General features: G+C 41.2%; 5 protein-coding genes and 1 long non-coding RNA gene across 10 annotated transcripts in view; 2 read left to right on the top strand and 4 right to left on the bottom strand.

The window, feature by feature from the left end:
* Positions 1–14,571: 14,571 nt before the first annotated feature.
* On the bottom strand, positions 14,572–16,760 carry LOC117540899. Its single transcript, XR_004568229.1, has 2 exons — positions 16,211–16,760; positions 14,572–16,119 (listed from the first exon to the last, which is right to left on the bottom strand). It is a non-coding gene; the product is annotated as an uncharacterized LOC117540899 (long non-coding RNA).
* A 1,828-nt stretch (positions 16,761–18,588) lies between these two features.
* On the bottom strand, positions 18,589–27,356 carry LOC117540813. Of its 4 annotated transcripts, XR_004568218.1 has the most exons (5): positions 26,511–27,356; positions 24,133–24,188; positions 23,369–23,728; positions 21,401–21,518; positions 18,589–19,329 (listed from the first exon to the last, which is right to left on the bottom strand). XR_004568218.1 is itself a non-coding variant. In XM_034207694.1 (4 exons), the coding sequence occupies exons 2-4, from the start codon at positions 24,179–24,181 to the stop codon at positions 21,490–21,492; spliced, it is 438 nt and encodes a 145-aa protein (XP_034063585.1). In that variant the 5' UTR covers positions 24,182–24,188; positions 26,511–27,333; the 3' UTR covers positions 20,668–21,489. The 4 variants fall into 4 exon arrangements, 3 of the variants coding, with proteins under 3 accessions (XP_034063585.1, XP_034063577.1, XP_034063570.1); XM_034207694.1 differs by lacking the exon at positions 18,589–19,329 and having other exon boundaries at positions 20,668–21,518; positions 26,511–27,333; XM_034207686.1 differs by lacking the exons at positions 18,589–19,329; positions 21,401–21,518 and adding an exon at positions 22,007–22,541 and having other exon boundaries at positions 23,369–23,716; positions 26,511–27,336.
* A 5,240-nt stretch (positions 27,357–32,596) lies between these two features.
* On the bottom strand, positions 32,597–42,620 carry LOC117540698. Its single transcript, XM_034207487.1, has 5 exons — positions 42,517–42,620; positions 36,128–36,183; positions 34,352–34,711; positions 33,613–33,690; positions 32,597–33,520 (listed from the first exon to the last, which is right to left on the bottom strand). Exons 1-5 carry the CDS (start codon positions 42,618–42,620, stop codon positions 33,249–33,251), a joined length of 870 nt encoding a protein of 289 aa, XP_034063378.1. The 3' UTR covers positions 32,597–33,248.
* Positions 42,621–45,207: 2,587 nt separating this feature from the next.
* Positions 45,208–59,294, top strand: LOC117540692 (P-selectin glycoprotein ligand 1-like). Its single transcript, XM_034207476.1, has 5 exons — positions 45,208–45,281; positions 58,202–58,257; positions 58,370–58,653; positions 58,787–59,095; positions 59,277–59,294. Exons 1-5 carry the CDS (start codon positions 45,208–45,210, stop codon positions 59,292–59,294), a joined length of 741 nt encoding a protein of 246 aa, XP_034063367.1.
* Positions 59,295–60,151: 857 nt separating this feature from the next.
* On the top strand, positions 60,152–64,915 carry LOC117540913 (butyrophilin-like protein 3). 2 transcript variants are annotated; one of them, XM_034207868.1, is made up of 4 exons: positions 60,152–60,452; positions 63,122–63,177; positions 63,991–64,182; positions 64,663–64,915. In XM_034207868.1, the coding sequence occupies exons 2-4, from the start codon at positions 63,129–63,131 to the stop codon at positions 64,836–64,838; spliced, it is 417 nt and encodes a 138-aa protein (XP_034063759.1). In that variant the 5' UTR covers positions 60,152–60,452; positions 63,122–63,128; the 3' UTR covers positions 64,839–64,915. The 2 variants fall into 2 exon arrangements, with proteins under 2 accessions (XP_034063759.1, XP_034063750.1); XM_034207859.1 differs by having other exon boundaries at positions 60,155–60,452; positions 63,826–64,182; positions 64,663–64,914.
* Positions 64,916–68,563: 3,648 nt separating this feature from the next.
* LOC117540677 overlaps positions 68,564–70,970 on the bottom strand; it is a 9,697-nt gene continuing 7,290 nt past the window's right edge. The window contains exon 10 of the mRNA XM_034207452.1: positions 68,564–69,882. Coding sequence (XP_034063343.1) covers positions 69,755–69,882 — 128 coding nt within the window. The 3' untranslated portion in view covers positions 68,564–69,754. The remainder of the gene's footprint in view (positions 69,883–70,970) is intronic.

The raw sequence follows: 70,970 nt of genomic DNA, 5'->3' as shown, positions 1-70,970 counted from the left end.
TACCTGTGTTTGTGTTTTATATTGATTTCTCTGTTTTATCCTTTCATAAATGTAAGGACTACAAATGGCTATAAACATTCTGGGCTGGTTGGAGTAAACAGGGTTTTATGGCTCTGTGGGGGAGGTGTAGGTATGCAGGCCTTGAGACCTTTTGGTTGTAAGGTGAGCCTGTTTGGTTTCCTGCTGCGTTTCCTGCTGCGTTGCGTCTCCCAATGAGATGACCTGAAAAGATGACCAGCTGACCTAACACCAAACCCCTCCTTCTTACTCTGGTATATCTCCGGAGGATCCCTGGCGTTCGGCCTCTTCTTCACATGCTGCGCTCGGGTGAAAGTAGCTCTGCAGTATGCGGACTAGAGCAGGAGTAAGCCGGCATTACTCCTTAAGCATTGCAATATAACTGTAATATATCATGTTGTATTGTAATGATTGTATTGCATTGTCATATTGCCATTAAAGTAGATTATTGTTAACGGTTACTTTGTAGCTATGGATTCCTTCCTGTATTATAACCAGCTTCATAGGAACGCGCGGAGATTTGAAAAGCGGACCAGATATCCCTTTAAATCCCCAACAAAATGGTGACCCCGACGTCTAGAGATAACGAAGCGGAGGAAGAATTCAGACGCTTTCAAACATCTCAGACAATCAGCAGGACTCTGCAACTTTGCAAATAAGGTAAGCAGACGATGAAAGTCGCCTGTCTGTAATTGGATACGCTAAAACTTTAGGATTGTCTGTAGGCGTTTCACAGTGTTTTTATAGTTTAAATGGAATATACAATGCATATTTTACTATGTTAGGAAAGTTATATACAAAACGTAAACGTGGATCGACAGGTAGACGAAAGTCCTGCGTGACGTGAAATAGAGCAGTTTGGCGCGGATCTGCAGGTGTTTATTCCTGAGTGGCGTAGAAATGGTGCAGTTTGTGTGAATGCGAGGTTTGAATCCTGCACGGCAAAACCTGAAAACTCGATATATCAGATCGAGTCGCCGTTTAAAACTGGGGTTTAAATAACAGACCAATGCTAAAAGCTTAAAGCCAGAGGTCTGTTATATATTAAACCAAGGTAGAGCGTTTCCCTTTGTCTGGAAACTTCTGCTGCTGCCATCTAGTGGCTGAAAGGGGGTATCACACCCTTGAAACTTCTGCTGCTGCCATCTAGTGGCTGAAAGGGGGTATCACACCCTTGAAACTTCTGCTGCTGCCATCTAGTGGCTGAAAGGGGGTATCACACCCTTGAAACTTATGCGAGCTTAGAGTTTAATCATTACATTGCTGGCCGGTATTGTTTGGTAAACTGGTACAAAACAATAAGGGATAACATTTTTTACAACGACAGCACCAGGAGATGAGTAAACTCAAGAATCTGTAGAGTGTAAATACATTGTGCAAAACACATTTTACACTCGAACTGTTTGCAAATGTAGACAATATAAATAAATGTTCAGAAAGAAGACATAGGCCTACACTTGATTCAAATTTCATTACTGTGATCCGATTGGTGTGCTCTGCAGGTTTACTATTGTTCGAAGTAACAGTGGGATTTAAAATGAGAGAAGATATGGAGATGTTCTTTCATAGTGTGTGGAATATGTGATGCTGGAAACATGTAAGTATTTCAGAGTTGTGTTGGGTAAATATGTAACAATGGATGAAACAATTTTTGGAGTTAGTTTTTGTAATATCATAAGTAGACATTAATTATGTTGTTTAGATGGCATTTAACAACTAAGACAGATAGTATGATTAGAAAGAGACAGAGTGGAAAGGGTTGGATTTATTTAACATCAGTGTGCTAGACTTCTTATAGGTAATGTGTACCGGGACCTGGACTCCCCCTCTGAGTTAGAAAGGCTTTGATCCCGACCCTCCAAGCAGACAACGAGACCTAACCCAACAGGAGACTCCTCCTTCTCCATCGTACAGACAGAGAACCAGAGCTGAACCAACAACAACAACAAGACTACATCAAGACTGCAGCCAGAACTATCTCCACCTGTGGCATCCAGAACCAAACCAGCATGCTGACATACAGAGAGATACTCTCATCGGTCCCTCAAACAGGACATGAAGTTCCAAACTGCGCCGCGAGATTTGGCACAATAGACATGAGAGCAGAATCCGCCCTCCATAAAAACAGCAGAGAGACTGTAAAGGAGGAGTGCAACAACAGTGGCATGATGGGGCTGCAGATGTGACTGGGCCAATGGCTGCCTACAAAAGTTACAGCGGATGGATTCAACAGCTGATGGACTGAAGAGAAGACAGAATCAGAGGAGTTGGCATGGTCGATTAGAAGTGAGGAGGCCGGGGTCACGGCTTGAGAAAACCAGGGGAGGAGGAAAGGAGAACGGGAATGAGTGAGTTACACATAAACACACTTATTCACGAAACGCACATTTAAATAACTTGAATTAACTTCATAAATACGTAAAGACAGAAAGATTTATTAATCATTTGGTAAATTAAAAATAGCAGTAAAGAGGAAACTATTAAAGTAAAATGATAATCATCCTAAAACACACTGACAGAGTAGAACCATATTCTTCAATATTTTCATCATGTTAACAATTCATTCTTTAAGACATTTTTATTCACGTGTGAATAAAGTAGTGATCTCATTGGTTACAATATTGATCACCATTAAAAGGATAGTTTTAGGAACCACTCTATAGGACAAATCTTTGTTTGTATTAATGGCTAGTGCCAAGCCACATATTAAATTCCAATCTAAAGTGTTGATTTCACCATTGTGGCATAGTTATTACCAGACTTCGGTTTTAAATCCTTGATAAAGGAGGGAGTAATTGTTGCATGTTCGGACACCCAAGGTTCCACACACTGCTAAAGAGTTTATCATTGTTTTTTAAGTAGACCAGAATTGTAATGAGCTATGAAATGCAGAGCGACACAGATCCTAGTAATGTTTTGACTCAAGATAATAGTTATTGTACAAAAGTTTCTGAAATAGATCATTAGACATTTTAATTAGTAGTGGTACTCGAAGGAAGTGAGTTTTGTACCAAGTTTCAGGAAAAGTGGGAGGCGGAAGTCCCAATGACAAGTGAGAATCATCTTGAAAATCATAGTTGAAATCGTGACATATTTTTGTAGACAAAGGATACTGGCCTATGCTGAAATGTCAAAGTCTCTGCAGAGCACGACACATGGCCAAAAAAGACGGAGACCAACTGACCTTTGACCCTGACCGACAGTGTAACTTGACAAGGCACTGTGGATGACTGACTCTGGGGTGTACCTGACCAAACTTGACATGACAACCAGACAGTGTGAGTGTGAATGTATGCCGGCATGTGATCAGTGTAACTGCATGATTCTAAAACAATAACTAACCAAGCATGTTTTTGGACTAACATATTATTTTGGAGCTCCAAGGGAAACGAGAGGTTTCCTAAAAATTCCACAAAAAGGGGAAACCGCACATGTGATATTTTCCTCTCACATGAGTTGGCGGTTTGCAAATGTAAAAGCTGAAGATTCTGTTTCTTTTAGGCCTGAAGGACGGAGAGGAACACTTCTTTTCACTGAAGTGTTCACTGTGGAAATAATGATAATAATGTTCGTTATGTCCCTAACCAATTACCTGACAGTTTTTGTTCCCCTCCCATTACAGGGTTTTGTTACACATGATTTCATGTGTAAAAGGGGGGAGTGAGTATAATGTATAAATGTCAACATGGCTGTAAAATTCACAATTTAAATTTTTCTTTTAAGGATTGAGCATTGAATGTAATTAACCTGCTCCATATCTGGGGATAAGATACTGTTTGATGAATGTTGAGATGTTTCTAAATATTGATTTGAATTATAACGGGTAACAAAGAAGCAGTGGCCAAGGGGCTACTGTGAAACCGAAGAAGTTGACCTGTGATAGTTAAACAATTTTGTAATATTTTAACAGACATTAGAGCAACTGAGGTTTGAAATGTAGAAAGAACATATTACAGTTAAAGCTAAAACATAGTAGTGTATTGAGACAGAATTTAATTTAGACAACATCCTGTAACTAGCCTGGTAAAGAAGTAAAAGCCATAGACTTTATTATTTAGGTCATTATGAGGATATACATTTCATCTAAATTTATAATAGAAAGACATTTGATGACAGTTTGTTGGAATTCTGTATTCATTTTTTCAGCGTGATAATATCTAAGCACTGACAGGTAGAAGCAGAATCACCAGGAAATCATTCACTTTGTTAGCATCGTGATTTTGGTTGTTTTTGAATCCATAACATTAGTGTGTTTCTTTACCAGAAACATTAGCAGTTCATATTATGTTTGGATTTTAAATAGGATTTCATTTAAAAATAAACACAGATGCTTGTCAGAAATTCAGAGCTATTGAAATATGTTATTTAGTTTACCTAAAGATGTTGAGGTTCTTATTTAGTTGGCACAGTCCAAGTATTAAGATTCTGAAGCTGCACTGGCAGATAGGAGGTCTACAATTAATTTAGAAAACCTGTTCACAGACGGCTGTTGTTTCAAGACACCCCACCAACAGGCTCCAAGTGGGTCAAAACAGCTGAGCGTAGGCTTGAGGGAGTTGTATCAGATTTCTCCACACAGGTCACCGGCGCCAAAAGGGGGACCCGAGAAGCACGAGGACAAAGTGGCTCAACCCCAGGCTCTCCGACCCCGACCGAGTGACCCAGCGGACCTCTTATGCCGTCTGCCTGGGAGAAAAGGGGGACAGCTCGTACCACGGGAGCCAGTGTGCGGCGGGGAAACCACCTACTAGGACCAGGGGACGACATCAGGACGGACGTGGCCCTGGCAGACGTGGACTACTCGGAAGCAGCAGACTGGAGGAGCAGGACCCTGGAGGCATCCTTACAGCAGACGACCCGGGAGGCATCATCAGCGGGCCGGAGAAGGAGGACCCTGGAGACATCTCTACAGCATCGACCCGGAAGCCGCCATCAGCGGGCCGGAGAACGAGGAGGAGGAAGACATCTCTCTAGCAGGCAGCCCAGAAGCTGCCGTCAGCGGATTGGGAGACAAAGACACGGCAAGCCGGGACGGCACAGGGAACTTGTCGAGGCAGCAGAGGAGTCTACTTCGCTCTGATCAGTTCTACCCGTGAAGGGCAAGCTGCATCTCCCCCTCCCTATTAGCTGTCCTTGTGGGCTATTCCTCCGGGGGGGGGGGGGCTGATGATTCTAGCACTCAGCTACCCCCTCATGGTTCCTTCACTGCCATGGAAAGTGGTGTTCGGTCTCCATGAAGGTTTCAAGTACTCTAAATACCAGCTTCGGATGGATTTACGGACACAGTAGAAAAGAATGACCGTGGGTATATTTCAAAATGCCTTGTCTAAGTTTATCTCTGGAGAAGGAGATAAAAAGGGGGATTTGTAGAGTTATATTTGTATTTATTCATGTTAGCAAACTATGGATAAGCTTAAAATGGGAATAATTTGGGTAAAACTGTGAGCTGCATTTGGGGCCTGTTGACATGTGTTTTTGAGGACAAAGGAAGATGGGGGAAGGGGAGAGCATGTCCTGATTTGCATTCAACTTAGATCTAGCTGCAGTGTTTGTGAGGTTAAGAGAGGTCTCTTGGGTTTCTCTGGTGCTTATCAATAGTAGCAGTTAAGTGAATACTGTTCAAACAATACCTGTGTTTGTGTTTTATATTGATTTCTCTGTTTTATCCTTTCATAAATGTAAGGACTACAAATGGCTATAAACATTCTGGGCTGGTTGGAGTAAACAGGGTTTTATGGCTCTGTGGGGGAGGTGTAGGTATGCAGGCCTTGAGACCTTTTGGTTGTAAGGTGAGCCTGTTTGGTTTCCTGCTGCGTTTCCTGCTGCGTTGCGTCTCCCAATGAGATGACCTGAAAAGATGACCAGCTGACCTAACACCAAACCCCTCCTTCTTACTCTGGTATATCTCCGGAGGATCCCTGGCGTTCGGCCTCTTCTTCACATGCTGCGCTCGGGTGAAAGTAGCTCTGCAGTATGCGGACTAGAGCAGGAGTAAGCCGGCATTACTCCTTAAGCATTGCAATATAACTGTAATATATCATGTTGTATTGTAATGATTGTATTGCATTGTCATATTGCCATTAAAGTAGATTATTGTTAACGGTTACTTTGTAGCTATGGATTCCTTCCTGTATTATAACCAGCTTCATAGGAACGCGCGGAGATTTGAAAAGCGGACCAGATATCCCTTTAAATCCCCAACAAGGTGCAAATATAAACAGCTAGCTAACGTAGCAAGACAGAGCGCACTAGGTTTTTTTTCTGAATTAACGACCGAAGAAATCGCTGCATGTCTTCGGATTACATCTCTGGACTTGAGGGGTGTGCTCTAGGTCGTTACCCACACAGCGTAAACTAGAGCTGTGTGGGTTGTCGGATTGCCCTTACAGACTGCCTGCAGATGTATGGGAAAACGACCCTCGAAAGTGGCCTTCGTCAATTTTGGCTGCATCTACGTCTAATTTCTGGAAACACCAGGTGAATACTCCACTTGTCACAATAATATTATCATGCCAATGCATATATGTGGTATTTTAGAGTTGACTAGATATTGATTAAGGCAATAGACTATGATATTCTGCTTGCACCTCGTGTGAAATGGCGGATACCGGAAGTACGGTGTCGCCCTCGGCCCAATACCCGTATGTGTGTGTGAAAGAATCGGGGCCAACAAGCCAGCAAACAGGCGGAATATGCTAAACTAGTGAGAGAATCGCTGGCAAGGGGGCTACAACTACAACAAAATGAACATATTTTACCGTGATTTAATTATAATACACGTTTCAAAATGATGCCGAAGTAACAACATACTGATACCGGTTAGTAAAAACCATGAATTAATGCTTTGACAAGTCTGCAGACAGACGGCAGGCCAAACACCTTTTTAAAATGCGTGTTTCTTAATGGAGTAAGCTAAGCTAACGCTGTGTGTGCTCCGACCGTCCACACTCACAACAACGGCCTATACAGACATTAATAAAGCAGCGACTGTATTCGCCATGACACAGTCTGTGGTTTGGACTAGTTTAACTTTTGTCTAGTTTCTGAACAGATATGAGGAGCTGTGGCTCTGAGTGCTAACAGCTAACGGCTGATGTTGGTTTTCTGTGGTTCGCATTGATTTTTGTAGTATGGAAATGTAGTGGTATTAAAATGGTCATTTTAATATTAAGAAAGAAGAGATAGCAATTATCCTTGAACAACTTATTTATTATATCACCAGTAATTACTTGCTAGGGAAACCTCATGCTTAACTTTTAAACGAGAAAGATCACATGTTTGAAACACGCAGTGTAACAAATGTGCATGAGAAATGGGCGGCAGTGGTGGCGAAGTCCTTAGGGAGTTGGCCTGGCAACTGGAAGGTCACCAGTTCAAGTCCCGGCAAGACCAAGTGCTACCGAGGTGTCCCTGAGCAAGGCACCGTTCCCTACACTGCTCCCCGAGCGCCGTTCAAAATGGCAGCACACTGCTCCTAAAATTAGGATGGGTCAAATGCAGAGAAACAATTTCCCCACGAGGGATTAATAAAAGTCCGTCTTTTATTAAATGCATTTGTTGTAATACAAGTGTTTGTTTAGCAACTTCTAAGATTTTAATGTTTGATTTTAAAGTTTGTGTTAAATGTGACTTCATCCAATGGAATTAAAGGTAATATGAATTTTGTTTCAGGTGCATGAAGAATCGTGGAGTCAAAGGTATGTTTCACACTTGCATGCCATGATACAACATTTCAAGTAAATGTTTTTGCACAGTTTGTTTTGCAATACAAAATGTGGTTATTACAGTATTTCTATCAACTTTTGTTTGTTAAAAAGCACATTTACTCGAGCTTTGATCATCATTGATTTTCAAAACCTGTTGTGCAAACCTTAATTTGAGTTTAGCAGCAAACATAGAACTACTTATACATTATTTCTCAGAGATATACATATAAGTAAGCTAATATTACACATGGTTTGTACATACTTTAACATAGCCTAATTCCCATTGACATATATTGTTATAGAATACAGAGATACAAGCGGCCGAGATGGGTTTTCTCCGCAGGGTGGCTGGTGTCTCCCTTAGGGATAAGGTGAGAAGTTCGGTCATCCGGGAGGGACTCGGAGTTGAGCCGCTCCTCCTTCGCGTCGAAAGGAGCCAGTTGAGGTGGTTCGGGCACCTAGTTAGGATGCCACCTGGGCGCCTCCCTAGGGAGGTGTTCCAGGCACGTCCAGCTGGGAAGAGACCAAGGGGTAGACCTAGGACCAGGTGGAGGGGTTATATCTCTTCGCTGGCCTGGGAGCGCCTTGGGATCCCCCAGTCAGAGCTGGTTGATGTCGCCAGGGAAAAGAAAGTTTGGGGCTCTCTGCTGGAACTGCTACCCCCGCGACCCGACCACGGATAAGCGGGAGAAGATGGATGGATGGATGGATATATTGTTATAGGTTGATATTTACATGTAGATATGTACATTTCTTTATGTAATGTAACACAAGACAAAACGTTTATTGTGAACAAATATTGTGTTTTTAAATGTCTAAAACAAACTTTATGTTTTAAGATGTATGCTCAATATTTACAAAAACCAAAATGAAAAGTGTCTTGTCTCCGTCATGTCAATGTGTAATTATTAAATCCATAAGGGAGGTTAATTGAATAACCAAGTGAAATAGGCTTTTTTGTATTACCTTATGTCAGGACCTATGGGATGGCAGTGTAAGATCTGCAAGACTTTGTCTGACACAAAGGGGCATCTACTCAAGCATTACAGACTAGAACACGCAACATTTGGTCGTGGGCAATCACAGCCATGTCTTTATGAAAGTTGCCCTTGCACATTTAAAACGCAGGGTGCACTTCGTACACATTTGTCCAAATACCATCCAACTGAAGAAAGTCAACAGCCAGGAATCATCCATGCTTTCAAGTGTTTAGTATGCCATGCTTGTTGTTCTAGAGAGAAGGAATACTTTCAGCATATTGGAAATCATCTGAAGAGTCACGAAACAGTCTTTTGTCTATTTGAGGGATGCAACTTTAGGACAAATGTATACAATACATTTTTGAAGCACAAAAGCAGAAGACACACATCATATTGTTTGAGTGATTTTAAGCAAGAAGTGTATGCTAGTCACCGTAATCAGACTGTTGACCAACCTGAATTACCAGAGGCCGGTGAGGGCACTAATCTAGATTCTGATCAGGAAAGTGCATCAGACTTGGTGCTTCAAAGAATTGGCATACTACTGCTGAAGTTGGAAAGCATAGTGCCTCAGTGAGGTGTATTGATGCCTTGGTGGAAGATCTCCACTTCATTTCATCCTCAGCCTCTGTTGCCGCTGTTAGAAACGTAGTTGATTCAACATTGAGGATTTATAAGTGTAATGTTGACCAGCCCATCATAACTGACTTAGCAGAACAGTTGTGCAACTTGCATCCCATTACTACAGCACTTGGACCCAGTGGGCCTCTTGGTACAGCTTTTAAGAGAAGAAGCTATTATAAGGAGCATTTTAAGTGTGTTGATCCTGTTGAATACATTCTTGATTCTCAAAAGAAGTAGAGCTTTCAATATGTGCCTATTCTCAAGACCTTCCAGGAAGTCTTGAATAATAAAGACTTTGCAGAGAGAATCTTATCCAGACATTCAAATAACACTGGATATATTAAGTCCATTTTTGATGGCAAACTTTTCCAACTAAATGACTTCTATGCTGGTGAAGAAACAAGACTCGATTATTCTTTATGTTGATGACTTTGAGGTGTGCAACCCCTTAGGAACTTCAAGAAAAAAACACAAAATAACAGCTGTTTATTGGGTTTTAGCAAATGTGCCGTCCGAGTTACAATCTACATTAACTTCAATACAACTTGCATTACTTTGCAAAGCTGTTGATGTCAAACAGTTTGGATACAAAGCCGTTTTGGAACCACTCTTGAAAGATCTTGCCACTCTTGAACAGGAAGGAATTTTCGTTTCCAGTGTTGGACATTTTGTTAAAGGGACTGTACTCTGTGTGGCAGCAGATAATCTCGGTGCACATTCTCTCAGTGGACTAGTTGAAAGTTTCACAGGACCGTACATCTGTAGATTTTGTCTTGCACATTCTTCAGAGTATCAGACACACGAAGTGCGGACTGGATGTTTTCCCCCTCGGACCAAGGAGGAGCATAGTTTGCATGTGCAAACTAAAAAAGAAAATCCAGATTTAACACATTGCTTTGGTGTAAAGCGGTCGTGCCCATTGACAGATAAATGTAGTCACTTTCACTTTGTCACTGGGTATCCACCAGACTTACTATATGACCTATTTGAACGCATAGTTCCAAGAGAACTAGCATTGTGTTTTCAGATTTTCACAAAGAAGAAGTACTTTAGTTTGACTGAACTAAACAAATTAATCACACGCTTATAAGGGCACAGACAAAGCAAATAGCCCTCAAACCATTTCTCCAAATTACATTTAGCGAAAAACTATTGGTGGAAACGCCCATGAAAACTGGGCCCTAATAAGGTTGTTGCCCCTTATTGTTGGTTCCCGGGTACCTGAGGGTGATTCTGCCTGGCAGCTTCTTCTGACATTAAAAGACATAGTCGAATTAGTGGTTGCCCCTGTTCACACAGTTGAAACCATTGCATACCTTGACTTTCAAATATCTGATCATCGTGACAGATTCTTCAACGTTTTTCCTGAACAGAAACTGACACCCAAATATCATTTTTTGGAACATCATCCTGGACTGATTGAAAAATATGGGCCTCTGGTTGGTGTATGGACAATGCGCTTTGAAGCCAAACACAGCTTTTTTAAGAAAGTTGTAAGGCACACTAGGAATTTCAAAAATGTATTGCTGACCCTTTCTACAAGACATCAGTTGATGATGTCACACCACCTGCATACCGATGTTGGAAAACAGGCCCTGTGTGTCACAAAAATATCTATAGTGCCTTTAGACGTGCTGCATTCAGACATACAGGAAGCCCTAAGAGAAACTTCACCCCTTCGGTCTTCTGTGCAGTTAGCTAACACTGTCATCAACTATGGAACAAGGTACACTGTTGGGATGATCTTGTGTTTTGGCTCTACTGGTAGACTACCTCATTTTGCTGAGATTATTCAGATGGCCATCTTGGACAATTGTGTACACTTTATTGTAAAGTTACTTGCTGCCTGGTATGAAGAACATCTACGATGTTTCCAACTGGAGGACACTGGGAAAATGGCACTTTTGGAGCAGCAGACCCTTGGTGATGTGATCCCCTTGGTTGCCTACACTGTGGGAAGAAAACGCTTGGTTACTCTCAAATGTCACGTGTGTTGTTAATTTTAGGTAATTTAAATGTATTTTTAAATGTTACATTTTACAACATCTGTATGTTTGGTTACTTACTGGAGATATAACAATATTGGGTTTTTTCTTCGATTTTTTGCTATTTCTTGAATTGTATGACGAACAAGCAGGGTGCCACTTGGCAACCTAAATCAGTCTGTTGCACACAATAGCATTATGAATTCTTAGTGGACATGTTATTTAAAAGACTCAAAAGGTAGATAAGAGAGTTCATGTTGCATCTGTGGCAATTTGACTTAATTTCATTGGTATCATGCTCAATCAAATGTTTATTGAATAGTTGCTCTGTTTAAGTTTATTGTCTAATTGAAAACTATGAAAGACAAACTAATTATTAAGAGCATGGATAATGGTGACAAGACTATAACAATTAATAACTATATGTTGCACTTAAAGACTCAAGAGGACATCACTTTTATTTTCTCACTCGTAGCAACTTTATTACAAAAAACAACTCCGTCACTTAAAACAACACGTTTCTTATAGTCTTTCTTCAATTGCACACTTTCGCAACCTTGTGGTTAAAACTAGCAATTATATTTACAATGCTTCTGAACAACAATAGAATGTGAAGACAACACAATATGCCTTCATACAATAATTATCGCAAACTGTACTTTTAAATAACAAATACCTCTCTAACCAGTTATACATAGTTAGCATAAACATACTGGAGAAATAAACATAAGCAAAACGTGTTAATTAACCACATCCTTAATTATGTCGTTGAATATATTTAAAGATTCAGTTATTGTTTTATAATTTATAGACAGGATCTGGTCTCATCTTTTTTTGTCTTTCTTCTTTCCCACCATTCTTCTCAGGCTGGCAGAGATGGAAGCAAAGCTGAGAGTATTGATTGACGACCGGATTGAGAAGCTGGTACTTCCAGCAGGAATCCCACCAACTGTAGAGGAGCTGACCAATGTTGTGAAGGAGACCTATGCAGTTATTGATGAGTTCAGTCTTCAATATTTAGACTCTGAAGATTATTTTACGCTTAAGCAAACGGACCAAATTAAACACAAGGACACCGTGAAGGTGGTTTACGCGGAGCAGATAACTCTCAACCTGCTTCCAATAGACGGAAGTTCCTTTCTGCAAAGTTCCACTGAGTATGATTTTGCATCAAATGCAGAATCCTCTGCTGGAACCTCCTCTTCACAGGATACCATAATCCTGCCCAATCGAAGTACCGCTGAACGATGTGAGCCTTGGCCAAAACAATTCCCCGTTCCACGGTTTGCATTTCAAACTGAGATGTCCCTTGAAAGAGCCAATGAACTACAAGAAGGATGGAAAACTTCTACCTACCTCAAAGGTCAAGGCAGACATCCTTGAAAAGCTTGCTGAAACTATATTTACATACACAGCCTATCCATCAAGTGCCAAAATAAGTGATGTTGCTGAGGCACTTGTAACCAAATATCCTTGTCTCAAGGAACCAGGCTCCTTCTCAGGTTACTATGGCTGGCAACAAAGCCTGAAATACAAGATGGCAAATTATCGCACCAAACTCCGAGGCTACGGTGTTCAAGAGCCCTGCACAGCAAAAGTCTGCCATGGGTGTAAAAAAGCCTCGAAAAGCAGAGGTAAATGATCTTCCTCCTTACCCAGCAGGAGAAGATGAAGACAGTCAAGAACAGGAAAGGATTGAGTTGCTTTCTGAAGTGATGAAAAGGGACAACAAGACATTGATAAAAGAAAAAATGGCAAAAACATTTCCACACAGAAGAAATGAAATTGTCAACCACTCACCCAGTATGGAACTGATCAAAGCAGATGGCCCGCTCTACTTGAGACGTCTCGCGTGAGTTATAAGTGCATCCTAATATTATTATACCTGCTCCAGAATGATAACGTTTTTGTCGCATCACATGGTTACACAGTTTATAAAGGAATCATAAATAATCCTTGGATGTGTATATGCAAAGTCCAACATTGAACAATGACATTTGCTAGCCAAAACATTATATGCACATGCTGTGAAGTCATATGATTAAACCCAGAATGGGAAAATCATAAAACATGGCAAGACAAGCAAAAAGATCATAGTAGGTGCTTTCTGCTTTTAAAATCTTGTAAGAATAATAGGTTAAATTGTAATATTAAAATAAATTCTGGTTTCATTATCTATCTTTCAGATCCAGGATGAGTTTCACAGAATCACGATGGTGCACCTGGAATCGAAGTTCATATCCAAACTGGATGAATATACTCCTGGCCTTCGGAAACTGTTCCACTCCAAGGGAGGAACCATGCGGCTGAAGTTGAAAGCTGTCCTTATCCAGGTACCCTTCAATGAATATTATTATCATGACAAAAGGAGGTAATGCAAGGCTGTAATTCTCACAAACGAAGTACAATCTCTGTTCTCTGTCAAAGCGTCTTTGAGTTTCATGAAAAGCGCTATAAAAGTCCCATGTATTATTATTATTATTATTATTACAATAGTTGTCAGCTTTATTAAGATCAGAATCAGAGAAGGGAGTGTTTCTGCTGTCGGTTTCCTGTGGTCTGAGCAGGAAACGGCAAAGTACGGTTTGGAAATGATATCAACATCCACTCTGTCTAATAAAGTATGTGCTGATAACACCATTTGATTCACAGTTTGATTTGAAGTGTACTTACTCTAGGAACAAAGTTACTATGTGGATGCATTATTTGGCAACGCCGGATTTGCATCCCCCTGTTATTTCAGCCAAGATGAGTGTTTCATGAAATATTGCATCCACCTAGTAACGTTGTTCCTTGGCAGCACTACACTCATCAGGATGGGAAACCAGTGTGAATATAACCACAAAGAGCTGATGTCGACACATGCTCAGTCTTTCCTTCTGCTCTTGTGATAAAGGTCAGGTCAGCTGGAACACAGCTTCTTTCTAAAGTGTTACACTCTGTGAGAAGTCATGTTGTCCTGATTGCATTTTTAAAAGTCTTCACTGACACTGAGAGCAGTGCACTTGAGCCAACAAGGAGAGCCATAAGCTGCAAAAACGGTGTTTGCAGGGGGAGTCGTAACAGCTAAACAAACAACTAAAATTCATTACAACATTGAGAAGTTATATTAAACATAAAACTGCTATTATATTGCTTTCTATATTGATACCTTAGACTGTATCCTACACTACTCGTTTCCTTTGTGGTTAGACGGTAATGAGAGTGAACTGAATTCAAATCACGAGAAGAGGTAAACAAAAAAACAAGAGAACCCTATTGAATGATATTAACATTTATTCAGCTGCATATCAGTGATCTTTTATATTTAAAAAATGATCCCACATAAAGTAGAGGTACTTGTACATTTCCTGAGTATTTCAACTGCTTTTAAAAAAGGGAAATAATGTAATGTCTTTCCTCTACATTTATTCAACAGCCTTAGCTATTCTTTTAACAAAATGCTTCTCTTAAAATTAAACTAGTGCTCTAACTCTGTAAGTCAGAAAAAAGTCAAAGATTTAAATATTTTACAAAAAGTAAATCAGCACTTAGTCTACAACAGTAAAATGCTTCTTGATAGAAATGTCACATCATTACACATAAAGGACCTTCTCTGCACAATGAACACTTTTTATACTTTAAGTACATTATGCTTTGAGGGAATTATACTGCATTCAGGTACACTTCATACTGATGATGAATATGAATGCCACCTGCACATTTATAGGAGGTTTATTTTAGAGCCAGTGTGGGCTGATGGTCATAGAACAAGAGATATTATAAAATAAAATACACAAAACTAAAGAGGAAATAAAGAAGTGAGATGCTTACAGTATGAGTTACTGTAACTGCACAACTTTGATCGGTAGTGGGTTTTCTCCTCTGTTTATTCAGACCGTTGTTATGATTTTAGTAAAGAAATCTGCATTGTTTAGTATGTTTAATTATTCGATGCTGCCATCGCTCCGCTTTTTTCATTGAGTATTTTACAACGAGTGAAACAGCACCCCTCTGGATGTTATGGTGAAACGCGGTATTGCACCCACTTATATTGGTCCATTTCAGAATAATATATATATATGTTTTATAATGATTGATGTGTTATCAAAGCTGGTAAAGGTGCAGCTAGTTTGAATAATACATTACATTTATAAAGCGCTTTTCCTGGTGCTCAAAGCGCTAAGCTAGGAGGAATAAGGGCAAGGGGTTAGTTGATTAGGAGTTGAAGGCAAAAGTGAAAAGGTGAGTTTTGAGGGATTGTTTGAATGATGTGAGAGTGTTGGCGGATCTGACGTGGCTGGGGAGGGAGTTCCAGAGTGAGGGGGAGGCTACTGCGAAGGCCCTGTCACCCCAGGTCCGGAGCTTTGTCCTGATGGGCTGCATGCTGAATGACTTTGTATACGTGCAGGGTAGCTTGTGAATTTACTCCAGGTGGAACTAAAGTCTGATTTAACACTTGATTAGATTTCACAGCATTCATCCACATCTGTAAAATAACTAAAAGGTATTAAATACATGTAGTGGAGGAAAAGTACACAATTTACCTCTGAATTGTAGTGGAGTAGAAGTGCAAAGTAGCATAATTGGAAATACTCAAGTAAAATACAAATACCTCAATATTGTACTTCCCACATCTTGGCCACAGGAAAACACTCTGTATTTAGAATGACGCGCAGTCAGTTAGCTCGTCCCTGTTTCTGATTGGTTAGATGTTGCTAACCCCGCCCATTTCCTGTATCCGAGCTGAGAAACTCTCGGTTGATTCACCGAGATCCCAGTTGTTAGTGAAGCCAGAAAACTCAGAGATATCCAGGGTCTGTTGGACTGTGTGTTTGTAGAGTTTGTTAAACAGGAGACCAACACAAAGCAGCAGTGAGAGACATTTCAATCATAAAGTAGAAACATGTGTTCTTACCTTTTAACACGTGAGACTGCAGAGAGAGGGCTGTCTTCTGGATTTCATGTCTTACTATGTCCGGCGCAGTCCGGGAAAGACTGGAGGATTATTCATGAAATTCAGCTCGAGTTACAGTGCAGCTGATACAAGGCTCATAATGGGCGGAGCAGAGGAAGGAGACAACTCCCTTGATGGGAAGCATGCAGTCTCACTGGGAGAACACCTACTCACACCCTCTGTGAACAGGGACGTGCACAGACATTTGGAGGGGCTATTGCTCTGAACTGGGAAAAGGGCCTCCCCCCCGATAAAGACCTTTTGAAAATTGTAACTTGTTTTTAATGTAAAATAAACCAAACGATTATTACATCAACTAGATTGAACAGTAATTCACATCTCATAACAAAATAAGCTAAGGCGACTACTTGCATTCAGTGACTTGTTTTCAAAAATGAAAAGCAGGGACATTTTTGGTTTTGCGGTCCATATCTCATTAACATATCTAATGTTAGTAACTATTAAAGATAAAATGGGGACAATTCTGTTTTAATGTAGTTTGACCATTGTAACTGCAGTCCATACTGATAAAATAGGGCCTCTAACTAATTACCTTAAATAAACTCACTAATTAATGAAACCAGTTCAATACGCATTAGTCTTATTCTTATCATTCTTTATGAGCGCAGTAACGGTAAGGTATCTAATAACTTATTTATTTAGTATTCCATAACTTCAGTGGCGGCTGGTGGAAAATATTTTTGGTGGGGCTGTTGATATAGTGAGTAAAACATTTTTTTTTGGGAGAAATGACCCCTTAAATTAGGACTTCTGGTGATGTAATGGCGCGTTTCCACTGCAGCGGGTAGCTCGCTTTAAGCGTGCCGAGCCGTGCAGGGCCCGTTTTTGGTTGCGTTTCCACTTGGCCTAGTACCGGCTAGCGGGTCCTAATTCACAGTTTTTCTGGCCCCATAAAATCGTGGTTCTAGGGCCAGGAACAACCAGGCTGAGTCGGGCTGAGTATGCTAAACTAGAGAGAGAACCGCTGGCAAGGGGGCTACAACTACAACAAGATGAACATATTTGACCGTGATTGAATTGTAATACACGTTTCAAAATGATGCCGAAGTAACAACATACCGGTTAGTAAAAACCATGAATTAATGCTTTGACAAGTCTGCAGACAGACGGAAGGCGAAAAACCCTTTTAAAATGCGTGTTTTCTAAATGGAGCTTGGCTAAGCTAACGTTATATATGCTCCGACCGTCCACACTCACAACAACGGCCTACAGACATAAATAAACCAGCGACTGTATTCTCCATGACACAGGCAGTCTGTGGTTTGTACTTGTTTAACTTTTGTCTAGTTTCTGAACAGATATGAAGAGCTGTGAGCTCTGAGTGCTAAGAGCTAACGGCTGTGTTGTTATGCTATGTTAGCTTTGCCTAGCATGGCTAGCTTGAAGGTACTTGTCATATGTAACTTTGTGCACTCGTGCTCTTTAATTTTTTCGGACAAATGCTTCATATCGTTTACCCCCGTCACAGTCCACGGGCACATCGTATCTGTCCCCGGCTGTTGCTGAGCAAGCATGGGAAACAAAAGACAGCATTTACCTCTTTGCATCAGGTTTGCATCCAGCTAGCCATGCCTTTCTGGTGTACCAGCTACGTGAGAAGCCTCGTTGATACGTTTTGTCTTTTTCACAAGCTTGCTGCGATATATACAAATCGGGTTGGTCCGGTCCAAGGTCTTTAAGCAACAGTTTATCTCCCAAACTTCTCCTTTCGAAAGGATTGGAGAGAAGCTCTTGCACGGAATTGGGTGCGGACCGAGGTCCGGCGACTCCACCTGCACACGAAGCCATTCTCATCCAATTACTGCGTCACCTTGGTCACTCACGAGTCTAAAAAACAACTCACGTCAACGAACGTAAGCAACGTGGGAGCCAACGTGGGAGCCAACGTGAGCGCCCTCGTGACCAAAATATTTGACGGCGCTGATTGGCTGAAATTATGTTTCGGCGGCACAGTTTACTATTGAGACTTTTTGCAACGTGCTGGTTGCTGCTGTTTGTCTCGGGGGCTCCGCCCGGTAATGATACACTAATGCCACCGGCAAGGCCAGGCAGGAAACATGTGACTTATCAGTAACTTTAGACATCGTAACACAATTTTAAACGAGATTTTATTGTAGATTATACATTTTACTGATACCAATTGTATGATATTTACCTTGTTAATTAAAAATAAAAATAAATATATTTTTAAAATATATTTTTTATAATTTTATATTTTTTTTAATATATTTTTTTGTATGTGGGAAGAGGTGGGGCGGCGCCCCTAGCACCCCTATAGGCCGGCCGCCACTGCATAACTTAATAACAGAGATGGTCAAACTAAAGTGTTAGAGACATGGCAGAAATCCTACAATGAAGCGGAACAGTGAACCGTTCACCCGTGAGAGGGCGATCAAGAAAAGAGAGCGAGCGACCCGTTGAGCGAGTTTACAGATGAGAAGACACAGAAAGACAGAAGCACAATAACAACAAATAGGCTATATTTAGGTGTTTTTTTGTAAATAACCAACGGTATCAAGAGGAAGTAAAGTCCCCTGGTTTGTCCCTTATACCCTAACTGCCATGAGAGAACTCAAAATCAAGTTTCCAAAATCCGACACTGAGGTGGTCTTAACGCAGCGGCAGATGACAGCACTGACAAAGTGTGTTTCCCGCAGCGAGACGCTACAATACTGATTGTGGGCTCATCATGGTGATTCGGCCACAACAGAAAAAAGAAAAACAAACTCGCTCTCTCCAGAGGGGCAGGTCAGCCAAAAAGGCAAAACGGGCCGTTGCCCGGGCAACATTAGCCCGTACCTGTGCACGTCCCTGTCCCAGACTATCTTTTACATCCGTAAATCTGAGCCCCTTTTACACATATGCAATTTTGGATTTGTAGTTTGTGTTTGCATATTTATAAAGTATCTTACAAGGGTTGTTGTCGTTTTCGTTCTGCTGTTCCTCCCCTATAGTGTCGAAGAAGATGCTGGTGCTTCCGATGGACTGGAGGTATTTTCCGCTGGGTCTCCGATCAGCAACAGCCCACTGTACCCATAGAGTCCAGTAGAGGGCGGAGCCTGTGTGAGATAGGTTATTTATTGTAACCCTAGTTCTATAAGCACAGGCGGAGCCCTCTACCTAGGGGCCCTGTCTTTCCTATGCTGCTCGCTGAAGAGGGTGTAGGATGACAGTCAGGAGGTGTAGCTGCTTTATATACTGTGAGGCCTGCGCTCGCATTCAGATAGGCTCGCCCTGATTGGCCGGCTACGATTATGCAAATTCAGTGTGTGAACGCTCGCGTATCATTGATGAAGAGTAGTCCCCGTAGAGTCCAGTAGAGGGCTCCGCCTGCGCTTATAGAACTAGGGTTGCAATACGTAACCTGTCGTTTTGTTAAATAGGACTACAGAAGTTGTACGTCATTACTCTGAACACGTAAACACTCCCGCTAAGTTTGTTTGCCGTGTTCTGCACAGGGCTCGCAATTAACGATGTCCCGATGTCCATAACAATTCCTACTTGGACACAAATCTATTTTGTCTGGGACTATTTCGGGACAGTGAAAAAAAAATTAAAAATAAAACTTCAAAATGGGTGTTATTTGCAAAGTCATTGGGCTGTCAAATCATAGAATGCATTCTGCGTCATCCACTCTGATGCTGACTGCTGCTAGACTCGCGCCAATGCAACGGTCACGACAGTTAAAAGAAGAAGAAAGAAATGCTGAGGTGGTTGAATAAACAGCCCCCTGTTGCAAGCCCCAATTCTGCCGACTCCCGAAACGAAAACATCCCAAGTCCTGGTCATGATGCATCGTCTTCAATGTGGTAAGTTAGTTGTCTTAAGTGTCAATGTTAGCTAGCGCTAACTAACGCTAGCAACTGAAGTGTGCCTTACAATGCATACAAACGTCCTAAAATGCGGTGTCATGTTCTTTTGAAGTTTGTGAAAATGATGTGAAATACAGTTGATCAGAATAAGAGGTGTAGCCGATCATTTTTGTATTTTCTTTGTCAGCCAGCCAGTGACCAGGCTAGAATCTTTAGCTGCAAAAACGTAAGGCATTTAGCTAATCATTTAGCTTTTCATCTTTTTTTAGTGTTTTAGTTTTTTTGGGTCAAGAACGTCAGTCAGATTGGGTGACGATTAGAAAGGGGGTCGCAAGGTAATTTTAGTTTGTCAATCAACTCTGGTATGAGAATAATGTGTCATGTTAAGAGAGAGTAATGTTCCAGTTGTTTTTGTGCCTAGGGGGGGGGGGGGGGGGGGGGGGGGGAATGAGTGAGAGCAAGATGATTGACATTCATGAATGAAGATAGAAGATCAATTTATATTCCTATAATACTACTGACTTGTGAGGATAACTTGTAATTAGAACTAAAAACAGATACATTTATTAAACTGTATTATGGAACTTCTGTTTTTTTTATTATCATTCATACCACTTTTATTGCCAGATGGAGGGTTCCGATCATAAAACAGAGACCATACAGCCATACCATATTGAATTGAAAAATACAAATCAGAATTCTTCAATGTTGACATGACAATGATAAATTAGTCTGGATATTGAGAAACAATAGAAAAACATGTCTTAAAACAACTCTCTTCCCTTCTATTCTAGGAGAGGCAACAGATCAGACTAATATTCATATGTTTAAAAGAATAAGTATTTTAAAGTTACATGATGGACCAGAGTCTATGGTGTGATGATTAAGTGACAAAAAAGTATCAAATTATATGTATTCTGCATAATTGGGGGGGCGACGATACAAATTTGGGACACTGCTGGTTATATCCGGGACAATACAAAGTAGAATTCGGGACAGTTGTGGGACACTGAGGAAAACAGTTAATTTAGAGCCCTGGTTCTGCATGAAAGCAAGTACCTGCCTCCTGCTAACTGTCAAAACAAACGCTTCAACTTGTATCATTTTGAATCTGTGTGTTTGAATACGGATCTTGAGTTGGCAGGACGTTGAAGTCGTGCTGCTGTACTCGGCTGTAGTTCCTTTATAGAGGAACGTTAGCATTTTGCTTCTGGCGATTAGATTTATGATTAGAAAATGATAAAAGTAGGGTAGACATGTGGAGATTATCCGGCTGAACAAAACAAGCATTTATCAAACAGGTTTGTTTTCCACAGACCTTATTTCGAGCTCTTTTCCAAAATCCTATGGAGAAATCCCATTGCTTTTTTGTCGAGGGAACCAGCAGCTCACTTCCGGGTAAATACGTCATCCCTGCACCGCTCTATTCAAGGCAGCTGCAGTGTTCATGAAACAGAGAGACATGAGGATGAACAATAGCGTTAAAGAATAAACACTTTTATTATAACAAAGGAATAAAACATTTACAACATTTACAAATCGATCTAATTTAACATTTCCAAATATTTCCTCCTGTAAGACATGCAGTGCAGATTGTGCAGAATAAGTAAAAAAGTAAATAAAAAGTGATTTATTTATAATGTGTAACATTTATAAAAGCACATTAAAGGTGGGGTAGGTAAGTTTGAGAAACCGGCTCGAGATACACTTGTTATATTCCATAGAATGCTCTTAACATCCCGATAGCAATGAATATCTGAAGTGCTTTGACAATAAATCCATAAGAAAGTGTCATCAGTGGAAGCCGTAGTACTGTAAAAAGCACGACCAATCATCTGAGCCGGCTAAAGTAACTGGATGGCCTACCTGCCTGTCAGCCTTCCATCGGTGCAGACACTTATCTCGTGCCCTCATTGGTCATCTGCGCGTTCGTGTGTGTTGGAGGAGTGTGTGTTGGAGGAGGGGCTCTGTGAGGAAGTGGCAGATTTCTTCCGGCTGTGTATTTTCAAATTCTAGCGCACTCGAGCTGGTTTCTCCAAAATTACCTACCCCACCTTTAAATGCAGCATGGTAACAATATCCATCAGTAAACACAGGGTTTGATGACCTTACAGCTGAATGATCAAACTCACATTGAAGGCTGAAATAAATAAATGTAACAAATACACTTTACAGAGGTCACTGAGGTCTTTTCTGACTCTTAAATCAGATGTTGGAGTGTCTCACTTCATGCTCAGATTCAGACGGAGATATGTAAGTCCGGATGGTTTGTTTCTCTGATAAATTCCCCGTATGTATGGCTGCATTGTGGGTTCTTCTCTTATATCTTATTAAAAAAATGCAGGCCATGCTGACAAAGAGAACCAGAAGAGCTGAAACTCCAACGATAAGCCAGAGTCCTCTCAGACTCTCTGGTTGTGGACTCTCTGTTGGTCTCTGAGGTTCGAGCTCTTTAGCAGCTGTGGAAAAGGACAGCAAATTACATGAGGAACCATTTTAGTGTTAATAAATAACAGGTTTAATCTAGAGTGAAAACATGACAATCTGCAACCTTCATTCTTCTGAAAAACATCCTGTGGTTCCAGCTTCTCAGTCTCCCCTTTTCTACTAAAATGAGTTCTGTGTGGGGCTGGTTTGGATCACAGTTGGTTTGTGAGAAGAGATTTATTTTAAAATGAGTTGTGAACATTTTAAACCATTAAAACAAGCCGTTCTTAAGATTTGAGCAGCAGGACTCTTTTGGTCTTTCATTCACACTTTGTTGAGTATCTGCCATTTCCTTTTCAATATGTTAAAGGTGGGGTAGGTAAGTTTGAGAAACCGGCTCGAGATACACTTGTTATATTCCATGGGATGCTCTTAACATCCAGATAGCAATGAATATCTGAAGTGCTTTGACAAAAAATCCATACAAAATGTCATCAGTGGAAGCCGTAGCGCTGTAAAAAGCACGACCAATCAACTGAGCCGGCCCGGCTAAAGTAACTGGATGGCCTACCTGCCTGTCAGCCTTCCATCTGTGCACAAACTTATCTTGTGCCCTCATTGGTCATGTGCGCGTTCGTGTGTGTTGGAGGAGGGGCTCTGTAAGGAAGTGGCAGATTTTTTCCGGTTGTGTATTTTCAAATTCTAGCGCACTCGAGCTGGTTTCTCCAAAATTACCTACCCCACCTTTAACTGTTCAATTATTGGCGAATATGATCCAATATTAGCGGCAACATACTGGATGTAGATGCATTAGTATTTGGCTCTATGGAGCCTCTAGACTTCTACTGAGGTTACTCACCAGTGACGTTGAGCCAGCAATTCTTAGAGCTACTCCCATCAGATGTGTGTATGTCACACACATAAAACCCAGAGTCCTTGGTCCTGAGTCTGGAGACATGAAATGTGAGGCGTCCTTCTGTGAGGACGTCTTTGTCCCACTGGAGTCGTTCTGTAAACTCTGGATCCTGAGACACTCGGGTTTCAACACCTTCATGGAGTTCAAACAGTATTGAGATTAGCTTTTTATTAAACAGGTGACAGATGGTAGAAATGGAGCTGAAGTTAGTGTCTGTTCTGGTGCTGAAGGTCCACTCCAGGGTGATGTTCTGGTTCTCCTCTGCCTGATAGAAAGTCTGAGTCACATTCACTACAAATGTTCCTGTGGAGGAAACACAGAGGGACTCTTTAAACTGTGGATATGTTCCTGTGGAGGAGACACAGAGGGACTCTTTAAACTGCAGCTATATGTTCTGTGGAGGAGACACAGAGGGACTCTTTAAACTGCAGCTATGTTCCTGTGGAGGAGACACAGAGGGACTCTTTAAACTGCAGCTATGTTTCTGTGGAGGAGACACAGAGGGACTCTTTAAACTGCAGCTATGTTCCTGTGGAGGAGACACAGAGGGACTCTTTAAACTGCAGCTATGTTCCTGTGGAGGAGACACAGAGGGACTCTTTAAACTGCAGCTATGTTCCTGTGGAGGAGACACAGAGGGACTCTTTAAACTGCAGATATGTTCCTGTGCTGCTTTACTGAGAACAGCTTTAAAGAGACAAACTGACCAGAGACACAGGCGGTGAGGAAGAGGAGCTGCAGGATGAGGAAGATCATCTTCTTCCTGTGAGAGGACACACACACACACATCAAATGTCACACATTATAAAACATGCAGTCTGTCTTTACCACGTGCCTTATTAGGACTTGACACCAGGAACAGTAACATATGTCTGACACTAGGTGGCGCCATATATCAACATTATATTTAATTTGGACTGAACCAGGAAATACTTTCTGCTTTGAGATCAGAGAACACAGCAGAGCTTTTGCATTAATGCACAGCAGTATAATAATATAGTTGTTAGTATTGCTGTGTGTGTGAGATTCTTTCGGTCTCCACTTTCTGCACTATGATAACATTTCATACATCATCATGTTTTTCTGTATCAAAAATGCCTGTGAATGTTAAAACTCATGACCAGTTACAATATAAACACTATGTCTCTTGTTTAACAGCCATGTTGTCACTGTTCCACCTCTTGACTGTATTTGGTGTAAATAAAGTGGCAAACCAAGTCCAGTCTGCAGTACAGCTTCACATATATATATGTATAGGATCAGGAGGGGACATTGACAGAGGATCACAAAAAAACACAGTTAAAGTACTTCATTGTATTGTTGGTACTAGGCGTACTACTACAGAGTCCAGCATTATCAATTTCATTAAGAACTAATGGTTCATTTTACTCATCAAAGACAGCAGTAAACATGCATTATGTATGACGGGGACTGTGACAGAGGATAACTCAGAAAGTACACAGTGAGTACTTCATTTTATTTCTGGGAGCAGTCAAACTAGTACCGAGTTCAACAGTGTCAGTTTTATCAAGAACTTATAGTAACACATATTCGTATCACTCATTAAATATACCAGGGGGAAAAAACGAAGTTGACCGCAGTCCAGAATTGCTGTATAGTTTAAATCTCCTAACAATGTTGTCCATTTTAGACAGACTTATTATGTTTACAGCCCGCCCCTTAATCAGTGGCGTAGGCAGATATCAAAGAGTGGGTGGGCCCAAAACAAATCAGGTGGGCCCAGCCCGTTCAAGACCATACATACTTAATATGTCCTAAAACTTATGTTAACTGAAATAAGTCAGAATGGACCTCCTTGAGTTCTCCGATTGGTTGGTTTTGTGGCACATTTGTTGTGAGAAGGCTGAGAGTCAATTGTGCTTTCAAAATATATTTTTCTGTGCTCAACAATGTTAAATTGCGCGCTCAATAACATCTGATATGCTCAAAATGTTTAACTGCGTGCTCAGGATAGAGGCACACAAATATTACCATAGCCGAGAAATCCTCCACGCGTGATGGGATGGGAAGGTTATGCTGTCGGCTGTGCGTGGTGAGGAAAAGCTGGTTCAAGGAGCCCCCAGTGAATGTTTGCCTAAGGCCCCCACAGACACTAGAATCGGCACTGGTTAAGGATGTTGTGTTTTTTCATCAAATCATCTGTCAGTGTCACAAGTTTAATGAAGTCAGCTTCTGTTTTCCTCAATGAGGTGTAGTTTTCCTAAAGACCATCGATTAGATCGATGCAATCTGTGACTGGTTATAGTGGAACATTGCAGGCCTTTTGTTGCGTAGTCGCTCATTTCAAACAGCCTGTGGAACATGACGAGAATAAACACAAATATATTTGTGATGAGTAAAGAAGTGCAATTTGCAGTATCTCATTCTGGATATCGGGGCTTGTAGCCTACATGTCCCGTTCCCCGGCAGGTCGTCCAGTCGCCGTTTTATGTCTGGGTCATAGTAAGAGAATCTATCGATAAGATTTATGATTCGAACATTATAAAGGGTAGACATGTGGATATTATCCGGCTGAACAAAACGTGCATTTATCAAGCAGGTTCGTTTTCCACATACCTTATTTCGAGCTCTTTTCCAAAATCCTATGGAGCAATCTCAGGCCCACCCACAGCTACGCGTATGCCCTTAATAGCATTATTTTTATTGGCTCAATGTGTGTTTTGATCGTTTTCGTTGTGATCGCTAAATTCTCCTTGTTTCCCCTGGTTTATAATATTATCACCGGATACTGTGTAGTGATTCAATGCAAGTGTATTTAAGCAAACGAGTGCTTTTGTTTTGAAATCACTTCCGTGAGTTTCTCCCCCCCGCTCCAATGACCATTTCACTATTTAGTAAGTTAAAAATCAAAAAGCCTCTCAGACACTCTTCCGTTTACTGGTTTAATGAAGAAAAACAAATGGTCCTAAGATACAAGGATTGTTTCTGAGTCAATATCTTTCCAACTCGTTCTCTTATCTTGGTTTAATGTGGTGAATGTTCTCTAGAAGAGGTTCAACAGGAGAGAAACAGAAAGCAGCAGTGAGATACATTTCCTTCATAAAGTAGAAACGTGTGTTCTTACCTGTAAAGCTTTGAGACTGCGGAGACCTCAGTGCTTACAGTTCTGTCTTCTAGATGATATCATGGTGAATAGGTCTGATCACAACAACAATGAGTATTTCACAACTAAAGTTACAGAGGGGGCGTTTCCAACGAGGCTGTCTTGTTGCAGCCAGGATTGGCAGAATGTGTTTCCTGTGGTCTGAGCAGCAGCCAATAAACGTCCTGATGTGAAGCATGTGGTCTGCATGCTGGAGTTTCATTGGTTGATGTGAGACCTGTCTGTTTGATAGGAGAGTCCCTTGTTAAACATTGTTAGGGAAATATTTTCCTGCACCGATAACTTTTCCCAGTTCATTAGGTTTTACCAGGGGCGTTTCCCGGACCTGGTTTAGCCCCTAATGTTTCCACCTTTAAAAATACTTGATTTTCCAAATAAATCATAAACTATGTAAAATGATTAGAAGTTGTTAGTAATTAGATTAAACAGAAAAAAGGGATGGAAGAAGGAAACAAGTTCATTGATTACATTTTTGATTAATACAGCGAGGAGGCGGACATTAGATAAATGGGAAACGTTCAATGTCTCTAACACACCTGCACAGGTAACACAGCCGCGGGGGGGCATGCTGACTCCTATCACTCCCTAATCCTATATTATATTTTATATATATTTTATCTATCTTATTTGATCAATTAAAGGGATGTATTTAAGGAGGAAACATTTTAAAGAGGCCGATCCTGCTCAAGTTCAGGTTGATTAGTATTTAGTGCTTCGAAAAAAAGTCAACTCTGAGAAAAAAGTAAAATACAATAAATAATTCAAATTATGGAAAAAAAAGTAAATTTCTGGAGAAAAAAGTTAAATTATGAAAAAAGAGTCTAATTATTAGTGAAGTCTATTCTACTTTAGTACTTTTAGTTCAACCCGAAATTTTGAACCACTCAAATCTATTCAACAAAAAGTTGTGCTGTAATATATACGCTTTTCAGCATACGATATTAATGAAAGTGAAGTACAGTGCATATATCCCTCATATCCCTTCAGAGAACTAAAGTATGCTTTTAAAAGGTTTAATGAGATGATGGAATCAAACATAGAAAGGCACACATGCTGAAAACCCAACCCCAGCAGGGGGTCTGGGGGGAGTCTTCCCCAGGAGATTTTTAGAAATACTAACATATAAACTACGCATTCTGGTACTCTGAGAAGAAAATAAATAAATCTATTACTACCCGAGATATTAATAACATTTTCTGCCATTGTTTGTTTTACACTTTGTTCTGACAGCTGAACTTGCTGCTCCACACAGAGAGAAGAGCAAAGAGGAGAGAGTCTGTGTGAATTACTTTAAATGATGGGTAAGGGTAGATAGCACCCATCGTTCTGTGACCTGTCAATCAATCATCAAACCGGGGGTCATATTTCATTATGTGTTACTTTCTATCTGAAGTTGTATGTCACAATCTGTCTGTGCTGTGTGGTGTCTTGTCTTTTTCTGTCTTTGGTTTCATGTTTGATTTTGAAAAGTCTTCACCCCCTGTTTCTCCTCCCTCCTCACCTGTGTCTTGTTTGTGTGATTAGTCTTGTGTGTATTTAAGTTCTGGTTTTTCTGTGTGTCATTGTTGGTTCATTGTTTGTCGTTGACATGTGTTCACGAGGTTTGTTCCTTAAAGACCTTGAAATAAAGGTATTTTTTCCTGTTTATTCTGCATTTGGATCCTGCCTGCTTCACACACCCTAACAGAATGAACCAACCACAAATGGACCCAGCAGATGATCCATTTGAGGTAGAATTACAACATTTTACCTTTTTTTTGGCTTGCTGCTTTGATTGGTGGAAGCGAGCGTCCAGTGTTCGGCAGAAGAGGGCCGCTCTGGTAGAGGTGCACCGGTTGGCAACAGAGAAACCATGTTTAGTTAAGTTCTTACCTGACTGGATTTTGGACTTCCTTTCGACATGTGATTCCCGGCCTGCTAGCCCCAGGCATGCTAGCCCCCTGCCTCCCAATTCCCAACCCCTGCTTCTTCCCCAGTTCCTGCTCCTGTCCAGGAGCCGTTCTCGGGTACTCGTCTGGCTTTTGGAGGTCCACGGAGCCTCCAAAAGGCTCCTAAGCGAAGGAGTCGCAGGTCCAGGCTAGCAGCCCGAGCCCCAGAAGCCATGCTTTGGGCTCCAGTACAGGCCCCAGCAGCCTTGGTTCCGTGCTCCAGTGCCGGTCCACACAGCCATGGTTCCGTGCTCCAGTGCCGGTCCACACAGCCATGGTTCCGTGCTCCAGTGCCGGTCCACACAGCCATGGTACCGCGCTTCAGTACCATCCCACACAGCCATGGTTCCGTGTTCCGGTTCCATGCCCAGCAGCCATGGTGCCTGCTCCAGTACCGGCCCACACAGCCATGGTTCCGGCTTCAGAAACGGCCCTCACAACCATGGTTCCAGCCCCAGTTCTGGCCCCAGAAGTCATGGTTCCAGCCCCAGTTCTGGCCCCAGCAGCCATGGTTCCAGCCCCAGTTCTGGCCCCAGCAGCCATGGTTCCAGCCTCAGTTCTGGCCCACAAAGCCATGGATCCGTGCACCAGCACCTGGCTCACACAGCCAGAGTCCAGGCTTCTGTTCCATGCACAACAGCCATGGTTCCGGCTCCAGAACCGGCCCCAGCAGCCATGGTTTCGGCTCCAGTACTGGCTCTCCGGCCGACGCCAGCTCCCTGTGTCCTGTCGTCGTACCGACCGACTCCAGCTCCTCGTCTCCTGTTGGCTCTCCGGCCGAATCCCCAGCTCCCCGTGTCCTGTCGGCGTACCGGCCGACGCCAGCTCCCCGTGTCCTGTTTAATTATTCGATGCTGCCATCGCTCCGCTTTTGTCATTGAGTATTTTACAACGAGTGAAACAGCACCCCTCTGGATGTTATGGTGAAACGCGGTATTGCACCCACTTAGATTGGTCCATTTCAGAATAATATATATATGTTTTATAATGATTGATGATGATTGCTAAGCTAGGAGGAATAAGGGCAAGGGGTTAGTTGATTAGGAGTTGAAGGCAAGAGTGAAAAGGTGAGTTTTGAGGGATTGTTTGAATGATGTGAGAGTGTTGGCAGATCTGACGTGGCTGGGGAGGGAGTTCCAGACTGAGGGGGGAGGCTGCTGCGAAGGCCCTGTCACCCCAGGTCCGGAGCTTTGTCCTGATGGGCTGCATGCTGAATGACTTTGTATACATGCAGGGTAGCTTGTGAATTTACTCCAGGTGGAACTAAAGTCTGATTTAACACTTGATTAGATTTCACAGCATTCATCCACATCTGTAAAATAACTAAAAGGTATTAAATACATGTAGTGGAGGAAAAGTACACAATTTACCTCTGAATTGTAGTGGAGTAGAAGTGCAAAGTAGCATAATTGGAAATACTCAAGTAAAATACAAGTACCTCAAAATTGTACTTCCCACATCTGGGCCACAGGAAAACACTCTGTATTTAGAATGACGCGCAGTCAGTTAGCTCGTCCCTGTTTCTGATTGGTTAGATGTTGCTAACCCCGCCCATTTCCTGTATCCGAGCTGAGAAACTCTCGGTTGATTCACCGAGATCCCAGTTGTTAGTGAAGCCAGAAAACTCAGAGATATCCAGGGTCTGTTGGACTGTGTGTTTGTAGAGTTTGTTAAACAGGAGACCAACACAAAGCAGCAGTGAGAGACATTTCAATCATAAAGTAGAAACATGTGTTCTTACCTTTTAACACGTGAGACTGCAGAGAGAGGGCTGTCTTCTGGATTTCATGTCTTACTATGTCCGGCGCAGTCCGGGAAAGACAGGAGGAGTATTCATGAAATTCAGCTCGAGTTACAGTGCAGCTGATACAAGGCTCATAATGGGAGGAGCAGAGGAAGGAGACAACTCCCTTGATGGGAAGCATGCGTCTCACTGGGAGAACACCTACTCACACCCTCTGTGAACAGGGACGTGCACAGACATTTGGAGGGGCTATTGCTCTGAACTGGGAAAAGGGCCTCCCCCCCGATAAAGACCTTTTGAAAATTGTAACTTGTTTTTAATGTAAAATAAACCAAACGATTATTACATCAACTAGATTGAACAGTAATTCACATCTCATAACAAAATAAGCTAAGGCGACTACTTGCATTCGGTGACTTGATTTTAAAAATTAAAAACAGGGACATGTTTTGTTTTGCGGTCCATATCTCATTAACATATCTAATGTTAGTAACTATTAAAGACAAAATGGTGACAATTCTGTTATAATGTAGTTTGACCAGACCATTGTAACTGCTGTGCAGACATGCTGATAAAATAGGGCCTCTAACTAATTACCTTAAATAAACTCACTAATTAATGAAACCAGTTCAATACACATTATTCTTATCATTCTTTATGAGCGCAGTAACGGTAGGTATCTAATTACTTATTTATATAGTTTTCCATAACTTAATAACAGAGATGGTCAAACTAAAGTAGAGACATGGCAGAAATCCTACAATGAAGCGGGACATTGAACTGTTCACCCGTGAGAGGGCGATCAAGAAAAGAGAGCGAGCGACCCGTTGAGCGAGTTTACAGATGAGAAGACTCAGAAAGACAGAAGCACAATAACAACAAGTAGGCTATATTTAGGTGTTTTTTGTAAATAACTGACGGTATCAAGAGGACGTAAAGTCCCCTGGTTTGTCCCTTATACCCTGACTGCCATGAGACAACTCAAAATCAAGTTTCCAAAATCCGACACTGAGGTGGTCTTAACGCAGCGGCAGATGACAGCGCTGACAAAGTGTGTTTCCCGCAGCGAGACGCTACAATACTAATTGTGGGCTCATCATGGTGATTCGGCCACAACAGACAAAATAAAAACAAACTCTCGCTCTCTCCAGAGGGGCAGGTCAGCCAAAAAGGCAAAACGGGCCGTTGCCCGGGCAACATTAACCCGTACCTGTGCACGTCCCTGTCCCAGACTATCTTTTACATCCGTAAATCTGTGCCCCTTTTACACATATGCAATTTTGGATTTGTAGTTTGTGTTTGCATATTTATAAAGTATCTTACAAGGGTTGTTGTCGTTTTTGTTCTGCTGTTCCTCCCCTATAGTGTCGAAGAAGATGCTGGTGCTTCCGATGGACTGGAGGTATTTTCCGCTGGGTCTCCGATCAGCAACAGCCCACTGTACCCATAGAGTCCAGTAGAGGGCGGAGCCTGTGTGAGATAGGTTATTTATTGTAACCCTAGTTCTATAAGCACAGGCGGAGCCCTCTACCTAGGGGCCCTGTCTTTCCTATGCTGCTCGCTGAAGAGGGTGTAGGATGACAGTCAGGAGGTGTAGCTGCTTTATATACTGTGAGGCCTGCGCTCGCATTCAGATAGGCTCGCCCTGATTGGCCGGCTACGATTATGCAAATTCAGTGTGTGAACGCTTGCGTATCATTGATGAAGAGTAGTCCCCGTAGAGTCCAGTAGAGGGCTCCGCCTGCGCTTATAGAACTAGGGTTGCAATACGTAACCTGTCGTTTCGTTGAATAGGACTACAGAAGTTGTCGAGGACGTTGTACATCATTACGCTGAACACGTAAACACTCCCGCTAAGTTTGTTTGCCGTGTTCTGCATGAAAGCAAGTACCTGCCTCCTACTAACTGTCAAAACAAACGCTTCAACTTGTATCATTTTGAATCTGTGTGTTTGAATACGGATCTTGAGTTGGCGGGACGTTGAAGTCGTGCTGCTGTACTCGGCTGTAGTTCCTTTATAGCGTAACGTTAGCATTTTGCTTCTGGCGATTAGATTTATGATTAGAAAATGATAAAAGTAGGGTAGACATGTGGAGATTATCCGGCTGAACAAAACAAGCATTTATCAAACAGGTTTGTTTTCCACAGACCTTATTTCGAGCTCTTTTCCAAAATCCTATGGAGAAATCCCATTGCTTTTTTGTCGAGGGAACCAGCAGCTCACTTCCGGGTAAATACGTCATCCCTGCACCGCTCTATTCAAGGCAGCTGCAGTGTTCATGAAACAGAGAGACATGAGGATGAACAATAGCGTTAAAGAATAAACACTTTTATTATAACAAAGGAATAATACATTTACAACATTTACAAATCGATCTAATTTAACATTTCCAAATATTTCCTCCTGTAAGACATGCAGTGCAGATTGTGCAGAATAAGTAAAAAAGTAAATAAAAAGTGATTTATTTATAATGTGTAACATTTATAAAAGCACATTAAAGGTGGGGTAGGTAAGTTGGAGAAACCGGCTCGAGATACACTTGTTGTTATATTCCATGGAATGCTCTTAACATCCCGATAGCAATGAATATCTGAAGTGCTTTGACAATAAATCCATAAATAAATGTCATCAGTGGAAGCCGTGGCGCTGTAAAAAGCACGACCAATCATCTGAGCCGGCCAAAGTAACTGGATGGCCTACCTGCCTGTCAGCCTTCCATCTGTGCACACATTTATCTCGTGCCCTCATTGGTCATCTGCGCGTTCGTGTGTGTTGGAGGAGGGGCTCTGTGAGGAAGTGGCAGATTTCTTCCGGCTGTGTATTTTCAAATTCTAGCGCACTCGAGCTGGTTTCTCCAAAATGACCTACCCCACCTTTAAATGCAGCATGGTAACAATATCCATCAGTAAACACAGGGTTTGATGACCTTACAGCTGAATGATCAAACTCACATTGAAGGCTGAAATAAATAATTATAAATATGACACTTTACAGAGGTTACACTGAGGTATTTTCTGACTCTTAAATCAGATGTTGGATGGTCTCACTTTATGCTCAGATTGAGTATGTATATATATATATATATATATGTAAGTCCGGATGGTTTGTTTCTCTGATAAATTCCCCGTATGTATGGCTGCATTGTGGGTTCTTCTCTTATATCTTATTAAAACAATGTAGGCCATGCTGACAAAGAGAACCAGAACAGCTGCTGAAACTCCAACGATAAGCCAGAGTCCTCTCAGACTCTCTGGTTGTGGACTCTCTGTTGGTCTCTGAGGTTCGAGCTCTTTAGCAGCTGTGGAAAAGGACAGCAAATTACATGAGGAACCATTTTAGTGTTAATAAATAACAGGTTTAATCTAGAGTGAAAACATGACAATCTGCAACCTTCATTCTTCTGAAAAACATCCTGTGGTTCCAGCTTCTCAGTCTCCCCTTTTCCACTAAAATGAGTTCTGTGTGGGGCTGGTTTGGATCACAGTTGGTTTGTGAGAAGAGATTTATTCTTAAATGAGTTGTGAACATTTTAAACCATTAAAACAAGCCGTTCTTAAGATTTGAGCAGCAGGACTCTTTTGGTCTTTCATTCACACTTTGTTGAGTATCTGCCATTTCCTTTTCAATATATTAAAGATGGGGTAGGTAAGTTTGAGAAACCGGCTCGAGATACACTTGTTGTTATATTCCATGGAATGCTCTTAGCATCCAGATAGCAATGAATATCTTAAGTGCTTTGACAAAAAATCCATTAAAAAATGTCATCAGTGGAAGCCGTGGTACTGTAAAAAGCACGACCAATCAACTGAGCCGGCCCGGCTAAAGTAACTGGATGGCCTACCTGCCTGTCAGCCTTCCATCTGTGCACAAACTTATCTTGTGCCCTCATTGGTCATGTGCGCGTTCCTGTGTGTTGGAGGAGGGGCTCTGTAAGGAAGTGGCAGATTTCTTCCGGTTGTGTATTTTCAAATTCTAGCGCACTCGAGCTGGTTTCTCCAAAATTACCTACCCCACCTTTAACTGTTCAATTATTGGCGAATGTGATCCAATATTAGCGGCAACATACTGGATGTAGATGCATTAGTATTTGGCTCTATGGAGCCTCTAGACTTCTACTGAGGTTACTCACCAGTGACGTTGAGCCAGCAATTCTTAGAGCTACTCCCATCAGATGTGTGTATGTCACACACATAAAACCCAGAGTCCTTGGTCCTGAGTCTGGAGATATGAAATGTGAGGCGTCCTTCTGTGAGGACGTCTTTGTCCCACTGGAGTCGTCCTGCAAACTGTGGATCCTGAGACACTCGGGTTTCAACACCTTCACGTAGTTCAAACAGGACTGAGATTCGCTTTTTATTAAACAGGTGACAGATGGTAGAAATGGAGCTGAAGTTAGTGTCTGTTCTGGTGCTGAAGGTCCACTCCAGGGTGATGTTCTGGTTCTCCTCTGCCTGATAGAAAGTCTGAGTCACATTCACAAAAAATGTTCCTGTGGAGGAGACACAGAGGGACTCTTTAAACTGCAGCTATGTTCCTGTGGAGGAGACACAGAGGGACTCTTTAAACTGCAACCGTGTTTCTGTGGAGGAGACACAGAGGGACTCTTTAAACTGCAACTATGTTCCTGTGGAGGAGACACAGAGGGACTCTTTAAACTGCAGCTATGTTCCTGTGGAGGAGACACAGAGGGACTCTTTAAACTGCAGCTATGTTCCTGTGGAGGAGACACAGAGGGACTCTTTAAACTGCAACTATGTTCCTGTGGAGGAGACACAGAGGGACTCTTTAAACTGCAGCTATGTTCCTGTGGAGGAGACACAGAGGGACTCTTTAAACTGCAGCCATGTTTTTGTGGAGGAGACACAGAGGGACTATTTAAACTGCAGCTATGTTCCTGTGGAGGAGACACAGAGGGACTCTTTGAACTGCAGCTATGTTCCTGTGGAGGAGACACAGAGGGACTCTTTAAACTGCAGCTATGTTCCTGTGGAGGAGACACAGAGGGACTCTTTGAACTGCAGCTATGTTCCTGTGGAGGAGACACAGAGGGACTCTTTAAACTGCAGCTATGTTCCTGTGAAGGAGACACAGAGGGTTGATATGTGAAGCTCATTAGCTAGCCAACATGTATCTAGCAAATGTTTAGCAAAATATTAGAAGTGAGGCTACTAGACTAACGTTAGGTCTACTGTAATAGCCTCACTTTTAATAGTTTGCAAAACATTTGCTAGCACTAGTGTTTTGCAGTTGCTAGCAGCTTATTGAGATGTTATGCTAGATAGACAGATATAATAAATTAAGCATTATTGTTAGTTAAGCATGTCAGCCTGCAGCCCCACTTCTTGTCTCTCTCTCTAACTCATTGCAGATGACTGCACTAAAGAAAAGGGCACAGAGAGGAAACCAGGTGTAAGATGTTTAAATATGCATTAAACATAATATATGCTTAAATGCCTTTCAAAGAAGTTATGTTGGAGTTTGTGTTATTCTACATTTTGACACCAAGATTTTCTGATTTTACTGCAAATGTATATTGGTTCCAAATATCGGTTATCGGTCTCCTTGATTACTAATAATCGGTATCGGCCTTGAAAAAGCCATATCGGTCGATCCCTACTTTAAACTGCAGCTTTGTTCCTGTGGAGGAGACACAGAGGGACTCTTTAAACTGCAGCTATGTTCCTGTGGAGGAGACACAGAGGGACTCTTTAAACTGCAGCTATGTTCCTGTGGAGGAGACACAGAGGGACTCTTTAAACTGCAGCTTTGTTCCTGTGGAGGAGACACAGAGGGACTCTTTAAACTGCAGCTATGTTTCTGTGGAGGAGACACAGAGGGACTCTTTAAACTGCAGATATGTTCCTGTGCTGCTTTACTGAGAACAGCTTTAAAGAGACGAACTGACCAGAGACACAGGAGGTGAGGAAGAGGAGCTGCAGGATGAGGAAGATCATCTTCTTCCTGTGAGAGGACACACACACACATATCAAATGTCACACATTATAAAACATGCAGTCTGTCTTTACCACGTGCCTTATTAGGACTTGACACTAGGAACAGTAACATATGTCTGACACTAGGTGGCGCCAGATATCAACATTATATTTAATTTGAACTGAACCAGGAAATACTTTCTGCTTTGAGATCAGAGAACACAGCAGAGCTTTTGCATTAATGCACAGCAGTATAATAATATAGTTGTTAGTATTGCTGTGTGTGTGAGATTCTTTCGGTCTCCACTTTCTGCACTATGATAACATTTCATACATCATCATGTTTTTCTGCATCAAAAATGCCTGTGAATGTTAAAACTCATGACCAGTTACAATATAAACACTATGTCTCTTGTTTAACAGCCATGTTGTCACTGTTCCACCTCTTGACTGTATTTGGTGTAAATAAAGTGGCAAACCAAGTCCAGTCTGCAGTACAGCTTCACATATATATATGTATAGGATCAGGAGGGGACATTGACAGAGGATCACAAAAAAACACAGTTAAAGTACTTCATTGTATTGTTGGTACTAGGCGTACTACTACAGAGTCCAGCATTATCAATTTCATTAAGAACTAATGGTTCATTTTATTTGTATCACTCATCAAAGACAGCAGTAAACATGCATTATGTATGACGGGGACTGTGACAGAGGATAACTCAGAAAGTACACAGTAAGTACTTCATTTTATTTCTGGGAGCAGTTTAACTAGTACCGAGTTCAACAGTGTCAGTTTTATCAAGAACTTATAGTAACACATATTCGTATCACTCATCCATACAGCAGTCCAGAATTGCTGTATAGTTTAAATCTCCTAACAATGTTGTCCATTTTAGACATAGCCTTATTATTTTTACAGCCCGCCCCTTAATCAGTGGCGTAGGCAGATATCAAAGAGTGGGTGGGCCCAAAACAAATCAGATGGGCCCAGCCCGTTCAATGTTAACTGTAATAAGCCAGTCAGAATGGACCTCCTTGAGTTCTCCGATTGGTTGGTTTTGTGGCACATTTGTTGTGAGAAGGCTTAGAGTCAATTGTGCTTGCAAAATATATTTTTCTTAGGGCTGTCAAGTTAATGCGTTAATAACGCGTTAACGCAAAAAAAAATTAACGCCACTAATTATTTTAACACGATTAACGCATGTGTATTTTTTTCCTCGGCCGCCCTGTAGTTTCAGAGCGCATCGAGTTTAAAATACCATCTACAAGCTGATGCGGACAGCCCCGCTTTTGCTGCCTGCTTGTGGCAGACCACACTTCCACGCTCACCAGCAGGCACCGACTGGCCATCGGGAGGACCGGCAGGGCGTGTGTATGTGTGGCTCGAGCGAGAGAGACACCTTACGTGTATTGCTGTTGTTAGCATCTGGTGCTAGCTAGCTGCGCTAACGGATATAAGGAGCTGTTTAAATGAAAACAGAGGAGCGACATTTCGCCACAACTGCACCGAGCACTTGACTTTATGCAGGTAGCCAGACAGCGGGACATTGTACGAAAAGTCAGCACACTCAGCACGGATAGTGCGCAACATGATTGCAGCGTCCAGGCAGCTCCCGTTCGAGCATATGGCTTGAGTTGCACATAGCTCCAACGAACACACACACACACACACACACACACACACAGAGGTTCAGAGGTTGTTGTGTTTAATATTCATGAGAATATTTGTCATTGTTCAAATGGTAATAAACATTAGCATAAAGCATATTTGTCTACTCATATGTTGATAAGAGTATTAAAAACTTGAAAAATATTCCTCTGAGGTACATTTAGAACAGATACAAAATGTGCGATTAATTTGCGATTAATCGCGATTAACTATTTGAATCGACTGACAGCCCTAGTTTTTCTGTGCTCAACAATGTTAAATTGCGCGCTCAATAACATTTGATATGCTCAAAATGTTTAACTGCGTGCTCAGGATAGAGGCACACAAATATTGACATAGACGAGAACACCTCCACGAGTGATGGGATGGGAAGGTTATGCTGTCGGCTGTGCGTGGTGAGGAAAAGCTGGTTCGAGGAGCCCCCAGTGAATGTTTGCCTAAGGCCCCCACAGACACTAGAATCGGCACTGGTTAAGGATGTCGTGTTTTTTCATCAAATCATCTGTCAGTGTCACAAGTTTAATGAAGTCAGCTTCTGTTTTCCTCAATGAGGTGTAGTTTTCCTAAAGACCATCGATTAGATCGATGCAATCTGTGACTGGTTATAGTGGAACATTGCAGGCCTTTTGTTGCGTAGTCGCTCATTTCAAACAGCCTGTTGAACATGACGAGAATAAACACAAATATATTTGTGATGAGTAAAGAAGTGCAATTTGCAGTATCTCATTCTGGATATCGGGGCTTGTACATGTCCCGTTCCCCGGCAGGTCGTCCAGTTGCCATTTTATGTCTGGGTCATAGTAAGAGAATCTATCGATTAGATTTATGATTCGAACATTATAAAAGTAGGGTAGACATGTGGATATTATCCGGCTGAACAAAACGTGCATTTATCAAGCAGGTTCGTTTCCACATACCTTATTTCGAGCTCTTTTCCAAAATCCTATGGAGCAATCTCAGGCCCACCCACAGCAAAAAGCCTCTCAGACACTCTTCCGTTTACTGGTTTAATGAAGAAAAACAAATGGTCCGAAGATACACGGATTGTTTCTGAGTCAATATCTTTCCAACTCGTTCTCTTATCTTGGTTTAATGTGGTGAATGTTCTCTAGAAGAGGTTCAACAGGAGAGAAACAGAAAGCAGCAGTGAGATACATTTCCTTAACCCTTGTGTGGTGTTTGGGTCAAATTGACCCGATTTCCATTTTCAATGAATAAAAAAAAATATAAGGATATTTTCGTTCAACCTGAAACTCAATGGCCGCGGCTCATTTATTGTGAAGGACATGTGGAATTGTTTTTATTTTTTTCCACTGCCCACCTGCATTTATGTCCTTCATAAGAGGTTCGGGTCAATCTGACCCGGATACAATACCAGGACAGACAGACAGAGAAAAACACACAGAAACACACAAACTAAAGACACACACACACACACACACACACACACACACACACACACACACACACACACACACAAACACACACACACACACACACACAATTGTATGCATAGAGAAGCTGTTTGATCCTGTTTTCCCTTGATCTTTACCCTTTGTAGTGTGTACACAAAACTATCCTAGAACATTATAAACATTTTAGATCTTCCAGAAATGTATAAACATTTTACATTTTCTCGCACTGCGAGGGGCACCTGCACGCCGGAGGAGGGACTAAACAGAGACATAACCTCAGTGTAGTAACAGTGTAGTGCAGAACTACAATTATCTACCAACAAAATGGCCAAAATATATTCTGCTCAGAGAGTCTTGGAGCTAATACTGGATGAGAGTGAGTGGAATGCATTAGAGGAACACGGTGAAGTGGAACAGGAAGACATTTCTGAAGATGAGGATGATGTGGAGGTAAACTCAGAATTTGACAGCAAATTGGAAGATGAACTTGACTCAGAGCCAGCTGCTGGAAGACCCCCACAGCCAGCCGCAAGAAGAACCCCACAGCCAGCCGCAAGAAGACCCCCACAGTCAGCTGCTGGAAGACCCCCACAGCCAGCTGCTGAAAGACCCCCACAGCCAGCTGCTGGAAGACCCCCACAGCCAGCTGTGAGGTCTGAGGACCCTCAAAGGACTCCAAGACACAGACTACATGCAGCAACTGCAACAAGTACATCTGTGCTGTACACACGAAGAAGTTCTGAACATCATGTGTTTCCTAAACGGACTTGCCCATTGACTCACATGATGTTCTGCAGCGTCACTTCATCAATATAGTTTTCGGATATACTGTATTTTATGAATAGTGACTGTTAATTGTTTTTATTTGCTTTGTGTTTATATATCTGTTCTGTCATTTATATGGATGTTTCATTCTCTCTATATTTCACAGCCAAATACTTTTGGATGTGGTTCTTGTTCCAATTGCTGCTAAATTGCTTTATTTCTTTCAGGGCTTTGATTATTATATGACAGATTAAAAATAATAAACATTAATGAAAAAATGTTTCATTTACATTTGTCCTAGAAAAGCATGAGCAAAATGTAAACTTAGTTTTTTTTACAGTGTATTTTTTTTAACATAAATTAAATTGTTATCACAAAAAACGCACTTCCATTGTTAAATTTGATCTAGCAAAGAGTATTTTCAAAAACGAATCATATATTTCATTTATATTGTTGGGGAATGAGTTAAAGACAATATATATAAGGAATTGTGCATGTTGAATTTAGTTCTGTATTTTTTTTAAAACTTGAAATATGTCCCGGGTCAATTTGACCCGAACATTACCAAAGGGTGCGAAATATGAACATAACACAAGGGATAATAAAGTAGAAACGTGTGTTCTTACCTGTAAAGCTTTGAGACTGCGGAGACCTCAGTGCTTACAGTTCTGTCTTCTAGATGATATCATGGTGAATAGGTCTGATCACAACAACATGAGTATTTCACAACTAAAATTACAGAGGGGGCGTTTCCAACGAGGCTGTCTTGTTGCAGCCAGGATTGGCAGAATGTGTTTCCTGTGGTCTGAGCAGCAGCCAATAAACGTCCTGATGTGAAGCATGTGGTCTGCATGCTGGAGTCTCATTGGTTGGTGTGAGACCTGTCTGTTTGATAGGAGAGTCCCTTGTTAAACATTGTTAGGGAAATATTTTCCTGCGCCCATAACTTTTCCCAGTTCATTAGGTTTTACCAGGGGCGTTTCCCGGACCTGGTTTAGCCCCAAATATTTCCACCTTTAAAAATACTTGATTTTCCAAATAAATCATAAACTATGTACAATTATTAGAAGTTGTTAGTAATTAGATTAAACAGAAAAAAGGGATGGAAGAAGGAAACAAGTTCATTGATTACATTTTTGATTAATACAGCGAGGAGGCGGAAATTAGATACATGGGAAACGTTCAATGTCTCTAACATCGTTCTGTGACCTGTCAATCATCAAACCGGGGGTCATATTTCATCATGTGTTCATTTTTATCTGAAGTTGTATGTCACAATCTGTCTGTGCTGTGTGGTGTCTTGTCTTTTTCTGTCTTAGGTTTCATGTTTTATTTTGAAAAGTCTTCACCCCCTGTGTTTTCTCCTCCCTCCTCACCTGTGTCTTGTTTGTGTGATTAGTCTTGTGTGTATTTAAGTTCTGGTTTTTCTGTGTGTCATTGTTGGTTCATTGTTTGTCGTTGACATGTGTTCACGAGGTTTGTTCCTTAAAGACCTTGAAAAAAGGTATTTCTTCCTGTTTATTCTGCATTTGGATCCTGCCTGCTTCACACACCCTAACAGAATGAACCAACCACAAATGGACCCAGCAGATGATCCATTTGAGGTAGAATTACAACATTTACCTTTTTTTTGGCTTGCTGCTTTGATTGGTGGAAGGGAGCGTCCAGTATTCGGCAGAAGAGGGCCGCTCTGGTAGAGGTGCACCGGTTGGCAACAGAGAAACCATGTTTAGTTAAGTTCTTACCTGACTGGATTTTGCACTTCCTTTCGACATTTGATTCCCGGCCTGCTAGCCCCAGGCATGCTAGCCCCCTGCCTCCCAATTCCCAACCCCTGCTTCTTCCCCAGTTCCTGCTCCTGTCCAGGAGCCGTTCTCGGGTACTCGTCTGGCTTTTGGAGGTCCACGGAGCCTCCAAAAGGCTCCTAAGCGAAGGAGTCGCAGGTCCAGGCTAGCAGCCCGAGCCCCAGAAGCCATGCTTTGGGCTCCAGTACAGGCCCCAGCAGCCATGGTTCCGTGCTCCAGTGCCGTTCCACACAGCCATGGTTCCGTGCTCCAGTGCCGGTCCACACAGCCATGGTACCGTGCTTCAGTACCATCCCACACAGCCATGGTTCCATGTTCCGGTTGCGTGCCCAGCAGCCATGGTGCCTGCTCCAGTACCGGCCCACACAGCCATGGTTCCGGCTTCAGAACCGGCCCACACAACCATGGTTCCAGCCCCAGTTCTGGCCCCAGCAGTCATGGTTCCAGCCCCAGTTCTGGCCCCAGCAGCCATGGTTCCAGCCTCAGTTCTGGCCCCAGCAGTCATGGTTCCGGCTCCAGAACTGGCCCACAAAGCCATTGATCCGTGCACCAGTACCTGGCTCACACAGCCAGAGTCCAGGCTTCTGTTCCATGCACAACAGCCATGGTTCCGGCTCCAGAACCGGCCCCAGCAGCCATGGTTTCGGCTCCAGTACTGGCTCTCCGGCCGACGCCAGCTCCCTGTGTCCTGTCGTCGTACCGACCGACTCCAGCTCCTCGTCTCCTGTTTGCTCTCCGGCCGAATCCCTAGCTCCCCGGGTCCTGTCTGCGTACCGGCCGACGCCAGCTCCCCATGTCCTGTCGGCATTCCGGCCAGCTCCAGTCCCCCGTGTTCTGTCGGCGAACCGACCGTCTCAAGTCTCCTTTCAAGTCACCTCTCGAGTCCCCTCTCGAATCCCCTCTCGAGTCTCCTATCGAGTTTCATCTCAAGTCCCCTCTCCAGTCCCTACTCAAGTGCCGTTGGAGGTTCCTCTGGGGGTCCTGCCAACTCCATGTCCTGTCCCGTTGGGGGTCCCGTCGACTACTCTTCTGCCGGGGGTCCTGCCAACCCTGTGTCCTGTGCCGTTGGAGGCCCCGCCGATTACTCTTCTGCCGGGGGTCCTGCCAACCCTATGTCCTGTCCCGTTGGAGGTCCCGCCGACAATATATTATATTATTATAATAATTTTTGTTAAATCGTTTTTTTAACCTTGTTTTATTTAATGGTCCTCCTGTAAATCAAGCATTTGATATTGCTGTTAATTTGAGGATAGTTCCGAGGTTCAACGAAAAGGACCCAGACATTTTCTTTGTGTTATTTGAGCGTCTAGCAGAGGCACGAGACTGGTCTGATGTTGAGCGCACCCTTCTGCTTCAGTGTGTCTTCACTGGAAAGGCCCAGGAGGCTTTCGCTGCCATGACTGCTAAACAGTAGCAATTACCAGTTGATGAAAGCTGCTGTACTTCGGGCATTTGAGTTAGTACCTGAGCTTATCTTGCTTGAGCAATTCAAAAGTACCTTGCCTGACCGTGTTGTTACCTACATTAATGAGCAGAAAGTAAACAGAGTTTCAGAGGCAGCCAAGCTGGCAGATGAGTTTACTCTGACCCATAAAGTGTTTTTTGGCGACAGCCGTGGTCGTGGAGATGCGGGATACAAAGAGAGTAGTGAGTGGGCTCACTACAGTGAAGGTGTTGCAGAAGGAAAAGATACATTTCCAGTTAGGATTGACCATGGGAATCGGGGTAAATTTGACCCCAATCGTATCTGTAATTACTGTTTTAATAAAGGACACTGGAGAAACGATTGTCCTGAGTGGAAGAGAAAGTCCAGGCCTGGGGTTGTGTCAGCAAAAGCGTCTGGGGCTGTGGCATCGTTACGTGCAGTGGAAAGGGAAAGTGCCATTGCGGCTGTGCGGAAACACACTCAGTCCTCTTTATCTGAATCGGTAATTCAGGCTCCTGTCAGTGAACATGAGGAGATAGACCCTGGTTATAAAGCTTTTGTGTCTGATGGTTTTGTTTCACTGGTAATGTAATGTAAAGTAAGTATTCTCTCCGCTTCTCTTGACAAACCCCGTGATAGTCCTCAAGCTCTGTGATTGGATGTTTGAGTGTGTGCCGAGGGTTACGCCTGAAGGCACAGAGATCTTCTTTACTGTCCTTTCCTCTTAGAGGAAGTACAGAAACACGTAACTCTGGATTTGTTTTAATGTTTGAGGTGCAATAAACGACACAGCAGCTTTTTGGCATGTTCAAACTATTATTTTCTGCCTCGCTCATGAGAGTAACAGCTGGCGAAATTACAGCCTCGCCTACTGATTTCAAATGTGTGCTCTAAAATGATATTTATAAATGACTATTATCATTATTATAAGCAAGACAATAAATGGCAAAGAAATGTAGAAAATAAACGTATTTGAGATAAGGAACGTAACGTGGGAGAAAATACGTTTTTAGCTAAACGTAATTGAGAATGCAGTTTAGTTCTGTGGGAACGTAATTTTTAGGAGACAGGGTTGCCATAATACATTCTGACAAAAAATACAAATTATTATGAATACAAATAAAATAAAAGAAGCCTCCCGTGAGTTACTACAAGCTATAAAGTAGATTTTAAAAACGTTTTATAGAATAAAAGCTCACTGATGGACGTTGTAGAAATGTGTGTGTGCACCACGACAAAGGAGCCTCATTCACTTTACATTGGGGTTGTTTGCGTGATGCAGACACATAAATGTAGCAAAGTGCGTGACTCCACCACGCAATGCGGTGTTAAGGAGTCGTGGTGGAGTCACGCATTCTGGTGAGATCAGGTTGGTTTATGTTCATATCAATCAGATCTAGCTAGTTCTAGCTAATGCTAGGACTACCTGCTTCTTATCAAAAGACACCTAAATAATAAGCGTCAATATGCAACCGGGTGAGGCCACAAAGTATAGCGCAGCATTATGCATTTGTTTACATGTCCACCGGAACCCCGAGGCATTACCAACAGATCAACGCACAATCAACCCACACAGGACATCTCTTTCTCCACATTAAGTGTTAGACATTAGAATTTACTCTTCTTGTCTGTCACATACTCTTCTTGTCTGTCACATAAGTTGCGCAACTGATGCGGTATTGCCCTAAAGGGAAATTATTTTGACCGGACATTTTGACCGGAGAGATTTAGATTTGCCGATCTTCAGCATATTTTACCGGTCATAGTCCGGTAATTACCGGCTAACGGGAACTCTGGCACACGCTATTTGTTGTTTGTTTATATCACGTAGTCTGTTCTTCTTCTCTGTCTTCCGGTTGTTGCCTCTTTTGAATGACAAATACACACTACCGCTGCCTGCTGGTAAGGAGAGTTATTGCCACTCACGCGTGCTCGGCTGAAGTCTTTGCGGTGTGTTCCAGTGCGACATATGGCCAAGACGCAGGAGAACACGGTGACGCAACAGTCGGCGTCGGCGTCAGCGAGTTCTCTGGTGACTGCTTGGTGTGTCAGGGCCTTTAGGGTTTAACAGTATTGCCAGACACTTTAATATGAACCTGTTCTATTGCAGTTAATTACTGTTATCCTTGGGAAACATACTGAACCACGAGTTGCCAATGGTGTGTGAATCTGTTTGACTGTGTGTGAAGGTGTTAGAATGCTTCCTTGAGCAAGTCTCTGGGGTGTGAAAAGGTGAATGATGAGTTGTGAATGCAAAGAGCTTGAGGGGTTCCTAAAGACTGCATAGAGCAGGGGGGTCAAACTCAAATACACAGTGGGCCAACATTTAAAAAATGGGTACTAGTCGAGGGCCGGACTGGTTCAATGTTTATTGCAGAACTTATTGAAATGAACTTATTGCACATATTAAACCTGGAACTAACAAAGCTTAAATTATTGCCTATAAAAACAACATTAAACATTAAATAATCAGTTGCATTCATTTCTTATGGCTCTATCTGCAGCTTCTCCAGAGTCATTTCTTAAGAGTACATTTTTCCACAGGCCAACAACAGCTTCAACAAAACTATTCCCCTCAAAGAGAAAACCAAACATGCCCTGTTGTCCTGAGAGAGAAAGTGCAGAAGGAAACGTCCATTAAACTCAGGTTGCTGCTCTATGATGCTAGTTCAGATACTTGGCATCTCATCTTGGGTGCAAGGTCATCAATGTTTGGGCTCTGAGCGGAGGAGACCCTCAGGATGGAGTGAAGGTGTGCGTGCAATATACCGGCGGGCCAGATCTAATAGGAATTAGAAATTATCCTGCGGGCCGAAATGAAATCCACCAAGGGCCTGATTTGGCCCCCGGGCCTTGAGTTTGACATCTATGGGATAGAGAGTTATATATAAATAGTCTATTTACTACTTTATTTGTTCAACTGAATCACAGAGGGTCTATATTATTCCACTTGAAAAAAAATGATATCGATACACAGAAGAAAACTGAACAAATACATGTGAAAAATAAAATGCTGAAATGATCATTTTGCGTTCTGTTCTTTGTCTTTATATATTTTGAAATATTTCACCAATTAATTCATTATTTTATTTATTTATCTTTGTATTTTTACATTTATCTACATATTCATTATTCTATTTATTCATGTTTATATATTGTTAAATAGTGTATTTAGCTGTTTAGTGTACTTTTTTGAAACCTGTAAAATACTGTATTAACTGCTTTGTATTTGCGTTCTTTTTCCAAGCCAAGAACCAACCGTATGTAGCATTTTCCCTCAGCCAAGTTGACTTAGTTCTATGTTTTTGTAGTTTGCTTTTACTACTGATTTTTGTTGTACTTTGTTTGTTCTCGAAGTAAAGACTTTTTTGATCTTGTAATCTTGTCGTAAGTCGTGCATTTGAGTTCAAGCATGTGTCACGTTCCTAACACTCTAAAATCTAGCATTTTAAAACGCACCTACTTATTAACTCATAATACAAAAATACACATATATGTAAAATGTTCAATATAATGTATTACTTCAGGTCATATATATATTTTACATTACCCTCTGGTTTACTTCATGCTGCTTGGTGCTTGGAGTCATGTCACCCTCGGTGTATCGGTAAGAGTGAGGGCACTTGTTTGTATTAATGTCAATATAATACATAACTCATGTTTTGTATTGAAAAAACTCTGTATAGTTGCACATGGGCGTGAATAGTTGTTTTTTGCTATTTCGATATTTCCACCCACAAACAAGTATGTGATGTGGCACTTCACTCCATGCTGTCCATTGACATGCCTAAGCACCAAAGCATTTATACATCCAGGCAAAGCATGTGTCAAAGTCATGGCCAAGGTGGATTCAAGCTATTTCAGAGATGATACACGAAACACAACATACACCGTTTGCTATGATGCTATGTTTTTTCACCGTTTGTGTAATTCAAATGAAATCTGTTCCTGGCCCTGGAAAGGTTTTAATATAACATCCATCTCTTAATCTGGCTGATGGTGTACGGGAGAGCTGTGCAGAGTCTAACGTAACAATAGTCTCTCATTTTAAGGGTATGGATCAAGAGATGTTTAACAACACATATTTTAAAGGGATATTTTGAAGTGGTCAGCTTTTGCAGGGTACTGCCTGTCAAATGAATATATAATTGTAAATAATTTGAGAAAATGTGTAGTAAATGTTTGAAAAAAATTACAAAAAATAAATGTAAAAAGACCATTAAAAGATAACCTATAATATTTGAATAAAACCGAAAATAACCAGAAAGATTAATAAAACATTTCCCAAAAATATTATAATAATTTCTGATAATATGTGAAAAAAGTGTCTTAAATATACATTTTAAAAGTATTTTGAAAATATCCAAAAATATTTGAATAATTCTGAAAAATACCCTAAAAATATGTGAATAATTTCAGAAAATATGTTGAAAATGTCCGGAAATAAATCATGAAAAATAAATGTAAGAAGTCCATTAAAAGATATTCTAAAGTATTTGAATAAATCAGAATATAACCCGAAAGATTACTAAAAAATATTAGATTAATTTCTGAAAATATGTGAAAAAAGTCTACAAAAGTGTCATAAAGATACATTCAAAAAGTATTTAAAAACTATCCAAGAAGAGCTGGCCAGCTGAAGCAGCTAAACCAGCTAAACCAGCCATCCTGGCCAGCTAAAGTGTCCAAACCCCTTCTAAACCAGCCTAATACCTAGCATACCCTCCACACACAGTATAAAGGTTGACAACGCAAAACGAAGTCACTGAATAGGCGCATTCACACCGCAGTACTTTTCCCACAAAGGTTCATGAGAACTTAGTTCATGTGAACTCTTTAGTTCTCATGAACTAAGTACAGATCGCGTTCACACGGGAATAAGTCCCTGGGGGTGGATTAGGCAAATGAAGCCGCTGACGTCAATTCTTCTTCTTCTGCTTTGGGTTTACTGGCAGGCCGCAAACCACTTCACGGCGTATACTGCCGCCCAAAGTCCCCGGAGTTAGGGACTGGCTTCAGTAGAAGCTGCTGGGACTCCCAGCAGCTTCTACTGAAGCCTTCCGAGTAAATCGCCAGAACGCCGACACCTCCTCATCTCCACCGCTCCCATGTTTTATTTTGTGTTGCCATAAGTTAGTCTCTCTGGTTTACATGTTGGTTAAAGAGCCTGTTGCTGTTTATTTATAGCTTTGAATTCTTTAAAACCAATATTATCTTCTTAAACTTGTATGGTAGTCAGGAGCATCACTTTCTAATGTTTATTGATACATTTAGAGGGAGGGGATCTAAAGTAATGCTTTAAAATTCAGATTAGATTAATGTCTACCATTTTCTTAAATTCATGGTAGTTTCAGTAACCATGGTAATTGAGGACACAAGTTATCTAAATGACTAATGTCATCTTTATGGCTTTCAGAAAGGACAGGAGACCGACAGGTGACTATCAAAGGACTAGCAGCAGCAGCATGATGATGATGATGATGTTGTTAAATGTGTTGTTTTAGGAACATCCATTGCAAATACATGGAATTCAATAAACATTGAATAGCATATCATGCAGTTTGTCTGTGCCTCTTCCTCCGTGTTGTCCTGGTTTGCTCTGCTGCCTCCTAGTCGCCACCATGGTTTGCTGTGCTGCCTGGGGATGCTCCAATCGCTCAGAGAAAGGAGTACGAATGTACAGCTTCCCCACTGACACAGAGCGGAGGAAGCAGGAGCAATTTCACGACCAACAGCAACAAAATATGTGATTTATATACAAACACTGCATTTGCACTTTTTCACAAAACGAAAACCACAGCATTGGGAAAGCTTAATGTTTTGTTTAATACAAAAAACAGGGAAAGGCTTGAAAAACACAGAGTTGAGACTCAGGGTGCAGGGTGAGGGTCTCAGTGCAGGTATTCAGGCTCCATTGAATCCCCCTCTGGTTCTTGTGCTGAAAGAGGGATAAACAGACAGGAGAAAGGGTTATACACACCTATATAGCACACCTATTGGATGGGAAATTGCCTTGGGGAGATAAGGTGTAGTCTTTGTTCTCAACTGAAGTTATGGAACTTTATTATTTGTGAGTTTAACAAAGTATGACAAATGGCATCAGTAACATATGTGATATGAATTTCTATAAAGTTGTCTCACATTCTTGGTCATATTTCATATACAGTATGTAATGAGTATAACACGTCCAGTAAGTATAAAGTGTTTCCTAATACTGTGTATTCAACCACTATGGAATATGTATGTGGGCAGACAAAACTGAGTTGTTCTGTGTGTGAAGTAACCTCAAGTCACTCCGCAGGCACATTTTGATGCAGACCAGTTTGTCGAGACAAAAAAGGGCAAGACTAGGCTGAGAGCAGAGGCTATACAAAGAAACAAAGAATCTACAAAGACTATCTCCAGCAGTACAGTAACGCACTCAAAGCAGCCCGGTCTAATTACTACTCACAACTCATTCAGTCTGGCTCCAGCAACCCTAAGTGTCTGTTCTCCACCATCAGCCAACTTCTCAAACCCTGTGACAACGCCACCTCATCCTTCACCACCGAACAGTGCAACTCCTTCCTCTCGCTTTTCCAAACCAAAATCAGCCACATTTACAGCAATCTGACACCCTCATCAGCACCCCCCACCTCCCCTCCTGGCTCCCCCCCTTCACCTCACAGCCCCTGTCCCACTTCTCCCCTGTGACCCCCATGCAACTGTCTGACTTCATGACTGGAATTAACTCCACCTGCACACTTGACCCAACATCCTCATCCTCCTCGACCTCACCGCAGCATTCGACACCATCAACCACGCCATCCTGCTGTCCCTCCTCGAATCATCACTCAACATCACCGACACTGCACTCTCCTGGCTGAAATCCTACCTCACCGACAGACATCAGTTTATCAACATCTGCACCTCCTCCACTGCTCCTCTGTCCCAAGGTGTCCCCCAGGGTTCGGTGCTTGGCCCCCTCCTCTTCATCCTCTACATGCTTCCCCTTGGCAAAATAATTTGTCGCCACAACCTTCAATTTCACTGCTACGCCGATGACATCCAACTTTATATCTCAACAAAAACCATCACCCCCACAACACACTCCACTCTCACCAACTGTCTCTCAGAAATAAAAGCATGGATGCAAACAAACTATCTCCAACTGAACAGTGCCAAATCAGACATCATCATCATCGGCCCCCCATCCCGTATCAAAGACATCCAGAATTTCAACTTCACCAATAGGCGCATTCACACTGCGGTACTTTTCCCACAAAGGTTCATGTGAACTTAGTTCATGTGAACTCTTCAGTTCTCATGAACTAAGTACAGATCGCGTTCACACTGGAAAAAGTCCCTGGGGGAGGATTAGGCAAATGAAGCCGCTGACGTCACTTGTTCTTCTTCTGCTTTGGGCTTACTGGCAGGCCGCAAACCACTTCACGGCGTTTACTGCCGCCCAAAGTCCCCGGCCGGAAGTCCCCGGAGTTGGGGAAGGCTTCAGTAGAAGCTGCTGGGACTCCCAGCAGCTTCTACTGAAGCCTTCCGAGTAAATCGCCAGAACGCCGACACCTCCTCATCTCCACCACTCCCATGTTTTATTTTGTGTTGCCATAAGTTAGTCTCTCTGCGTTTCTGCGCTGGGCTAATGCTAATAATGCTAATGCGAGGATAATGAAATGGCGGCTTCACAAAACTTTTTGGGAGTTTTGCGGGGCGTGGTTTGCAATCCTTCCAGCCAATCAGAAATGTAGCTCTTTTCTCACAAAAGAGCCGCTCGAAAGTCCCTGCTCTCTAGCAGCTCTCTGCTCTCTAGCAGCTCTCTGCTCTCTAGCAGGGACTTTCGAGGGGGTAAAAAGGTTCACATGAACTAATTTTAGTACCGGCTCTTTTTGGTGTGAACGCGATAAAAGAGTTCACATGAACCTTTGTGGGAAAAGTACCGCAGTGTGAATGCGCCTATTGACAGCCACACTCTATCTCCCCCCCCTCACATCCGCAACCTCGGAGTCATCTTCGACAGTCAGCTCAAATTCAACCACCACATAAATCACATCAACAGGACCGCCTTTTTCCACCTCAAAAACATTGCCCGTCTCCGCCCATCACTCTCCTCCTCTGCTGCTGAAACCCTGATTCATGCATTCATCACTTCACGACTCGACTACTGCAATAGCATCCTCTACGCGGCATACCATCCAACCTCCTCAATAAACTCCAACATATCCAGAACTCTGCTGCCCGCCTCCTCACCCACACCTGCTCCCGAGACCACATCACTCCCGTCCTCCAGAACCTCCACTGGCTCCCCGTCCGTCAAAGAATCAACTTCAAAGTCCTCCTCATTACTCACAAAGCCCTCAACAATCAGGCCCCCCCCCTACCTCACAGACCTGCTGCACCACCACGCCCCTTCCCGCTGCCTCCGCTCATCAGAAGCCAAGCTCCTATCCATCCCCACCCGCACCAATCACCGGACCTGGGGGGACAGAGCCTTCTCCGTCGCTGCCCCCTCCCTCTGGAGACTGCACTGACCTCCCATCAGAGACTGCACTGACCTCACCACCTTCAAAAAACTCACAAAAACTCACCTCTTCAATCTGGCTTTTAATGTGTAATTGTTTTTGTATTATTTGACTTTAACTTTAACTATATATTTATTTGTTGTTCCTTCCTTTTCTTTTCCCTTCACTATATCTGTAAAGCGTCTTTGAGCACCTGTAAAAGCGCTAACAAATTAAATATATTATTATTATACCCACCATCTTTGTGCATCGCCCTGTGGTCAAAAAGAGAAGGGCCCCTGCACCACGATTCACCACGGGACCTGTATCTACGAAGCCCATAGCTCATGATGAACTCTTAGTAACAAAAGTAATATTTCTTATTTTTAAGTGGTATATATTATTCAGAATTCTTATCTGAATTCTCTGAGTTTTTATCAACTTTGGTTCTTAAAACAGATAAAGTAATTATCGTAGGTGACTTTAATATTCATGTTGACGATGATAAAAATAGCCTTACTGTTGCATTTAACTCTATATTAGATTCTGTTGGTTTTTGTCAGAGTGTAAATAAACCAACCCACTGCTATAATCACACTCTCGACCTTGTTCTGACTTATGGTATTGAAATTGAGCAACTATTAGTCGAACCGCATAATCCTGCTTTATCCGACCATTTCTTAGTAACTTTTGAAGTACTGTTACGAGACTACAAAGCATTAGTCAAAAGCTCCTGCAGCAGAAACCTATCTGTTAGTGCTATAGCCAAATTTAAGGAAGAGATTCCACCAATACTTAACTCGATAGCATGTCTGCATGTAAGGGAGGAAACTTATACAAAATGTACACCACCCCAAATTGATCATGTTGTTGATAGTGCTACAGATGCGCTGCGAATAAAATTAGACTCTGTTGCTCCTTTGAAAAAGAAGAAAATAAAACAACATAGACTAGCTCCATGGCATAATGCCGAAACCCGCAAAATAAAGCAAAAGTCGAGACAACTTGAAAGGATATGGCGTTCTACTAAACTTGAAGAATCTCGTTTAATTTGGCATATTACTCTCAATGAATATAAGAAAGCATTGCGTAAAGCGAGAGCAGCTTACTACTCTTCATTAATAGATGAGAATAAGAATAATGCAAGATTTCTTTTCAGCACTGTAGCCAGGCTGACAGAAAGCCACAGCTCGATTGAGCCTTCTATTCCCATAGCACTCAGTAGTAATGATTTTATGTGCTTTTTTAACGATAAAATTGTTACTCTTAGAAACAAAATTAATGACCTCTTGCCTTTGACCAGTATAGTGTTATCAACAGCTCCCGTAAACGTAAGTTCTAATATTACACTAGATAGTAAACTAGAATGCTTTTCAGCCATAAACCTTGAACAATTAAATTCAATGATTCTCTCTTCTAAACCATCAACGTGCATGTTAGACCCAATTCCAACTAAGCTGTTGAAGGAAGTTTTTCCATTAATTAGCACTTATTTATTAAATATTATGAATATGTCTTTATTATCAGGCTATGTTCCACAATCATTCAAAGTAGCAGTGATAAAACCGCTTCTTAAAAAGCACAACCTCGATCCAGAGGTTTTAGCCAACTATAGACCTATTTCTAATCTTCCGTTCCTCTCAAAAATTCTTGAGAAAGCGGTCGCAAAACAGTTGTGTGATTACTTAAAAAACAATGATTTATTTGAACCTTTTCAGTCTGGCTTTAGAACACATCATAGCACAGAGACAGCTCTGGTTAAAGTCACAAATGACATTCTAATAGCCTCTGACAAGGGACGTGTCTCTATTCTTGTTTTGCTCGATCTCAGTGCTGCATTTGATACTATCGACCATGATATATTATTGCAAAGACTAGAGCACTTAGTTGGCATACAGGGAACTGCTTTAGACTGGTTTAGGTCCTATCTATCTGAACGCTCTCAGTTTGTACGTGTCAATGATGAATCTTCCATGCAAACCAAAGTTAGCCATGGAGTGCCACAGGGCTCAGTGCTCGGACCTATTTTGTTCACATTATATATGCTTCCGTTAGGCAATATTATAAGGAATCATTCTGTAAACTTTCATTGTTATGCGGATGATACTCAACTATATTTATCAATCAAGCCTGATGAAATTAATCATCTAAATAAAATTCAAGACTGCCTTAAGGACTTAAAAACGTGGATGACCTTAAACTTTTTGATGTTAAACACGACCAAAACTGAAGTTATTGTACTTGGCCCGAAGAATCTACGAAACAAATTATCTAAGGATATACTAACTATGGATGGCATTAATTTGGCCTCCAGTGAGACTGTAAGGAATCTTGGTGTTATATTTGATCAGGATTTATCCTTTAACGCCCACATAAAATCAATTTCAAGGACCGCCTACTTCCATCTACGTAACATTGCAAAAATCAGGCATATCTTGCCTCAAAACGATGCAGAGAAACTAGTCCATGCATTTGTTACTTCAAGGCTGGATTATTGTAACTCTTTATTATCAGGGTGTACCAAGAAGTCAGTCAAGTCGCTTCAGCTGATTCAAAATGCTGCAGCTCGTGTACTAACCAGAGTTAGGAAAAGGGACCACATTACTCCTGTTCTGGCTGCCTTACACTGGCTCCCTATAGAACACAGGATAGAATTTAAAATTCTTCTTCTCGCCTACAAAGCCCTTAATGGGCAGGCGCCATCTTACCTTAAAGAAGTCATTATACCCTACTGTCCTACTAGGGCATTGCGTTCCAAGAATGCAGGGTTGTTGGTTGTTCCTAGAGTCTCTAAAAGTACAATGGGAGCCAGAGCCTTTTCTTATCAAGCTCCACATTTGTGGAATCAGCTTCCAGTTTGTGTTCGGGCGGCAGACACCCTATCCGTTTTTAAGAGTGCGCTTAAGACCTTCCTTTTTGATAAAGCTTATAGTTAGGGCTGATTAGATCCAGCCCCTAGTTTTGCTGATATAGGCTTAGTTTGTCGGGGGACATCTTACTTCTTCCTTCTCTCTGTCTATACCTGTGTATTCTCATGTTCCGATTAACCCAGCTTCCCCAAATGTCTTTCTTTTTGGTGTCTATATACGCCGGGATCCGGAGTCATGGATGATCCTGCGCTCCTCTGTCCTGGATCGCGAGCCCTGGATCTTGAGTCGTGGCTGTGGTCCTGGATCATAGGTCCTGGATGGATATCCTCGTGGATTCATCTTCCTATTATACACACATGCATTTCAAAACATTTGGACTACCTATGTTGCAAATGTATTATCTTTTCAATTTACACACGGCATCTATTGCACGTCTGTCCGTCCTGGGAGAGGGATCCCTCCTCTGTTGCTCTCCCTGAGGTTTCTCCCATTTTTCCCTTTAAACTGTGGGTTTTCTCCGGAAGTTTTTCCTTGTACGATGTGAGGGTCTAAGGACAGAGGGTGTCGTATTGTCATACTTTGTATGACATATTTTGTACAAACTGTAAAGTCCACTGAGACAAATGTAACATTTGTGATATTGGGCTATATAAATAAACATTGATTGATTGATTGATTGATTGATTGATTGATATAATATTTTAAATGTTCGAACATTTACAGTGACATGTCTTCTACTTACATGAGTCTCAAAGATTGAGGGAAGAAGGGAAGGGATCACTGCCCTCCACCTGCCAGAGGAGCGCAAACAACTAAAACAAGCAAGGTGTCCCGTCATGCACCTGGAAGTTTGGGTTGGCAAAATAGAGTAAGAGAGGGACATGAAAAACCTTGGTGGCTGTCTACTCATGTTGTTACAGTTGTCTTGGTTACAGCTCTCAAGTTTTTTTTTGTGCCATTTCCACATCTTTAGAAAATATGAAAAAATTGAAGTGAAATCAACCTCATCTCTGGAGAACAAACTTTGAGTTCTCTGTCTTGTGAGTTTTGCAGTCTTGCAGTTTTGCTCCTCCACCTGTAACATCACTGCCCCTCCACCTGCCATACAGTAGGTTACTAACAAGATTACTTATATAATACAGTGATATAATACATGTTTAGTATGCTTACTTATATAAAACAGTAGTATTAAACGTACCTTGTGTTTTCACTCTCACTTAAGTCCCTCTCCCTTTGCCATCAATCCCAAATCAGCTGAGCTGCAACATTATACACACAGGTAATAACAAACATAATCCAACCCAGTCTCACGGCAACACGATTTTTAATCTATTGATTCGTGTTCACCAACACGATTTTTAATCTATTGATTCGTGTTCACCAACACGATTTGCCCCTTTTTTTCGTGTTGCACAGCACGATTTTAAAAGCAATGTATTTCTACTGCCTGCAGCACGTCTTTTTATCCGGTCGGGTCGAGGAAGACCGGAAGCTGTGTGGTTCATAAAAACATGTTCTTACTCAATATCAAGACACAGTTATTGCTTTTATTTGAAATCGTATAATTTCTGACTTTTGTTGCCGTCTGTGAGGAAAATAAATGGCTCAGAGCCTCAGGATACCGAAATCTGTATTTTTAAATATTTTTTTCCTTCTAATTCGATATTCTTTTCAAAATAACATTATTATTATTTTGAAATTCAGTTCCCGACGGACGCCAAAAAAGCCCGAGATTATGGAATTAAACCAATAAATAAAAGCAAGGATAATTATGTGTTATTGGTGAGTAAATAACAGTGTGTTATTTTGAAAAGAATAACAAATTAGAAGGAAAAAAAGATTTAAAAAATACAGATTTCAGGCTCTGAGCCCCATTTATTTTCCTCACAGACGGCAACAAAAGTCCGAAATTATACGATTTCAAATAAAAGCAATAACTGTGGCTTGATATTGAGTAAGAACATGTTTTTATGAACCACACAGCTTCCGGTCTTCCTCGACCCGACCGGAGAAAAAGACGTGCTGCAGGCAGTAGAAATACATTGCTTTTAAAATCGTGCTGTGCAACACGAAAAAAAGGAGCAAATCGTGTTGATGAACACGAATCAATAGATTAAAAATCGTGTTGGTGAACACGAAATGCCGTGAGACTGGGTTGCATAATCACAAGGACACACTATGGCTCTGCTAAAAACACTCACTCTTACACGCACCAAAGTTATAGGCTATTGATCTAATATTTAACTCCCTCCACCCCCGCATACAATCCCGTTTAGAAGCCCCTCTTCTCTAATTCAACAACGTTGGACGAAATGACATTAAGAGAACGGAATTTACAATTAAAAGGCTGTTCAACGTGTGTTGCTAACTTGATTCGGTATCCTAGCTTGATCTGTTATCTGTAAACGTTTCCTAAATCTACTAATTTAGGGATAATCCACCGACATCCTTTAATACACATGTTAAATTGAATCAGATGTACTGATACTATCCGCAATATAAATCTTTAAACTTCTTCTTACCTTTAAAAGTCCGTCACGAACGGTCTATTATGCTGCAACACTACAGCTCTGCTAGCCTTGGCGCTAACTTCCGGGGAACGATTGAAAGGCTCCACGATCCGCCATTGCTGTAAAAAAGTGGTCCATTGGAGTGAACGGAGATGTCGTAACTCTTCTATTATGGCTCTGGGTCTGCCGTGCTACTCAGACGCCTCACACTTCTGCTCTCGCTGCGATATTTACGTCAACGGTGGTTGACTTGTACATTTCGTTTGTTAGAGTGTTCCTGTTAGCTTAGCATTGTGTTGACTGGGGTCACATGATATAGAGTGTTTTCTACTAGTATAGCGTTGTGTTGATTGTTTGCTCCATGTACAGCTGTGTTTCTTAAACAACCTTATTTTGTTATTTGTGTTCCCTTCTTATAGAGAGGGTTGATTTATTACTTTCTGTTCAGCCTATTCATGTTATTGTAGGCTCTTTTGTTGAGCTTCATTTTACTTTGTACTATTTTGCCTTTTGTTTGTGCCAGGCTGCCTGCCTCATTATTTTCTACCTATATATTAGATATAAATAAACACTTGTAATATACCTAATTCCATACTGGGTGTGTTATTTCCTTCTAGAGAGGACGTAACAAGAGCATTCCATGGAATATAAAAAAGTGTTTCTGAAGTAAATTACCTACCCCACCTTTAAATGTATATCCTAAGTGTAGGAGCCAACATGCTGAGTCAGCCTGTGTTTATTATCTCCATTATTTGGTAACACCACGCCTTTGTCATCTTTGGTTGACCGTAGGTGTTTATTGTTTTGATGTACTTTATTAAATATCCTTAAAACGTTAACATCATTACATTTTGTATTATTTATACTGAGCGGCCTTATTCAATGGAGATATAGCCGCCACACTATCTCTATAGTTTATTTTGTACGTTAGTCGATGTAAGTGTTTTCTCAGGCTTGTTCTGACTGTATTTAATTTGTTTTGTTAAACTAACAGCTATAACAAATATAATGTTGATATCTGGTGCCATCTTGTGTCAGCCGCTGTTCACTGTGTGTAACGTGTGACATGTGATGTGTGTGTCCTCTCACAGGGAGAAGATGATCTTCCTCATCCTGCTGCTCCTCTTCCTCACCTCCTGTGTCTCTGGTTAGTTTGTCTCTTTAAAGATGTTCTCTCTAAAGCAGCACAGGAACATAGCTGCAGTTTAAAGAGTCCCTCTGCGTCAGAACCAGAACATCCCCCTGGAGTGGACCTTCAGCACCAGAACAGACACTTCCCTCAGATTCATTTCTACCCACTGTTTCCTTCATACTAAGGACCGACCCTCAGTTCTGTTTGAACTACTTGAAGGCGATGAACTCCCAGAGTCTCAGGATCCTCAGTTTGCAGGACGAGTCCAGTGGGACAAAGACGTCCTCACAGAAGGACGCCTCACACTTCATGTCTCCAGACTCAGGACCAATGACTCTGGGTTTTATGTGTGTGAGATACTTGTCATACCTGATGGGAGTAACTCTAGGAGATGCTGGCTCAACGTCACTGGTGAGTAAACCCCATTCATCTTTAATAATGTTAAACTCCCAGGGTGTACGAGAACCTGAGAAATGTTGTAGATCTTTAGTTTTCTTTTTCAGGGAAATGTTTTTGAAACAGAGTTGTTTGGTGTTTTTTACAGCAGCGACACATTGGAACAAACCTGAGACTCCCAACACAGGAAGACACAAACCTGAGACTCCCAACACAGGAAGAAACAAACCTGAGACTCCCAACACAGGAAGACACAAACCTGAGACTCCCAACACAGGAAGACACAAACCTGAGACTCCCAACACAGGAAGAAACAAACCTGAGACTCCCAACACAGGAAGACACAAACCTGAGACTCCCAACACAGGAAGACACAAACCTGAGACTCCCAACACAGGAAGAAACAAACCTGAGACTCCCAACACAGGAAGAAACAAACCTGAGATCCAAAAAAAAGGTAAAACAACCAAACCTGAGACTCCCAACACAGGAAGAAACAAACCTGAGACTCCCAACACAGGAAGAAACAAACCTGAGACTCCCAACACAGGAAGACAGGGAAGGATTGGCCTCTACTTTGAGATTGCACTGGTTTCTGTTCTACTTACTCTGATTGGCTGTGTGCATTTCTACCTCAGACGACAAGCAGCCAGTGAAGAAGGTTCAGACTCAGGGGCAGGTAACAGTTCAGCAGGTGGATCAATGGAAACAGTTTGACACTATCTGTTACTTTAATGCTCATCTATAGACATTTTCACACTCCTGCACAATACTGACTCTTTAGATCTGCAGCGCTCTGACACTTTACTTCAGGTATACTGTACATCTTATCTTTCTTTCATTAAAGGTGCGCTAGAATTTGAAAATATACAAATCTGCCCTTATTTTATCTGGGACATTTTAAAAGATTTGCTTCAGTGCAATCTGACCTATGAACTGATTCATTTGTCTCACATTAAAAGGTTTTCCAAAATATTCCAGTGAGAAGTTTAAGTTCAATTTGAGAAATCCTGTCATGTTTTTTTCTGAAAAAAATAAATAAACGTACATATGTTTTTGCTGCTGCTCTCATTGATTCTTCCACATCTGCATGGTCTGCTGAATGAGTACAAATACATAATAAACTCCCACAACATACAGAGACTAAACTGACCCCCCTCCTTCAAAACACTGCTCTTTAAGAATAGCTTTTAACATGTGATTGATGCCGTGACGTTGCGATACACGTGGTTTTATTGCTCGATTTTAAATACTTGTTATCTTATCTTATTAATTTGTTTACCTCTGTAAAGCGTATTTAAACACTTGATGAAGCGCTTGATAAATACAATGTATTATTATCATTATTTGTATTAAGTGAAAAAAAAAAGGCGTTTATTCTTGTAACCCTCTTCTGAACCAACCCTCTTCACCACCAGTCACAATGAAAGTGAAACTAAAACCCACGGACCAATGAGGAGGCAGTACAGTGAGGTTTTTTTTCTTTCTGTAATGCATTATGAGAGGTGGATGTGAAAGTTGTGCCCACCAGTTTCTAAGAGAAATTGATCAATTTAAAATAATCTAGAGTTTTGGTTCTTTGTTTTGTTTCTTTTGTTTATTGTTTTCTGCAGTCTCTTGTCCACACTCCAGTCCAGTTGGTGGCGGTAATGCGCCTAAAAGTTGGTTTGCCAACCGCCAATAAACACTAAAGAAGAAGATGAAGTTGTGCCCACCATTTAACTTTTTGAAACGGAAGAAGTGAACGATGATATGTTCTGTGTAAACGTGAGATCCAGAGCACACTAAGCTGAGGTCTCTCTGCAGGTTTGCAGGTAAGAACAAGTCTTTCTACTTTATTAAGAAAATGTCTCTAACTGCTGCTTTCTGGTCACTCGCGTTGAAACAACTTCCTGTTACACTCCTGTCGAAAACAACAACATTAACAACAACAAACAGCCCACAGACCAGAAATACATCTTAATTCTTAGAGTTAATAAACATGTATTTTAGATCTGTGGTGTTTTTACCGAGTTTATGAGTCAATATCTTTACATATTGACTCATAAACTCGGTTAAAACACAAACAGCTCCTCTGTTTACTCTCGTCTGATGAAACAGTGTTCACATCGGCATGTCTGAGACCATTCACATGCTCTCCTGGGAAGATTTTATTTATTTGAGTTAAATGCATCAATCTGGTGCACTTTGAGTGCAAAAGAAACAGACTAGATATGGAAACACCCATATGAAACAGAACTGTATACATTTCAATAATCATTCAATCGTAAGAACATGGTCAAAACAACAAGTTGAGTAAAGTTAGCGATATTGGGAGATTCGGATTTCACGGATCAATAACTCATGAACAAAACGTTATTCAGACACAAATGACGTCTCCTAAGTACCGTGGTAAGGTTGACAACGAACTACAGTCACATGTTGATCAAAAAAAGCCAATACGCGCCGTCCTCCGAGCTGGACACATTACATTGGTCTTTATCTGCAGCTGGAGAAGAAACAAGTGCTCAGGCCAGGGACAGGGACCGTCTGCAAAGTGCAACTCCGAAAAAAGAAAATACAATAATATTCAAAACGTCACTATTATACAGTATATTTCTACCAAACTCACGACACACATCAATAGTCTCCTGGTGGTCGGACTACAGCAGAGAGTTATTCCAAACCATAGTCCGACCACCCGGAGACTATTGATGTGTGTCGTGAGTTTGGTAGTAATATACTTTATAATAGTAATGTTATTGAATATTATTGAATATGATTGTATTCTCTTTTTTCGGAGTTGCACTTTGCAGAAGGTCCATGAGTACTAATTTATTCTCCAGCTGCAGATAGAGACCAATGTAATGTGTCCAGTTTGGAGGACGGCACGTATTGGCTTTTTTTGATCAAAATGTGATTGTAGTTCGTTGTCAACCTTACCACGGTACTTAGGAGACGTACTATGTGTCTGCACAACGTTTTGTTCATGAGTTATTGATCCGTGAAATCTGAATCTGCCAATATCGTTCCAACTTTACTGAACTAAAACAACATACCATATCCAATATTAAAAACCATTGGAACTTGTTTGTTTTATTATTTTGTGTTAATCTATAGTTGTGAGTGTGTCTGGGATCCTATAATCATATATATCAAATAATGTATTATATTACATTATTGCCTCTGCATTGGGTTATTATGGGAACGTGTAATAACTTCATAATTAACTACGTCTGAAACCAGAAGTCTAGGGCAAATATTTGGAAGTCTCTTCAGTGAGAATGTCACAACATGAGATGCATTGTGGGACATGTAGTTTATGGGCAACCTGCTTCTGTAAATTGGCATGTAACCGTATAATAAACATATTATATTCTTTGCAAGCTCTTGTGGGCCACATACAATGAAGTCGAGGGCCGGATTTGGCCCCCGGGCCTTGAGTTTGACACCCCTGAGAGAGTCCTCTATACTCACTGAGCTGTAGTTATCATCCTCTCATATTTGCGCAGCGTTGCGTTCACAATACAAATAAAAAAATCCTCAGGCCACTTAACAGGACTGGCCTATCACAGCTAATATTAGTCCACCTTATACTGCGCTACACTGTAAACAAAAGTCATGTGCACGGAAATACTGTTCACCAGTTGGTTACACATTAAGCGAGTAAAAACGCAGATCCTGCTAATTTTCTTAGCTACAACTTGCTAACTTCTCCTCCAGTAACCAAAACAGGAAATGTCTGGTAAATACTACGCTTCTAATGTTTTCGGTTTTTAACTCCACATTAGACTACTTAAGTGGGGCGACTGTGGCTGCGAGGGAGTGTGGTCATCTTATAACCAAAAGGTTGTGGGTTCGATCCCAGCCCATGCAGCCAACATGTCGATGTATCCTTGCAAGATACTAAACCGTGAGTTGCTCCCGATGGCATTGCCAACGGTGTGTGAAAGTTAGTTCAGAGGTACACTGCTCTGAATGGGTGTGAATGGGTGAATGACATGTAGCATGTAAAGCGCTTTGTGGGGTCTTAAAGACTGGATAAAGCGCTATATAAGTACAGTCTGTAGAAGTAGATAACGTTCATATTTTTCCTTTTGATTATTATAGTGTTGGCAAGTTACAGCATTAGTTGTCAAATGTTTAATAAGCACATACTTACATGATACTAATCTCTCAGTCACGATCGGTTGTTTCCGTGAACAACTGAATGTTGTGTCATGGTCATAGGTCATGTTGCTCCAAGGCATTGTGGGACAGCATTTTCTCCTTTCCTTTCCTAAAGGAAGGTCCAGTGTTTCCTAGCTAAAGGAGGTTATAAAGGAAGTTTCAAAGCTCCTTTCCTATCATCTAGAAAAAAGGCCAACTTATCATGGCTGCCACTGAGGAACTTCCGGGTCATTTCACTCCGAGGGAACCTTCCTAAATTAAACTGACAATTAGACCGCAACCTATATTTTGTAATGTGTGACCTCTAACCTTTGATATGTGTTTCCTTTCACAGCGAGAATATGATCTTCATCCTTCTGCTGCTCCTCTTCCTCACCTGCTGTGTCTCTGGTCAGTCTCAGTTTGTCTCTTTAAAGCTCTTAAAAAATATTAACATGATATATTTCAAGCATTACCTTTTTTATAAAGTAGCTTGTTTATGCTCTTTTGTACGGAAGAGTATTAGGGCCAAGCTCAATGGGGTACAACTTTTTTAATTTGCATTTTGAGAATGTTGAAATGTTGTGAATCAACTGGAACTGTCGGTATATGCTGTAACACAAGCATGTGAGTCCCTCTGTGTCTCCTCCACAGGAACATAGCTGCAGTTTAAAGAGTTCCTCTGTGTCTCCTCCACAGGAACATAGCTGCAGTTTAAAGAGTCCATATGTGTCTCCTCCACAGGAACATAGCTGCAGTTCAAAGAGTCCCTCTGTGTCTCCTCCACAGGAACATAGCTGCAGTTTAAAGAGTCCCTCTGTGTCTCCTCCACAGGAACATAGCTGCAGTTTAAAGAGTCCCTCTGTGTCTCCTCCACAGGAACATAGCTGCAGTTTAAAGTGTCCCTCTGTATCTCCTCCACAGGAACATAGCTGCAGTTTAAAGAGTCCCTCTGTGTCTCCTCCACAGGAACATAGCTGCAGTTTAAAGAGTCCCTCTGTGTCTCCTCCACAGAAACATAGCTGCAGTTTAAAGAGTCCCTCTGTGTCTCCTCCACAGGAACATTTGTAGTGAATGTGACTCAGGCTTCCTATCAGGCAGAGGAGAACCAGAACATCACCCTGGAGTGGACCTTCAGCACCAGAACTTCACTCAAATCAGTTTATATCGTCTGTGAGATGTTTACTGAGACCAGAATTTCAGTCCTGTTTCATCTCCATCAAGGTGTTGAATCCCCAGAGTCTCAGGATCCTCAGTTTGCAGGACGAGTCCAGTGGGACAAAGACGTCCTCACAGAAGGACGCCTCACACTTCATGTCTCCAGACTCAGGACCAGTGACTCTGGGTTTTATGTGTGTGACATACTCATCAAATCTGAGGGGAGGAACTCCAGGAGATGCTGGCTCAACGTCACTGGTGAGTAAATTACCCTTAACCCCTAAGGGTGCCGCTTTGGATTACCAAAGGTAAAAAGTATCCTGAGGGAAACATCAAAGTCAAAAAAGTAAAGTCAACTTTATTGTCAATAATAAAGAGATCTAAATACCGTTTCCCCCAATCCCAAATACAAAAACACAAATATATATAGAAATGTGCATTAAAATATATATACATCTATATAATCAACAGACACATTTAGACATAGGCACACATTAAGATAAAAGCACAACAATCAATATATACAAAATAACAGTCACTTCAATATCTTTGAACGTTTGTCCTGAATTTCATGGCAATCCATCAAGTAGTTGTGGAGGAAATTTAGCTAAAAATCCCAAACCTTACTGGAGACGCTAGCGGAAGAAATCAGCAGGATTCACCCTCTGGAGAACATGCATGTTTGTACAAATGTCTCCCTGTTAATGTTCTGTGCTTATTTTCTGTTATTTCCCACAGCTGCTGCTGAGCCCAGACCTCTGACACAAACTGTGAAACCCCATCAGAAGATCCAGGGAATTATCGCGCTCTACATCGGACTGGGAATATCAGCAGTGGCTTTACTGGCTCTCTTTGTGTCTCTCACGTTGTCTTTCTTACGGCCCGTCTACACTACAGGCATCGAAAAAGCTTGAAACTGGGCGTGTCTGAAGCTTGGCGATTTTTTGCGAGCAACGCGACCAACAACCAATCACATGAATCTCCCGCCCCCGACATACAAAGCAATAGCAATGTTAAAACGAAGTAAACTGGATATAAAATCCCCAAACAGGCGAAAACCTACCAGTTTCACCCACTGTCTCTGCCTCCTCCCTCCATGCCTGGCTCCTCCGGTTTGTATCCCGGTAAATAGTTCTGGTCGGAAAGAACCGGGTGATTTGCTACCGTCATTTCTCGTTTGGAATATGAGGCAATGAACTGCGGTCTGGCTCTCCCAGCTTGCACGCGGTTTGATTGGCTAGCGCTTGTACTGGCTGGAATTGCAAAAACGGGATTTGATTGGCTGACGCCAGCTTCGAGCAAGCATCGAGCCTCAAAAGTTGAACATTGTTCAACTTTTGACGCCGATAGACGCTCGCGATGCTTGCAACGCCTTGCCATGCTACCCACAATGCAGTTCGGCGAAGTTTGAAAATATCCTACGTCACCCCATTCAAATGAATGGGCGAAGCGTTGAAAGCATTTTTTGACGCCTGTAGTGTAGACGGGCCGTTAGGCCGTACGAACTTTATCATGGTCACATGACTTTATGTTCCCACTTCTAAGCTCAAGGTGCCTTATTTTTGGCCAAATAATCAAATGTACTGATGTGCATCATGTTGTGGAACAAACGTTAAAATCTCTTCAGCTTGTGTTAATTTTCTATTCAACTTTTACCACAAAATGTATTCAAAAACCCTTGACTTTGAGACCGTTGAACAAGAAGTGCTGAAATGCTGACCCAGGTTATAATGCAGTTGACTAATTTACGTATGTTCCGTGAACGCATCACTTATGCAGCAGGAGACAGACGTGCCGTGCGCAAATCACACAGTCTTACTTATGTCTTGGTACTGTGAACTGCAAACACACACTATGGTTACACCGTCCTGTTACTTAAAGTTGAGCACTATTACTGAGAGTAAATCCACTTCAACCAGCCAATCAGAATCATGGAGTCTCCGTGGCCAGAGTTTAAAATCGATTGCACTAAAGCTAAACTTTATTTAAAAAGAAAAACCTGTCAAACTCTCAAGCTGTCAAACCTTATAGTATTTATATGTTTTAGAACACAACCCTCCCCCTTTGGATACAACAAAAGCCAAAATGATCGTTTATTTTCTAAATCTTCAGGGTTTAATGGCACACCGTTATTTATACAACTGTTCTTGGTGCTATTCAAGATTATTGCGATCTGTCGTAAAACAGGGGAAACCCATCAGCTGCAACTGACACTCAGGGAGCTGCGCTTTTTACTTTAATGTGTTTATTTGTCGCTGCCTATCTTAGCCATCACAATGTTTACACTCAATGAGACTTCTCATACATAAAGGTTCAATAATAAAAAAAGGTTATGATTGTAGCAAATACCTAGAGTTTTTCATGATTATTTTAATAATTGCTTTTTGATGCACTTATTTACTGCTTGGCATTTTATTTGCAATATATTCACTGCACTTTCATGTTTTTTTAAGCTTTTACAGTATGTCTTCATTAAAATGATAACAAAGGAAGAAAATGTCTAATGTAAATTATTATTTTCTTGTCTTCGATTAATCTTTGGATCAAACGAAGCTTGCAGGGCTATTCTTCTTTTCTCCACTATGTCTACTTTTTGTATAGCCCTGCACAATCTGCACATATTAAACTCACCATCTACCATTGCAATAACCAACTACTTTGCACATTTTCTTACGTTTGTATTTTCATGTTTTGATTGAAGTAGATTGGTCTTTTATAGTGTATTCTAAGGTATGTGTTTATATTTTACATTGTGTATTCCATAGAGACTTTCTACTTTAGTGTTGCATGAATTATCTGTTTATTAACACCTCCAACATGCAATTATTCCTCCATCCACCAGATGACCTCAGTGTTCTTTGTATGTTCAAAGTCACATGACTCCCACACTGCCCACCTTTTTCACATTTCCCAATTAGCCCCTCAGTATTTACTCACCTGATGGCAGACTCCAGGTGAGGCATCTCTAAAGAAAGACGGTTTTATTTGTCAATGTTGCTCGCAGCATGACTTAGTTCAGGGTCAATCCTTTATAAAGCCAGTTTATTTAGCATCTAGCACTTATACAACTGTTAGCTTTGGTGGGTAACTTGAGCTAGTCTGCTGTCTCGGAGTGCTTTTGTCAAAGAAAAGCCTTAATTGTGTTCCAAATCTCTCTTTAAACATGAATATTATATCCATTGGAGCAGCCATTAGTTCCTGGCAGGTTTTAATGAGACAATCGTTATCTGAAAAGTAAAATAAACCTAATGGAGTTAAATCCATTCTCTTTCAAATATAGTGGAGAAGAAGAGGTTTTAGGGTGTGTTCAACACCTTGTCACTTTCACATTCTGTTAAAATCATCTTAGTTGGTGACTTAGTTCAGACTCAATCCATTATAAAGCCAGGTTATTTAGCATCCAGCTGTTAACTTGACCTAGTCTGCTGTCTCAAGAGTGCTTTCGTCAAATAAAAGCGTCATTCCAGAATTGGAGGACATTTCATGTCCCCCATATACAAAATCTAATAATCCATGCCCAAAATGCTAAAACATGCACTTGTTGTGTTAAACTACTTGTCTTGAGATAAAATGTATATAAAGTTGTAGAAAAAGTGGTTTCAAAATATTATTTAAATGATCAAATAGCTCTCGAACATCCCCTAAGATGGCATTTTTCTCTTGTCTCTGCTTCTTGGTGACCAACTTGCATGTCAAATATAACATTTAAAATATGGATTTGATTTACTTTTGTTGGTATTATTCTAATGATATATGTCTCTTGTAATGGTCAAATCAATTTGTTAAATCATAAACATATTTTAAATAACAGTAATTTTGCACAGAAGGTGTGTCCCTCAACATGCGTTCAACCCTGTTACCCAAACCTTTTTAGATTGGCACAGGAAGTGAAAAAACTGTAAGTCAGATGACACACAGGAAAGGACAGCAAGCCATGTGCTAGTGCCATGGGTAGACCACAACTAAGTCCTCTCTTTTATTTTTCATATTTTTACAATCTTTTCAGTCTTAAAAGAGTGTGGCACTCTGACCCACGCAACCCTGTTACTGATATTATCAGAATAAAGCATATTAATTTCAAAGTTATCTTTCTTGCATTAGATATCCAAGTTTGTCCTTGCCTTGAAAGTAGCATTACATGCTACATCTAGCAATAATTCCTGAGGTTAAAGCTCAAATTAGCATTGATTTGCAACCCTGTTACTATAATTAGAGTAGCAGGGGTAATTCTTCATTGGAAAATATACATGTGATGCCTAGCTTGGCAAATCACTTTGATGGTTTATTATCTGTTTTTACTAAATACATAAAAAAATATATAAAATAAAAGGTTAATTTTTCCAAAATGTTGGTGTCTAAATTGTCCTCCAATTCTGGAATGACCCTTAATCTGTCTTAAAACATGCATATGTGCATTGGAGCAGCCATTAGTTCCTGGTATCTCTGTACACTGGCCTTTAAAAAGATTTATCCTGGTGCTGTTTCTGTGTAAAAATCTAAAGATTAGCTAAGCTTAAAGGTTTTCAAGTCTGAGTTAAACAAGTTAAAGTTTCCCAGTTAGTTTTGTGGACTCTTTCTTTCCTGAGACATCTTATTTATGTACACATTTGGAACAGAGTACAAAAATAGGACTGGAAAAAACTGTTGGAGTGAAACTTTATTTAAAAAATGTAAACAGATCTAGCAATTGTGAAAAATAACAGTTGTACAACTCCTGAAAAAGTTCTCATGTATTCAAAATATAATTACAAGCCACTGAAAACACGAACACAAGGCATAATGATTAAAAAACAACATCAGTTTGTCTATACAACACATGCATTTGTATGTCAGTCTGATCCAAAACCCATCTCATTTAAGCAAAATGTCAGCAGTAAAATGTATTTTCTGAAAAATAAATTAAAAAAACCCAATCTTATGTAAAAATACTGAAGATACTACAAATAAAAAGTCCTACATGATTTCAGTTTCTAGTATTTTCCACAGAGAGGTGTCTAACTTCACAAAATAGCTTTTTAAAATATGAATGTATATCTGTTTAACAGTCATATTATACAGTTACTGTCGCTCTCTATTTACTTGTTATTTCTATATGTATTAATACTCCTAATACATTTGAAACGGCAATACAAATAAACTGCCTAGTCATCCTACTAGTTAGCTTAGCCAGTTAGCTTAGAGCTAACGGTAGTTTCTGCTAACTGAGCTAACTGCTGTTTCACTGATCTGAGGACAAAAAGTCTTAAATAACTTCCGGCCTAGCATTACTATACTTGTGGGGACCTAAATCTGTTTACACAGTCACGTGTGGGGACTCGCCTCCCTTATGGGGACAGCATGGAGGTCCCCATGAGGGGGATCATTCATTTTAGGGTGAAGACTTGGTTAGGGTTAGGATTAGGGTAAGGTTAAGGGTTAGGGTTAGGCATGTGTTGGTTATGGTTAAGGTTAGGATCTCAAGTCTCCAGGAAATGCATGTAAGTCAATGTAATGTCCCCTGAAGTGATGTATACATGGAATGTGTGTGTGTGTGTTTCAAGTACGCTTCATCATACGAATACTGCGCACACTTTATTTTATTATATTTTATTTGTTACGGGTATATACATCTATATTTCTTCTATATTTCATATACATATTGCTGTATTTTAATGTTATAATATTTTTCGTTAAATCGTTTTTTTAACCTTGTTTTATTTAATGGTCCTTTTCTTACAATTCTATCTTCTTTGACTGTGTTTATGTATGCACCAAATACACCAAGATGACTTCCTAATATCTCTTAACCTACTTGGTAATACAATGATTCTGATTCTGATCATTGGAGGCGCTAAGAGGAAGAGGAATAAGAGGAGAAGGAGAAAGGAGAGAAGGGCAGGACGGAGGAAGGAGCTTCAAAGGAGGTGAGGAGATTATCTTCCAGGTGTATTTCAACAAACGGGTCACTGGAGCAAACCGCTAAAGAAACGAGAAGGAAACAAGAAGATTTTACATTTCCAAAATATTCATCCAAAGTAAATAGCAGAATCCACTTTGCATATCTAAAGGAGAAAATATAGCTACTTCTTCATCTGACTTCTTTAGCTATTAGGCTATTAGCATACTTTACTATATCCTTCAGTAAAAATACTACAAGTAATAGTCCTGCTTTCATCTTTAAGTTAAGATTCACAGCAAAATGAACCTTAGATCAATATGTATAACTATGAGATGTTTCCCTAAAATATTTAGCAAAATACACCAATTGTACATTTCTTGCTCAGCGGTTAAAGTCTATTAGCTGACTGATTTATTTGTAAGCCACTATTTTCTTTTAGCAATGTTGTTCAGTAAAGAAAGCCCTGTATTTAGGATACTTAGTAAAAAGTACACACATTTTACAGCAAAATGTACTTAAGAAAGTACGATATACTAGAATTATTGTATTTGTACATTCATTTATTTTGCCCTTTGTAAAATGTAAGATCAAGACCAAGTATAACTTTCAGATTTCCAATTTTAAAGGGGACCTATCACGCAAAATGCACTTTTGTATGTCTTTTATACATGAATATGTGTCCCCGGTGTTCAGGGAACTCACCAAGTGTCAGAAAACACAACCCTCTCTCTTTTCTTCCATACCCAAATCTCTAAAAACGGGGCTGCAACGGATCTGATAAAAATTGATACAGATTTGAAATTGTTCTGACGTCAGAAATGGGGAGCTCCGCCTATATGGGCAACTCTCCACCTATCAGGGGAATGAGAGGTTGCCGTGGCATGGTAACAGCATGGTAACAGCATTGTAGGAGCCACATATGAAGCCATTTCTGTGTTTGTTACGATACATGTTTTTTGAGTAACTATAGGTGGTGGGCGTGTCATTGAATTTGTGTGGTGACGTTTGTGCTTATATCCGGTTGCTTTTACATGCGGGAGTGAGCTAGAGAAGGACAATTTTTGTTGACCGCATGCACGCATAAGGATATACTGCGGATGCATACTGTGTTGGAAAGACTGAGTTGTTGCACGTCCACAGTGTTTTTTCTCTTGTTTAGTCCCTCGCG

The sequence above is a fragment of the Gymnodraco acuticeps genome, unplaced genomic scaffold (genome assembly GCF_902827175.1).
Source record: "Gymnodraco acuticeps unplaced genomic scaffold, fGymAcu1.1, whole genome shotgun sequence".
Lineage (NCBI taxonomy): Eukaryota > Metazoa > Chordata > Actinopteri > Perciformes > Bathydraconidae > Gymnodraco > Gymnodraco acuticeps.
This window is presented reverse-complemented; position numbering and strand designations above follow the sequence as displayed.

Coding starts and splice junctions, on each gene's coding strand:
- LOC117540813 (XM_034207679.1), bottom strand. CDS start 24,181: ATGATCTTCCTCATCCTGCAGCTCCTCTTCCTCACCGCCTGTGTCTCT. Junction 23,729..24,132: donor CCTCACCGCCTGTGTCTCTG/GTCAGTTTGTCT, acceptor TTTCCTCCACAG/GAACATTTGTAGTGAATGTG. Junction 22,542..23,368: donor TTGCTGGCTCAACGTCACTG/GTGAGTAACCTC, acceptor CCTTTTCCACAG/CTGCTAAAGAGCTCGAACCT.
- LOC117540698 (XM_034207487.1), bottom strand. CDS start 42,620: ATGCCGACAGGACATGGGGAGCTGGCGTCGGCCGGTACGCAGACAGGA. Junction 34,712..36,127: donor CCTCACCTCCTGTGTCTCTG/GTCAGTTCGTCT, acceptor TCTCCTCCACAG/GAACATTTTTTGTGAATGTG. Junction 33,521..33,612: donor TGTTTTTCAGAAGAATGAAG/GTTGCAGATTGT, acceptor CCTTTTCCACAG/CTGCTAAAGAGCTCGAACCT.
- LOC117540692 (XM_034207476.1), top strand. CDS start 45,208: ATGGCCAAGACGCAGGAGAACACGGTGACGCAACAGTCGGCGTCGGCG. Junction 45,282..58,201: donor AGTTCTCTGGTGACTGCTTG/GTGTGTCAGGGC, acceptor GTCCTCTCACAG/GGAGAAGATGATCTTCCTCA. Junction 58,654..58,786: donor ATGCTGGCTCAACGTCACTG/GTGAGTAAACCC, acceptor TGTTTTTTACAG/CAGCGACACATTGGAACAAA.
- LOC117540913 (XM_034207859.1), top strand. CDS start 63,129: ATGATCTTCATCCTTCTGCTGCTCCTCTTCCTCACCTGCTGTGTCTCT. Junction 63,178..63,825: donor CCTCACCTGCTGTGTCTCTG/GTCAGTCTCAGT, acceptor TCTCCTCCACAG/GAACATTTGTAGTGAATGTG. Junction 64,183..64,662: donor ATGCTGGCTCAACGTCACTG/GTGAGTAAATTA, acceptor TATTTCCCACAG/CTGCTGCTGAGCCCAGACCT.